Source organism: Amborella trichopoda, chromosome 7 (genome assembly GCF_054954075.1).
Source record: "Amborella trichopoda isolate Santa Cruz 75 chromosome 7, AtrichopodaSantaCruz75HAP2 v2.0, whole genome shotgun sequence".
Classification (NCBI taxonomy): domain Eukaryota; kingdom Viridiplantae; phylum Streptophyta; class Magnoliopsida; order Amborellales; family Amborellaceae; genus Amborella; species Amborella trichopoda.
The window spans coordinates 39,577,100-39,649,188 of record NC_142342.1 but is presented as its reverse complement, the minus strand read 5'-3'; the positions used below and the strand labels follow the sequence as shown (position 1 = coordinate 39,649,188).

The following is a 72,089-nucleotide window of genomic DNA, read 5'->3' as shown; positions in this document are numbered from 1 at the left end:
CCTTAATATTAAGGGAAAGCATTCAATGTTCCCCCTACAATATAGAAGTTCTATCCTCCCCCTTATCCAACCATCTATTTTTAATGGAGGGTTAAGATTGTCCCAATCACAATGTCACGTCTCTACACTATTTTATTTTTAATTTTTTTTATAAACTGTTTTGACACCAAATTTTGGACGTCCATTCCTCTATTAAACTCGCACTAACAAAAAAATATAAAAACTATTTTCAATAAAATAAAATGATCAAAATACCCTTGAAAGTTTTAAGAGGTATTTTGGTTATTATTTTTAATCAAAATATTATTGTTAATAGTTTTTATAGGTGCGCCCCAATAAGAAAATGACACGTACTAAATTTCATATTCAGAAAAATTGTATTAAAAAAACTAAAAATAAAATACTTTGAGACATCGGATTTAAAATCAAATGGTAAGTGGCTCTCTTGATAAAAAATGGACGGGCATATACCAAATTTTATATTCGAAAAAATTGTATTAAAAAAATAAAATAGAATACTTTGAGACGTTCGATCTAAGATCAAATGGTGAATGACTCTCTTGATAAAAAATGGACGGTTGGATGTTAGGGGAGGATAGAATACTTTGTACGTAATATAAATATCCAATAGGTTTTAAAAAAATATAAAATAATATATAATCACTTAGTAATAATAAATAAATAAATAATGTGCATTGTAGTGCCTAAAAACACATTCTAAATTATCAATAAAATTTCATTGCATTAATTAAATTTCATTGGATTGTTTGAACCACAACACAGAGTTTGGATTATCAATGAAATTTCATTGGATTGTTTGGACCATTATCAATGAAATTTCATTGCATTAATATAAATTTCAAAAATATTATTTTTTAATAACATGATTTATATCTAGACAATATATTTAGAAATAAAAAACAAGTTTTTATGAATTGAAAATTACAAATATTGGGACATGAAAAAATAATAGATAGAAAGATTAAGACATAATAATAATATTTGAAATACAAATAAAATAGTTTAAATAATTCTTTAATTATTGTTAGGTTATTCGCTGCTGAGCCATACGAACTAGAACAGAAATGCCCAGTAAATATGTAATGTATATATCTTTCAGGTAGAAATGCCCAGTAAATATGTAATGTATATATCGTAGAGGTAGAGGGCCGTTTGGTACAAAGGCCCAGTAAATATGTAATTTAAAATGATAAATTACACAAAACAATCGTAATAAAAAATTCCACACAACATAATCCTCAATTGAAATAACATACGTCTTTAGTCGCCTCCAATACCTCATAATTTTATACTGCAATTGTCCAATCTTTTAGTTTACTAATCAAACTAAATACCTCATAATTTTATACTGCAATTGTCCAATCTTTTAGTTTACTACTCAAACTTCTTCCTATTTTTTAACTCGTACCTTACTGATTTTGAATTTAGTATCATAAATTTATTGTTTATTTGAAATTATATAGATTAGTATCATAAATTTATTGTTTATTTGAAATTATATAGAGAGATATTTGAAAGGCTTCTATATAAATAAATAAAAATAAGGCTTATCATAATAAAATCATGTTATTCCAATCATATTGTTCCAATGACTTATCATGTTGAAACCAATGTCATGTTAGAAAACATGTGATTGCATATGAATGCCTAAGGCACTTAAAATAAGTAGGAAATAGTGTCATGACTGTAACTTGATACAAGTTATTATTAGAAAATATTTTTGGAATGGTGATAATGTTATTATTAGAAGTCCTTTTGGAATGGAGTAATAATGATTTTAATTCAGTATTTTAGTGGAATTTTGTGAAAAAAAAGAAAAAAATAATAATTCTATATTTTAATGAAATTTTGTGACAAAAAAGGAAAGAAATGATAGTTTTTAAGCACAGGCTGGTAAAATATTGGTAATGCATTTCCTATATTTCAGTTAGACATAGCCTAACAACAACAATGTATTTTTCATGTTGCATCTAAATACTACCCAAACAGTAACAATCCATTTATAGGTAATGTATTACGTAATAATGTAATGTATATATCTTAGGAGTTATAGATAAAAAGATTAAGATATAAATAATAATATTTGAAATACAATTAAAATAGTTTAAATATTTCTTAGATTAGGTTGCTTAGCTGCTGAGCTATACGAACCAGAACAAAAAAATGCCCAATAAATATGTAATGTATATAACTTAGGAGTTAACAAATACACGGATTATGTATAAAAGTATGTGTAGTTTGTACAGAGCCGAGGCTCTAAACAATCAAAATAAAGCCCACCTTAAAATAGTGTCAAGAAATATGGTTTCAATACTGAAAATCTTTGTGATAGCTTTAAAATATATTTTTATTTTTAATTTTAAAATTTAAAACTTTAAAAATAGTGTAGATTATTTATTTAAAAATGATGCTTTATCAACAGTATGCGTATCATTTACTTTTCCCTCTCTCAAATCTCCTTATTATAATTTGACTTTCTTTAGAACAAACCAAATCCTCTCTCTAAACATTACCTTTCTTATAATTTTAGATTTCAAATTTGTATAGAGAAAGAAATGAATAAACTTTATTTACATGTTGATTTTTTTTCGTAACTAACAAAATCACCTAAAAGATTATATTTCCTATATTGATTTTTTTTTGAAACTAACAAAATCGCATTTAAAGATTATATTTCTTATATTGATATTTTTTGGTGACTAACAAAATCGCCTCTAAATATTAAATTTCTTATAATTTTGGTTTCCTAATTTTTATTAAAAAAATAAAGGGAATCTCTATTCCTAACATTCTCTTCTAAAAATCTCCTAGTTGTTAGTTTTTTTTCCATATATTTTTCTACCTCATATCTCTCTAATCCACCCGTTTCTCTCTCTCCTCTAAAGATGGGATTCTCATAAATTCTAGGAGTTTCAAACTCTCTCATCCACTAATCTCTCTCTCCGCCCCTAAAGATGGGTACGAATCACTATATCTCTTTCTCTCTCTAAAGATCTCATACTATTTCTCTCCCCCCAATTTAGGAGTTTCAATTTTTTTTTCTCTCTCATCCACGTATCTCTCCCTCTTATCTCTCTCTATCTATCTCTCTCTAGGATCTCATACTGTTTCTCTCCCCAAACTCTCTCTCATCCACTTATCTCTCCTCTCCCTCTCTCTCCCCTTACCCTTAAAAGATAGGTACTTATCTCTCTCTCTCTAAAATTCTCATACTATTTATCTCTCCTCCGAATCTCGTTCTCTAATTCTCGTACTATTTATCTCTCCTCCGAATCTCTCTCTCTCAAATTCTCGAACTATTTATCTCTCCTCCGAATCTCTCTCTCTCTCTCTATAAAAGTGGGTATCTTATTTACCCCCAAGAAAAAGGGATCAGGAGAAAGAAAGAGATGGACTAGAATTCAAATTTAAAAATATATAAATCATTTAAGAGATAGGATCTATTTATATCCAACAAAGGATTAGAACAAAAAAAAATCTTTTATTAAGACATAAAAAGCAGTAAATATATATAGATATACACGCACTTTGTTGTAGGCCCATCATTTTGTTTCATTTTAATTTCATCAAGAGTTGTTTGCACCATGCAAGAAGGTGCTTAGGTGTTTTTCTTCTGAGATTTCATCAAGTTTATAGAGTTTCAGAGATTTCAGGAAGTTTATAGAGTTTGTATGCGCTTCTTGAAACCCTGATTCTTTCTTTTCTTTTTTATTTCATTAATTCTTCTTTTTATCTTTGTTATTTCTTTTCTTGATCTTAAAGATCCAAATTCTTTTGCCTTCATGTAACGAATTGTTTTTTGTTTTTTTTTAAACGGTTCTTGTAATGAATTGTTTATAAGTAAGATTATTAGTTCATTGTATTCATTAATTCTTCTTTTTATCTTTGTAATTTCTTTTCTTGATCTCAAAAATCCGAATTCTTTTGCCCTTCATGTACTGAATTTTTATTTTATTTTATTTATTTTATTTTTATTTTTTTATTTTTTTTTGAACGGTGCATGTAATGTATTGTTAATAAGTAAGATTATTAGTTCATTGCATTTCTAAGGAACTTGTGATTAGGGATAACATTAACGGCCAAGATTTCATATCTTCCAAGGACCCACGAAAGGTGGAAAGCTGAGGAACTTGTGATTATTGTTAAGTATAGATATACCAGTACAGATATAGACTACTAGTTTTAAAAAAATCCAAAAATTTTAAGCATAATTTTCTATTTATCCCATTTCTATTTCTTCTCTCTGATGTATATTTAATTAAAAAACTAAATTTTAATTTGACATAAATAAGGCAAAATTTTAAGGTGCTTTTTATTTTTTTATTTAAAGATTTCTATAATGAAATGCAGGTTCATATTTACCTAGTTCTTATCAATAGCAATCACTTTTACCTGCTTCTTTTAACATCGTTTCTTATTCAAATCATCAGGTTTCATCGGCGATGAAGATACTGGAAGTTATATTGACATTGAAGTCCTCTAAAGAACACCATGCAACACGATGGCCAAAACAAATTTATGCAGTTCTCTCAGTCCAGCAGGCAAAGCTGAAAACAAAGATGATCGAGACAAATCAAGATCATTTCGCATGGAAAGGGAAGTTCGTCTTCCAGGTCGAAGATTTTTTTCTCATAAAACCGGATGCATTCCTGAATCTCAAAATCTTCCGCCCGTGCCGACTGCTCAGCAATGAGCTTTTGGGTTATGCAAGAATCCCAGCGAGCGGCGTGATGGGATTCGAGGGTTGGGGTTTCTCTTCCTTGCCTGTGAGCGGCCGGTCCGACATGCCTCTAGGCCTCGTCAACGTCGGTCTGGTTCTGTGGCCTGCACGACACGCTACGATGGAGTTTTTGAAGGAAAAGGGAGGGATGGAGATCTATGGATTATAGGTAGTCCACAAGAGGGATGGATGGATGGATATTGAAGGGAAGGAGAGAGATGGACCTGTATGGATTATAGGTAGTCCACAAGAGGGATGGATCACATGAAGGAGCTATTGGTTATTATCTTCTCTAATAGTTTGTGACAAAGTTTCTGTAAATCTTTCTTTTTCGTTCTTTTGTAGTTATTCTTATGCATAAGGAAAGTGGTAAATTTTATTTGTTTTTCTTTAACTATTAACTTCTTCTTTATTTCCTCATTTATGTGGTGGATTAGTAGATTGAAATACTCATGATGGTTGGGTGACTTTTCCTTCTAAAGGAACATTAGTTTTTAGTTTATTAGTGTTTAAGGGTGGGTTGAATAGAAACCTAAATGATAAATACCTTTTAGGAAAAGAGCAATATGTGTATCCGCTTAATCATATGGTTCATTTATTACCTCGAGTAAAATCATTTCTAAGATTATTTCTAAATATATTTGTCTAAAGGGAAATGATTCTATAGGACCCTCTCTCACCCATGTATGTAGGACCCCAAAGGATCACTGTCAAATTTGGTACTAAAAAATTGAAGTTCCACACCCATGTGTGATAACTTTTTTAGGGATTTGATGATCCTTTAAGGTCCTACACACATGATGAGGGGAGGGTCTTCTAAGATCATTACTCTTATTTAAAAAGACACACACTTGGGGAGGGGATCATTACTCTTATATGAAAAGATAAAATCCTAAGATGGGAGTAGCATGTTGGCAGAGGATCCTATAGGATCATTACTCTTATCTAAAAAGACACACTGGGAGGAGGGTTCTATAGGATCATTACTCTTATCTAAAAATATAAAATCCTAAGATGGGAGTAGGGAAAGAGTTGACATATTTGCCCCACAAAATTATATCCTATATCGGAGTTGGCATATTTGCCCCACAAGTTATATCCTATATCGTCTCAATTACTTATACAGAAAAGGTTTTATATCCTATATCGTCTCAATTACTTATACGGAAAAGGTTTATATCCTATATCGTCTTTATACTTGTACGGAAAAGGTTTATATCCTATATCGTCTCAATTTCTTGTACAAAAAAGGTTTATATCCTATATCTTTATATCCTATATCCTCAATTACTTGTATGGAAAAAGTTTATATAAGGTTGTAATCTACGGAAAAAGTTTATATAAGGTTGTAATCTACGGAAAAAGTTTATATAAGCTCTTAATCCGTAGAATTAAGGTGCACATAAAAAATTTATTCGGAAAAAGTTAGTTTTGATGAACAAGTTTATATCCTATTCGTAAAAGGTTAGTGTTGATGAATAAGTTTATATCCTATATGGTCTCAATTACTTGTACGGAAAAAGTTTATATCCTATATCGTCAATTACTTGTACGGAAAAAGTTAATCGACAGAAAAAGTTTATAAAGTTTATATAAGGTTGTAATCTACGGATCAAGTTTATATCCTATTCGAAAAAGGTTAGTTTTGATGAACAAGTTTATATCCTATATTGTCTCAATTACTTGTACGGAAAAAGTTTATATCCTATATCGTCAATTACTTGTACGGAAAAAGTTTATATAAGGTTGTAATCTACGGAAAAAGTTTATAAAGTTTATATAAGGTTGTAATCTACGGAAAAAGTTTATAGAAGTTCTTAATCAGTAGAATTAAGGTGCATATAAAAAATTTATTCGAAAATGGTTAGTTTTAATGTTAGAAAACCCTCTATTCGAAGGTGCACATCAAAAATCTATTGGAAAAGGTTGGTTGTTTTGATTATTGGAAAAGGTTGGTTGTTTTGATGTTGAAACCCTCTACTTGATCATCTCGACATTGAGATGTATTTCTGATTCTAAAAAATAGTGCATCTTGCAATACAGTATCTAAAACGTCCATTTTCAAGATTTTAATGTGTTTATAGATCTACTTGATTTGAACCATTTTTGGAGTTTAAAAATTCATAATTAGATATGAAAATGAATTATAAGGTCACCTTAAGGAGTTTTTATACTAAATTTACATCGTATGATAGATTATGGAGGTGCACCTTATTTGGATTGTTCAAGGTCACAACCTTATATAAACGACACCCATTACTTATCTTATGTATGGATTACTCGTATTGTACATCCGCTGTCCAATTAATACTCACAATGTATCCCAAATTTTCAATTTTACAACTTACCCTATCAAGACTACCAAATCTTTTTTAAACGATTACGAGGTACCAATTTCCTTTGGTGACATGTTAGTTTTGGGACTAGCAATGCTCGGGCCGGCCAAACCGAGGCAAAAGAGGCCTAGGCCTTGCCCTACCCTGTTAGAGCTGGGTTGGGCAAAATAGAATTTAAATAAAAAAATTTAAAAAAAGAATGGCATGAACGGGCCAAATCAGGCCAGCCCTGCTGTGGCCTTGACCTGGCTCGGCCTAGCCTTACTCTCGTGCTGTGGTGGGTTAGCCCTTGGGCCATATCATGTGTCCTAGGCCCTAGTTTTTAGGGCAAGGTTGGACAACTAATTCGCAGGCTTAGTTGAGATTCTACCTTAAGGCCAATTTGGATGTTCAATAAAAAGAAATTGTTATCCAATAAAAATACAGTTTTTTAAATACTAATTACAAAAAATACCAAGCCTTTTTTCTTTTTTTATAAAGCCGTCGGTGTTAAAGTCTATTTTTCTCTCAACGATTCTCTCCCTCAATAAGAAGGGGATAACTACCTAATTAACAGTCTCTCGCTCACCTTGCTGCGTGTTTCTCCCTCTAACCTTGATGCAACCACAAGTCCAAAAGCAGAAGAATGGAGGTGAATTAAATATCTCATTGCTTTCCTCTTCTCCTCTTCCCTGTAACAAGAGACCCAAGCTAGTAAACCCGAATGGTAAATTAACGATATCCTAGCTTCTCTCTTCTATTCTCCCCTTTAACAAGAGATCCAAGCTCTTGTTACTGTTGTTCTTCTTTTCTAATCTTTTCTGCCTTATTTGAGCTTCCTCTTTTACCTCTATTTTAGATGTATGATGAGAGGTTACCCTTAGTTTTAGAAGAGAGAGAGAGAGAGAGAGAGAGAGAGAGAAGGGGGAGGAGTTTGGTCATTATCTAGAGAGACAAACATGCTTTAGTCTAGCCTTCTGTAGAACTTCTATGAGCAAACAAACTTGAGTGGCTGTCTCTTTCATAATTTTCTTGTGATAGTTGATTTTCTTTCGAAGATTTTGGGTTGAAATAGTTTAGAGAGAGAGTAGATTTGGGGTTTATGAGGTAGAAAAAGAGTATATTTGGGGTTTCAAAGGTAGAGAGAGAGATAAAGAGAAAGAGAGTACATTTGGGATTTATGAGGTTTCACTATATGGGTTGTTGGGTAATTAGGTGAGGTTTGCACGGGGGTGAGAGAGCCATAATTTCATTAAAAAAAATTTCAATTCTGACTAGGTGTTTTTTTTACGGTAACTTTTGTCTTGATATTGCATAACTTTTTATTTCAATCTAAAAATCTAGTAAAATTTTGTGGTTATCCAAATTGTTCAAATCTATTTCACAATATTTTTGGATTGCAATAAAAAAATATTCCAATTTGGAGTACTTCCTAACCATTTCAAAATATCTTTTTTTGCTTTTCTTTTGGCAAGGAAACCAGTAAAAATTCTAAGGATGGCTCACATCCTATTCATACCAAGCATAAGAGCTAATGTCAACTTCATTTACCTAAGCTTATGTCAATTTTATTTACCTTCGTCATGTTGGGTTCATGTGGCCTTCAAAGGCCTTATGAGTGCTTGTAAAATAAATGATATAGTGGAACATGAACTCAGTCGGAGTGTGGCCCCCGTGGGCATACTAAACAAACGATATTTGCAGATACCAGAATGTGCTTGACAATGTAGGCCAGTCGGTTGGGAAAAACCTCTGTTACCTGGGCATAAAGAACAAACCAAGAAGGGTTATAATTGTAGCTCTTGATGAGGTCGGAGAATATGTCTGGATGAGTGAGCCAAGGGACTGTGTGACCCTTGTGTGTGATGGTTGCCTATAGAGATAAGGGTCAAAACCTCATCTATATATCATCACACGGCATGCGTATCGATAGATCGTTCAGAAAACTAGAAATCCACCTTTTAGGGTGAAGCGCATGCATGTGCGAGAGATACCCCTATGCGCCATAGAGTTGTGGTTGCATAAGGTCTTGGTGACATTGACTTGTCTCTAGGGGAGGACCTGAAATCGACAGACTGGGATTGCGATCCCTTGGCTCATCGACCGGACTTTGGTGACCCACTAATAAGCCCTTGCTTGGACTGTAGGTTATGGGAAACACTGGGTTGGTCTGATAAAGCAAGTGTGGTCAGTAGTCCACAGTTGAAGGTGGAGTGCCTCATGATTGTTGATTCCTAAATCATATGGATCATTTTCCCATCAAATTAATTTAATTGTATTTGGTTTATGATGGAAATTATTTTAAGATTATTATTTGAATTTTTATGAACCCCTGGATATTTTATTTATAATTTTTGGATTTATAAAATTAAATAGATTGATTTTATAATTATTTAAATATTCAAATAATATTCTAAATTTTTTTATTAATTTTAAATATATAAAAATATCATGGGGCCCATTGTGCATATGGGCCCGCCATATTTTTAGAAGGTAGGGCCCATGAGTGCCTCCCTTGGGTGGCATGCCCCACCCTTATTATCTTTCCTATTTTTTTGTGATATGACATGTGGCCATATGATTGTAAGATATTGACTAAATATGACTTAATATATCTTTGACAGATTTTGTAGAAAGATTGAGTAGACTTATTCTATTTTATGGTATACACAATATTTTGATTAGATTTAATTTATTTAATTTCTATTGATGGGAAAATGGTTCAGGAAAGGGAGATATTAGTTCATGCATCTTCCATAATGTTGATGTCTCATCTACGAAATAGATGGCTCAGATCTCTCACCCTACAAGTCACCCTTGATCGACGGTCTATGTTCAATCTCACAAGAAGATGCATGCCAAAGAAAACCCTAAGAAACCCTAATCTTATATTCAAAGCCTATAAAAAAGGATTGCCTTTACTAAAAAGTCTCTACACCTTATCTTTCTATTTCTCTCTCTTAAAAAAATTTATCTATCTCATGTTTGATCTATCTCTCTCACATTGTAATAGAACCTAAGGGTTTAGGTTATGGAGTTATCCTGTCTTATCTCTCAAATATGGATTTATGGCTAGGGGTTTTAGGGTTTAGCAAACAGAGAATCCATCTCTCTCAAACTATGTCGCTAAGAGAATTCACCTAGGGTTTGAGTCTATGTTCAAAGGGGTTCATGTTCCATTGGTGTGGCTTGGCCAAAATTTGCTTTCTCGATTTGAGATTGAAGCTAGACCGTTGATCTCATGCCATCGGATGGTGATGACTCGGTGTGGGTTGTAATAAGCCTGGTTGATGTAATTTTCGGTACTCTTCCTTTTGTTTCTTACAATAAAGACCGCATGTAAGTGATCTTTCGCCAAAAGAAAGGGTGAAGAAAAAAAATAAAAAATAAAATGTATTCCCCGATAAAAGTTCACATAGGTCTTTCTTTTATTGCAAAGAGGGAGGATGGCGATGGGGTATGCCCGTTTGGGGAAATAGAGGAAGAAGAAAGGTATTGAAATGATTTTAAGGTTGGGGCTTTGGCCTTTGGGTTAAACTAAAAATTCAGGTTCAGGTACCCATCGAGTCGCGTATAGTAAGACCCGTACCGAGACTCACGACCATCCGGGTATCCTTTATTGGACTCGGACTCTACCCGCAGGTCCAAAACTTTGACCCATACCCAGACTTGTGTCAGGTATGGGTCGGGTCCAGGTCCGGGTCCATTACCTCCCCTAATAGAAACTGTCCCCAATTTATATATATTTTATATATGGGTGTGGTTTCTATAAGGTTGCCACCTTAAACAATCCAATTAAGGCGTACCTCCAAATTTTAACATAACATGTAATTTTGGTGCAAAAAATTCTTAGGATTATCTCAAGATTTATTTTTATATCTAATTATAAAATTTTAAACTCCAAAAATGGTTAAAATTAAGTAGATCTATAAACATATGAAAATCTTGAAAATTAACGGTCTAGATAATGTGTTGCAAGATGCATTATTTCTGGAACTTAAATTATTTTTTTTCCTTCATATTCATACATCTCGATATTGAGATGATCAATTAAAGGGTTTTCAACATTAAAATAACTTTTCCCTTTGGATTTTTAAGGTGCGTTTGTAATTCTACATTTTAAGGTTGCAACCTTATATAAACTTTTCCTTTTATGTATTGCCTTTTATAAACAAACACGATGTGGCGGCATGTTTATTAAAAAGTGTACATGAATGGCCATGGGGTTCAAAGGCAGGAATCGATACCACAACCTATTACCTTTGGTATAAGGTAGCCACATTAATCTTGATCATTAGATGTAAAATCGAGTGGCTGCAATTATTCCATTGACCAAGCTCAAACTTCAAAATAAATTTTTCGAACATTTTGACACATCCAAACTATCAAATTTCACATCGGATGGTTGTAAATACTTGTTATCGCCTTGTATCAAAGATAAAAGGTCTCATTGTATACAATCCCATATTATATTACCTTTCATTAAAAAAAATCGACCTTTTTATTAAAAAGTGTACATGGTTGAGGAATCGATACCCCAACAAAATAAAAAGCGTACGTGTTTGACCACGGGGTTCGAGGGCAGGTTTCTATACCCCAACTAACCATAACCTTTATCGAAAAGGCTACTCAAGTATTTGTTATAAGAATAAGTATCTTATTATATATATACTTTATTTTCTTTAGTTATTCTCTTTTTTTTTTTTTTTTTTTTTTTTTAAGATGACATGAATTCGGCCGAGTTACTCGGGACTCAACCTCGGCCAAATAACTCTCTACCAAAGTCCAACTACCATGGCCGAGTTGATTTTTTGAACCTTGGTACAAACAAATGGTAATGGATATTTAAGTAGTTGAAAAAATGAAAAGGGGTCAGACAATTAAAAAAATAGCAGGAAAAAAAACAAGTAGATTAAAAACAATAAAGAAAAGAACCCAGAAAAATAATTGCCAGAAAAGGAACAAATTGCCAGAAAAATAGTGGATTGAAGAAACTTGCCGGCAAATATAAAGAGCTGGAAAAACGGTAGATTAAAAAAAGAAGAAGAAAAAACTGCTGCAAAATGGATAACTTGTCATGAAAACAGAGAAATCAATAAACTGGACAAATAGGGCCACAAAACCGTAGAATGAAAAACATTTATTAGAAAATTGAGAAATAACAAAAAAACAGTATATTGAAAGAAGAAAGTATAAAAAATGTGCAAATACACTGGATTAAAGCTCGATACATGAAAATGGAGAAATAGAAAGAGTATGTGTTTTAAGACACGGCCGAGTATACTTGGACTTGACCGAGTAATGCACGAGGTGAGTTTGCCTCGTACATTGTACACACATTCTTAATGTTCATATATAACAATGTGCCAACTTTAACAAAGAACATAGGGAAAGAGCTCCGGCTTAATTGGTCAGCGCCTAACGATACACTCAACTAGCGCGCTGGGTAGTGTGCATACTTGTTATCTATTTGGTGAGGATTTGAATCCCTCCCCAACTATATTATGGTGAGGGTTTGAATCCCTCAACAACTATTGCTAAGTAGTGTGCATGCATGTTGTCTATTATGGTGAGGGTTTGAATCCCTCAACAACTATTGCTTAGTGTGCATGCATGTTGTCTATTATGGTGAGGGTTTGAATACCTCCGTAACCATTGTCATGCATTCTTAATACTTATATATAGGAAAAATTATAGATATCCCCATTAATATTTATATATAGGGAAAATTATAGATATCCCCTTGTAGACCTAGTAGCGTGTTTGGTAGAAAAAAAAAAAAAAAGGAAGAAAAGAAAAGAAAAGAAAAAAAAAATAGATAGGTAGAAAATAAGAGTAAAAAAAAAAAAAAAAAGTTTGAAAAGAGGGTTTGAACCCAAAATCGCTTACAAAGAGCATTCGAAATAGTGCAAGCCCTATCCAACATACCCCTGAATGTTTTATCAATAGAAGTAGAAGGCTAATTATATATCTATTATTATACTACATTTTTTTTAAAGAAAAAGAACACATGAGATGAAAACGAGGATAAGTCTTAGAGAAAACAACAGTATTATATATCTATTATTATACTACTTTTTTTTAAAAGAAAAATGAAAGCGAGAATAAGTCTTAGAGAAAACGGCAGTAAAGAAAAAAAAGGTTTAAGAGTAAGATTTGAACCCAAGACCTCTTACAAAAATTATTTCAAACATCACAAGCCTACCCAACGGATCACCAAATATTTTATTAACAAAAGCATAAGGCTAATTCTATATCTATTATTATACTAAATTTTTTTAAAAGAAAAAGAAATCATGAGATGACAGGATAGGTCTTAGAGAAAAGAGCGGTATTTATAAAAGGAGGATTTGAAACCAAGACCTCTTACAAAGCGTATTCCAAAATACTCAAGCCCAACCAACACACCACCAAATATTTTATCAACAAAAGTAGAAGGCTAATTTTATATCTATTATTACATTAAAGTTTTTAAAAAGAAAAAAAACACGAGATGAAAAAGAGGATAAGTCTTAGAATAGGAAAAAAAAAATTTAAGAAGTGGATTTGAACCCAAAAGCTCTTACAAAGATTATTCCAAACAACACAAGTCCTGCCCAACACACCATCAAATATTTTATTAACATAAATAGAAGGCTAATTATATAACTATTATTATATTAGTTCTCTTTTAAATAAAAAAAAAAGAACACATGAGATGAAAACAAGAATGCAAAAACAAGACGTATCTCTCTCTCACACACACATATAAAAACACCTAGGCAAATCTGATCAACACACCTTTCAACACTTAGTATCATAATTGTGAAGGATATATTATATATACATTAATTTACATTGATTTTTTATTTTTAAAAACTTGGACTTACTCGAGCGAATTACTTATGTACAAGGACAATGGTGCTCTCCGAGATCCTTTGCATAAATTGTTCCTACAAAGCCTCCTTTATGTTCTGGTGTAGTTTTGATGCAAATAAAATTGAGATTTAATTTTTATTTTTACCTTTAGGAATAAGAAGAGCGTTGGGATAAATTAAGAGGGAAGATTTTAGTGCGCAAGTTGTTAAGAGAGTGCATTTTGTCTACAGTTGTTTTAGACATTAGGGTGGTGCATGATTTGTTTTGAACAATTGGGTTGGTTAGTTTTTAAAGAGATAAGATAAGATCTTTTGGGGTAGAAAATAATCTATAGATCAGATACGATCTTTTAGTTTAAGAAATAACCTAAGTTTATGTTGTATGTGTGAAGCCAAATCTCACTTGTGAGTTTTGGGCTTCATTTGTTTTTATATTTTCTGTTGATATTTTTTCTTTTTTTCTAGGCCATTGGATTGGTTTTTTAATCCAAGAGTTGTGTTGTCTTCTAAAGCACCTCAATGAAAAAAAGTGAGAAAAAGAAAAAGAGAACTAACGTATGGTTCTACTATGCCTTACTTTGTAGAGAGAGCAAGGGGAATTTTGGGTCATCCACTTAGATTTTTTGGGACTTTATTGCAAGCCCAGGTCAAGAGAGAGAAAATGCACATTTGTAGTGTGTTTGGAGCATTGTTTTTAGAGAAATAAATTCCTGTTATTTGGAGCGTTGGTCCTCATTTTCTCTTGTAATCTCTATTGAATCAGTAAGTAAAGTCACGTACTATTATCCTATGGATGTAGGTTATGATTTGTGACTGAACCACGTTTAATCTTTGTCTTACGTTCTGTTATTGTTATTATATTTGCATTATAAGTTTTTCTTTTAATTCAATATAATCTCCATTTATGGTTTATGATATTTTGGATGCATAATAAATGTGAATGCAACACACCATTGCTATATCTTCCCCACCATCGACCACAACAGTTTAGCTAAGTAGTTAGTAGGTAACCTTTGTTCTTCTAAAGGATAACGTGAAATGAAGAGAGAGAAAATAGGGGAGACAAAAAACATAGAAGAGAAAGAGAGAGTTAATCTTTGTGGTTTTTTAATTATTTTATTTTTCTTTTAAGTGTATTTAAAAGGGAATAAATCCCTCATTGTAAACGTCTAAGATTTGAATTGAGTAAAATTGATATTATAAAAACAGTTTTTTGGAATGGACTTCCTTGTAGACATTGAGAGATGATATATTCTTGCAACCCTTTTTATTTTATGTTTTTCTAATTTATTATTTCTCTCTGCATCAGTTGGTATCAGAGCAAGTAAGGTCCAACTTTTTTTGCAATACCACCGAAAGTTAATCTTGTTATGGATGATCGATTGGGACAAGCTTTATAAAGTTTGACCAAAGTCATGGAGGATGTTCGTGAAAGTATGACCAAAGTCATGGAAGATGTTCGAACCAAATTATATGAAATAAATAAGTGGTTACAATGGTTAGAGAACATTCTTCATCGCAAAGAGGGTGCTTGTAACCATGAAGATCCAATATATATATATATATATGAAAATACTACGCAATGCCTATAGGCGAAAATGAACAGTGATTTTGCCTACCTCCATCATCGTCCAAAGTTCATCATGCGGTCACATGTTTTATTTTTCATTTTTTTTACAAATTGGAATGACCTGAAATTTAGAGCGTGTATTCATCAAAAAAATGAGAATCTTAGAAAAATATAAAAAAAAATATTTTACATGAAAAAAATGACCAAAATACCCCCAAAAAGTTTTGGAGGTATTTTGGTCAATTTGTTTTTTACGGATAATTTTTTTTATATTTTTATTAGATGCGCCTCAGTAAGATGAACATATTCTTCAAATTTCAGGTCATTCTGATTTGTAAAAAAAAATGAAAAATAAAATACAACCTGATAATCGTGACCGCACGATGAAATTTGGACGGTGATGAGGATAGGTGAAATCACTATTCACTTTCGCCTATAGACGTTGGGAAGACTTCTCCATATATATATATATATATATATATATATATATATATATATATATATCTTAGCTTTAGGACCTAATTTAATCTGTTTTATTTTTCATTATTAAGAAAATACCTAAAACTTTTCGTTATTACACACATGTCTGTTTTTTTAACTTCATAATAATTTTTTTAAAATGATGAAACTACCTATTTTTGGTTTTTCAAAAACCGAAAAAATTTTCGGTTTTTGAAAAATCAAAATTTTAATAATTTTTGTTTTTCAAAAACCAAATTTATATGTTTTTAAGTTTTTGAAAAACCAAAAATTCTCTCGTGAAAACCATCATTAGATCAAGCGTCCGCCACCTCGAGATTGAAATCTTGACCTAATGACTTAGTTTCAAGGTTTGACAAAGCTTTGTATGGTAGTGGTTTTGGTAAAGGTGCACCAGCAATAAGAAATGGAAAATTGCCTTTTTCTAAACTCATTTCATAGTATTTTTCAGGTAAAGGTGCCAAGAGCAAGGGCTTAGCATTGCCATCTAGTAATGGAGATCGAGGGTTCATCACCCCAAGATTCAAAGATCTCGATTTGGTGCATTTGTTTACGAATTTAGGGTTGCCCAAGTCAAGGTTTTCTGATATAACTAGTAAAAGTGATCAACATGAAAAGTTGAAAAATGTGATGCTAAAGGTCTCAAAATCCATGACCGAAAGTCTTGCTAGTAAGTACGTTTTTAAAGAACCTCTTGCAGGTCATAATGATAAGAGGGGCTTTTCCAATACTGGTTCTAAAGCTGGTGCAAAGGGGGATGAAGATGTACAATTTGGAGCCAAAAGGAAGTTACCATTCTCGGTTGCAGCAGGGGGAGGGAGAAAAGGTTATGGTGATGGTGAGAAGAGGAGTAAGGGCAACAGGGTTTACCCCACAACCCCCTTTTGTAGGTCTAAAGCTGGTAAATTGACTAGATGCCAAGGTTAAAAGGATGGGCCTATTTTTTGTTTTTAAAAAGCTGAAATCAGTTTATTTCGGTTTTTGATAATCAAAAAATGGGTAGCTTTACTTTTTTAAAAAACAAATTGTTATGGAGTTCACAAAACGGATATATATGTAATAAAATAAAGTTTTAGGTATTTTTGTAATAATAAAAATTTAAAAAAATATTTACAGAATTTTCTCTATAATTTAAGTTGAAGAAACATGCCCAAATTTAACGTCCATATAATGCTCCTAGGTAGGGATTTCCCTTAAAACAAGTATAAAAAATAATAAACTTGCATTTAGCAGTACATTGTAATTCCCCTATTTTCCAACTGTTTAAGGGTCCTCACTTCACTATATGCGGTATAGCATGCTTATTCTCATTCTTTCTCTCAGTAAGAAGCTCCAACTCACTGCACCTCATGTGGAAGAGGCCGTGCCAAGGCATATTTAATTTCTATGCATAAAATCTGAACAAAAACAAGAAAAATTTGCAAAGAAATGACAAGGAGAAATGATACTCCTGCTGATTTTTCACATTTAAATGCTAAAGATGATGGTAAACTTCTTGTACCAAAATCGATTATTCACAAAAAGACTATTAATTTTTTGTATGTATGGAGGTCACAATCATTCTTGTCCGTCAAATTTCAAAATAAGTGGTTATGAGAGTATCATTGAATAGACACAAAATTCGCACAAAAAAAAAAATTCTCGGACTTCCTGACTCACCTCAAGCCATCTAATTTGACATCTAATTAATGGGAATGATTATGACCTCTATGTACAAAGACAAACAGTCTCTTTGTAAACAATCCCTACAAAAAAATATATAAGAAAAAATATACATATAGACCATTTACTTTTGTACAACAATCATTCTTATATCTTGAATTTAAAATTGGATGGTTGTAAAAGTATCATTAAAAGACGTAAGTCCAAAAAAATTAATTTTTGCCTAAGCCATCCTATTTAACAGAGTATGAGTGATAGTGACATCCTTGCAATAAAGATAAGTAGTCTCATTGTATACAATCCGATATATAACCACTGTACATTCATTTTTGGCACATTTGGTTCTCGTGAAAATGTATTCTAGAAAATATTTTCACATAAAAAAATTTCCTCTTAAATTTGATAATATTTTTACATCAATTAGTTGTCAATTGGTGTAAAAATATGCACTGAAACCAATTAGTATGAAAATATACCTATATTTGTGTGAAAAGATGTACTAAAACCAATTAGTATGAAAATATTCTTACATTTGACCACATGAAGGAAATTTTTTTTATAAAAATATTTTCTAAAAAACATTTTCATGCAATCCAAATGTGCCCCCTAGATAAATTTAAAAGTCAATCCAAAATATGAAACGCTCCATCGGCGTTACCTCCACGCACGTCTTTCTCTTAATCCAAAGTCCAACTCCAAGCCCTTCACTAAGTCTAAAAGTATATCAACAACTATTTCCTGATCCCCATTAGAGAATAACATAAAAAGTTGATATGAGAGGAATAAACTTTTTCAATGAGAGCAAAGAAGCCACTTTCTAGAGAGAAAGAGATCCCTTGGTACAATAAGATAGGTATTGCTTGCCACTCCCATGGCAAAAGAGGTTTCCCACATTATTAGATGAGCATGAGGAGCATGGTATACATCTTACTCCCTCTGCCAGATGATCTATTTGGGAGAATTTTCAATCTAAAATTTGAGATCCACCTAAAAGTCATTTTCAGCACAGAAATTTTGAGTCTAAAATTTTTTAACGCTTAGATCTCACAGTCAAAAAGTTAGACAATAGAAGTTCAATCTTGAGAAATTATGTTTTTCAAGCACATGCTATTTTGGAAATTCCTTTTATTGATTCTAATTGAAAGTATCAAGGAAAATTATAGAGGAAGAATATCTCCATACTTCTTATTTTTAAGTTTCATTTCATAATAGAAATATGGATTTAAAAGATATCTTGAGGGCCAAATAATATATCTTTTCTAAAAGTCATCTTCCCAAACTTTTCCCTCTTTCCCATCTCTCTCTCCCTCTTTCCCATCCTCTCAAACTTCTCTTTCTCCCTTGTGACTCTTCCACAAACCCCTTTTTTCTTTCCATATTACCCCCACTCTCTGTGTCCCTCTCCCTCTCCCTATGTTTCCCCAAACCCCTCCCTCTCTGTCTCTCTCTTCACGTGGTTACCCAACCCCTCTTCCTCCATGTTTCCAACCTCTCTCTCCCCCTATGTTCACCGACCTACCCTCTTTGTCGAAGGTTGCCAAGGACTCTTTTCTCAAATGAGTCATTTCCACCATGATCAAGGGAGTGAACCTCCATTGAAGAAGGTTTGGAGTTCAAAGTTCAGACCCAATTACCGTTGTTGGACGAGTTTGGGTGGTTGAAGTTGAAACCCTTCACAACCAAATTAAGGGTTTTCTGTGACAACTCATTTAATTTTTATTTTTCCGTCTTGGAATTAGTGTTCAAACTTCAAAGGCCAATGATTTTAGTGCTTCTTGAGCCCCTTCACAAAATTTGGGGCTTTTTTAAAAAAAAACTAGCTGATCTTCACTTTCCAATGCTGGTTTTGGTGTACAAAGCCTTGAATCACTTCTTAATCAAATTTGGGGTTTTCTAGAAAACCCATTTGATTTTTATATTCCTCTCTTGGTTTGAGTGTTAAGCTAGACGATTTGTGGATTCTTCGACCCCTTCACAACCAACCTACCAACAGTCTAGTCATGCAAACATTCTAGTCATGTTCATTCCAACGAGAAGCTCCTCATAAGATAAGGCTTCTTCACACACTTTTCTCAAGGGTGATCTCTTGACAGTTGTTGTGCTATCACTCTCAGCAACATCAATTACAGATGTTGTGATGTTTCTCTCAACAATATCAATTAATGTTTGGTAGTGAGAGATTATCGGGAAAAAGCAGATAGGTGTTTGAATAAACACGAAAAGAAATAAAGAGGCATTTGAATAAACATGGGAGGAAAGAGAGTGAAAGATGCGCCAATAGAGAGTAAAAGAGAAGTTTGAAATATATAAATGAAAAGCATATCTTTTTCACAGTTGTTTAGGTTAAAAAATAAATTTAAAGTAGTCAAAAGGTTAGAAGATACCTTTTAAAACTTTAAGTTTATTAGGAAATGAAATCTAAATGTAAAGAATATAGAGATATTTTCCCAAATATCCCAAAATCAACTTAGTAGACATCCTTCCCCATTACTTTTAATAGTATTACACCTTAAACCCCAACACTCATTTTTCATGTATTCACCCCAAAAGTCTAAAAATTTAAGAAAAATTATGTAAACATCCATTTTATTTTCTGTTATTAAAAATATACATAAAACTTTCTATTATTACTTATGAGTAATTATCCTATAGGACCCAGATGATCACCATTAAAAATTGACATGAATCTCTATAAAAGTTATCACATGATGTGAAACTTGACTTTTTTTAAAAATCCGTGTCAAATTTAATGGGGATACTTTTGGATCTTACACACATGCGTGGAAGATGGTCTTATAAGATCACTTCTCATTACTTATATGTCCATTTTTTTAACTTCTAAACAATTTAAAAAAAAATAAAAATAAAAAAATAAAATGAAACTACCCATTTTTTATTTTTCAAAAACCAAAATTTAAAATATTTTGGTTTTTGAAAAACCATGGTTCGTCCAAGTTATTCAATAACAATTTTCAAATTCCCTCTATCCATGGCAAAAAAAAACAAAAAACAAAAAACAAAAAATTGAGTACAATGCATAACAACTAATAAATGAATTTATACATATAGAAAAAATACAAACTGATAATTCATCCACACAAATAAATAAAACCCTAGAATGATGGGTTCCTCTCTTGAGAGAGAAACGGAGAAAAAAAAAAAAAAAAGTACGAGTAGAAAGAATGAGAGAGGGAAAAAGAGAGCAAATAAAAAGAGAGGAGAAAGAGGGACGGGTTAAAGAGAGAGAAAGTAGAGTGAATCCAAGAAAAAATAATGTTGGATGGATACTAAAAGTATTGGGAAAAAGGATACCTTGATTTTAGAGATATTTATAATTTTTTTAAAATGTTACTCATCGAAAGTTGAAGTTGATTAGGTCTTAGTTGAGGGACTAAATAAACAATATGCTCCCAGAGGAGCGTAAAACCTTATGGATTCTCCCATTATAGAACTTAATAACGCCTTAAGAAATATAATTTTTTTTTTATTATTATTACGTTGAACATGGATCAACCAGTCAATTTCACATTCATCTAATGGTGAAGTAAATGGTGTTCTTGTATATTTTCCCATACCAAAAATAAATTAAACCCAAAAACTCCCCCAGGAGAAACAGCAGGATACACTAAAAATGCCCAACATCAACATCAACACCAACACCAACACCAACACCAACACCAACACCAAGAGATTGAATAGTCTATTAAAAGCCAAATAAGAGTCCGATGAAAAACCTTTGAGAGAGAGAGAGAGAGGGGGTTAACACACTAACTACAAATCCTTAGAGAGAGAAGGAACATACCAGTAAATCGCTAGCACTCATGAAATCACACAGAGAGAGAGAGAGAGAGAGAAACAGTAAGAGAGATTCTTAGTAGTCATCCCCATACTCATCAGCTGCTAAATCGTCCTCCACCCTCTCTGTAACATCATCTGCTATCTTATCCTCCACATAATCCACTCCCTCCGCCAGAGCCAACCCACCTAATACACCACCCACTGCTCCGATCGCCAGCCCCGTCCCCATTCCCATTTTGCTCCCCTTCTTCTCAGGCGGCGGTGGCGCCGCCTGATAATTACCATAGTACCCCGCAGCCGGTGGTGCCGCCTCTCCATAATTACCATAATGCCCCCCACCAGAGGGGGCCGCCCCGCCGTAATATCCCACCCCTGTGGGAGGGGCGTAAACTGATGGGGCTGGAGGCGCACCATAACCATACCCGCTGTATGATTCAGGCGCCGGGTGCCGGCCATAGTCGTATGTCTCTGCGGCTGGTTTCCGGGCATATCGGTCGCGGATTAGGATTTCGACCTCGATCTTGCCATGAGGGCGGCCGGACGACCTCTTGAGCTTCAGGGTTTTGGAGAGGCCGTGGTCGAAACCCGCGTCTTCTATGACTTCTCTTAGTGCCAGAGTCGCTGATCCGATGAGCGGCTTGGTCTTCTCCTCACTGCCTGCATGGACCACATCGATCTGCAATGTGGAATCCTCAGGGTGGTCTCTTAAGGGGATGGTGAGCTTGTTGTTCCAGACAGGGGACGTGTCGCCCTCCTCGTCGACACCAGTCGAGAATTTTCTGTCGGGATCCACCCAGGCCACCACATACGGTTTGATGTCACCTTGGCGCCAGTTCACATTCTTGAGGTCTTTAGCCGAGACGACAGTGAGCTCGAGCTCCATGGCCTTGGTCTCAGAAAAGAGAGGATGAAATTGTTCGAAACTGTTGATCAAAGATCAAACAAATGGTAATGGATGGTTAAGTTGCTGCGAAAATGAAAAAGGGGCTGCTAGTTAAAGAAATTCCATGAAAAAACCAGTAGATTTAAAAAGAATAAAGAGTAGAACCCAGAAATATAATTGCCAGATATGAACAAATAGCCGGAAAAATCGTTTATCGCAGAAACTCCCCGGAATATATAAATAAAAGCAGGAAAAACAGCGGATTACAAAAAAAAAATGATGGAAAAAGGAGAACCAGTTATGAACACAGACAACTCATGAAACAGGAAAAAACAGTAGATCGAGAAACGAAATTATAAAAAAGGCTTAAATACACTAGATTGAAATTTTAATACAAGAAAATTGCGAAATAGAGAGAGTAGCTCGAAAGATAAATTTCCGAAAAAATGGAGAAACAGCAGGAACATATTAGGCAGCAATTTTCCATGAAATGAACAAATAGCCGGTTAAAATTAGATATAAAAGGAATAATAGAGAGAATAGCCGATTGTTTGCAAATACAGCGTAAATTTATTTCACCGGAAAGTGGAAAACATAGACGGAAACTTAAGGGATAGCAAGAGACGATTATATATTACCTTAATGATCTGCCGGAAGAAACGTTCCTCGATATAAAATGCAGGTAATCTGGCCTGAAAGGTCGCTGGAAAATTGATCAAAATGGTCGGTTACAGAAAGTGAATGGAGTGAAAAGTAGCAGAACAATGGCGTCCTGGTTTCGAAAGAGTGTTATTGAAGGGTATTTATAGCTTTTCTATGTAAACATAACAAAAATACCCTCATTTTAAGTTTATGACCGTTCAGTACAACCATATCCGTTTATCAATTGTATGAAGATGACATTTATATCCTCCTGGGTTTCAAATTTTATCCATTTTGCTCTTCCGTTATGGCGCGTTTATCCTCCCGTTATCAAACTGGCCCTTATTATTAGCAACTAAATGATTATTTTACCCTTGCTGATCCCTTGCTCAAAGATAACTCCCTAGTTAAAAACGATATAATAAAGAAATAGTTTGACAACGCTCCCCTCACCATATAACTCATCGAAAATTACAATTTAAATATCTACATTTTGACTAGAAAAGTACTTAGTGAAAAAAAAAATAGAATTTCAAGATATAAAAATAGTGTATAGTGTAACAAATAATTTAGGCCGTACATTTCACCTTAAAAATAAATCTTTATAATTCCACAAGATCTATAACATTTTTTTAGTTTCAAATTTTATTGTCTGTACATGTTGAAATTTTATTTTAGAGCCATCATAGAGATTTTTGTTAACGAAAGTATTTTCCTAATGTGGATTTAAGGTCACGTCTTATTTTGTTTTCATAAAAATTAGGCCTTATAAAAGGGAAAAGTGTATATAGAGTCGAGGCTGTAAACAATCAAATTGGAGCCCACTTCAAAAATTTCATTACAATAGGTTGTTTTGATGCTCAAATATCTTCAAGTTGATCATCTCAACGTCAAGATGCATGGATATTAGAAAAAAATGGATTTCAAGTTTTGAAAAGAGTGCATCTTGTAACGTCTTTTTAGACAATCAATTTTCAAATTTTTCAGGTTTTTATAGATCTATTCGATCTACACTATATTTTGAAGTTTTAAATTTTATAATTAAAAATAAAAATATATTTTAAGGCTATCACAAAGATTTTCAATATTAAAAACACATTTTTCGATACTATTTGAAGGTGAGCTCTAATTTGATTGTTTAGTGCCTCGGCTCTATACAAACTGCACCCTTTATAAAAACTACATCCAATTATGATGTTCATAAACTTTAAAACATAATTAATTTACCATAAATGCATATTTAATGAAAAATTCTTGAGAAAGCAAGAACGGATAAGGGTGCAGTGGTCATTAGTGAAAAGAAAAAGGAACTAATTTTTGCTATTCCGACTTAAGGCGCACGCAAACTAGGAACCAGTGGTCAGTGACCCAAAAACAAAAAGATCTCATTGTCATTTATGACAAACGTTTGGGCTTTTTTGTCATAAGGGGCTGTGGAAAATTCCTACTTTTGTTATGTGGTTAACAACGATTCATAGGGCAAGTCACGCTTGGTCCTACCCGGTCTATGCGACTTGGGAGTAAACTGTCCATTTACCCCCTCGGATAAAACCCCAATTAGGATTAATTTTAGAGCTCCAAAACATATGTAACCTACTTAATACGTGGTTAACCCCAATTGAAAGGACTTTCTGATTGCACTCTTTAAATGTTTGAAAAACTTATAGCATAAAATTGAATAGAAAACGTCCAATTTTTAGAAGGTAAGATCTAAGTATTAGAAAAATCAAAATGAAAATTTTTTATTTGAGAATAATCATCTAGTAATTTTTAGGAGGTTTTCAAAATTTTAAATTGAAAAAAAACCTCAATTTTAACTTGAAAAAAATCACCTCAATAGGTGCGGTCGAGGGAGCATAATATAGGCGTGTAAAAAAAGGCATGAAAAAAGGGCTCCTAGGAATAAGAAAAAATAAATACGGCCAAAGAAAGGCATATTCCCTTTGAACCTGTTGGTATTTGACACGTGTCACACGGCATCGACGCGCTCTCTAGGGCTTTCTTCGGGAGTCGCGTTAGACTGTTAGATAATAAAAAGGACCATAATACCCATAATCGTTATTGGAATTATCAGACGAGTGGGTCCTCATGAACATGACTGCCTTTTTGTCTCAAGGCGGATTTCGGCGAAATTTCGTCACGAAAATATTTCGGCATGTTTTAAGGACGAAATGTTCATCCCCGAGAGGCGGCTATGGTGAGAAAAATTTGTGTTGTCTCCAGATTCAGATAAGTACACGGTTTCTATGCGGCCAAGCCCGCCTGTGTAGAAACACGGGCTTCTTAATATATCTTTTTTTTAGGATGGATATTAGGTCTTAATTTCAATCTTAATTTTTAAAGACATCCAATTTCTAACATGGAGATCATAAATATGTAGAAATGATTAAATCTAAAAAACTAAAAATAATAATTTTAGTAAAAAAACATTTGAACCCATTAGTTTCCATTCACCCACTAGCATCTATCTTTAAGATGGATGCTTCACATTTTCTAGACCGCATATATAGGAATGATGTCCAACCCGCAACAATTTTCCTTTAGCTAAATACACCCACAAAACTATAGAGCGCGAAGTGCATGTAGATGAGTGAAAAAATGGACACGGTTTGTCTCCTCATACCAGGGTTTTAAAAAAGGAATCGTTGGCTACTTCAAAAACGGTATTGAATTGGTGGATTGGAGAATTGGCCGGATCAGCTGGTTTCGGCTCAAAAAAATTAAAAAAATTATTACAATCGTTCAAAAATATAATTTTTTTTAGTTTCTAAAAAAAATAGTGGCAATTGCATTATGAATTTTCATTATTGTGTCAAAATACGAACATACTGAGAACATGTCTCATGTTGAATATTTGTTGTCTACTAAATCCATTTTATATTCAAAACAAAAAAAAAATTATAATAAAAAAAGGTGTGGTTTGTATAGAGCCTGGGCTCTAAACAATCAAATTAGAGCCTACCTTCAAATAATATTAAGAAATGTGTTTTCAATATTGGAAATCTTTGTGATAGACTTAAAATATATTTTTTATATTTATTTATAAAGTTTAAAGCTTCAAAAATAGTGCAGATCGGCAGATCTATGAAAACTTAAAAATCTTAAAAATTGACCGTCCAAAAATATGCTACAAAATACACTTTTTTCAAAACTTGAAATCCAATTTTTTCTCATGTTCATGCATCTTGATATCAAGATGAACAATTTGAAGATATTTGGGCATCAAACAACCTCTTCTAGTGAAATTTTTGAGGTAGGCTCATATTTGATTGTTTAGAACCTCGGCTCTATATAAACTTTTTCCATAAAAAAATTTATTTTATAATAAAAATATATATTTTTCTTTTGACAATGTTATAACTTTTATTGAAGAGGTGCTAAAACAGCATCAAAATTACAAAGTAGACATTAAGGCATCATAAACAAGCAAAGAGGGAGATAGGATGTCCTGTTTAGCGAGACCATCAACTAACCCGTTTGCCTCTCCATAGACATGGGAGAAGGAGAAGTGGAGGCCCATGGTGGTACAAAGGTCAAGGATTTTCAGGCCAAATGAATGAAGAGATCAAGGAATTCTTTGCTCCTTTTTACACCACTTGATAACAATGAGGGAATTACCTTCAATAAGAATTGATCCAGAAAAGCCTTTGCTGACGATAATTTGTAGCCCATGAAAAGGATAAAATTTCTACCTGGTTGGCCGTGGTGTTGACACAAGGACCAGCATAAGAAAAAATTGTCAAGCCTTCATGGTTTCTAAGCAAACCATCAATTCCGGCAAGTCCATAATTGCCCATGGAACTACCATCAAAATTAAGTTTAAGAAAACCTTCCGGAGGCGCTTTCCAAGTTGGGTGAGGGCGGGAAATTGGAGAATAGGAAAAAGTAACATTCTTTAAATTAATAAAGATGTCAGTACGGGATACACCATTACCTTTTGTGATCGCAAAAAATCAGTCCCAGAGAAACTGTAAAATACAATCTTTAATATCATCATCAAAAAGAGAAATCCCATCAAAAGTTCTCCTATTGCGCTCTAACCATATCTGCCAAATGATAGAACTCCTAAAAAAATTTCCAAATCCAAAGACCTTCGGAGGGCAAGCAGATTGGAGAGCTTGATGAATGATATCAATTAAATTTGTAGGAACCTAGTTTTGGATTCCTTGGATGCTATAACTTCGGCTAATTCACGCCAAGGCTACCCTTGATGCTCCTGAGCTTCCTTTGAAATATGTTTGTTCTTGTTCACCAAGCACCCACTGTTGTTGCTACCCTTGATGCTCCTGAGCATCCTTTTGTTGGTACGTATGTGTGGTCGTGGGGCCTTTAAACTTGTAATATCTCTCTCTTATAATTTAATGCTTATCACTAAAAAATGGAGGTTTCTTAGAGAGAAAAGGTGACGTTATTTAACGGTAACCACCCACTTCCCAAGACTACAGGGCTACGTTTTATCAGATATTTCAGGAAGAAGCGGAACGTTAGAGAACAGCCTCCTCCATCCCTCTTTAAGAAGGGTTTCATGGTAATGAAGAGGTACACATAAATTTACAAAGTTCTCACAGGTAAAAGCTTGATCTTTACGATAGATAATCTAAAGTCACGGCCCTTAATCCTAGGAGTGGGTCCATCTCTTCCCTCAAGTTTTTTTCAACATTGGTATCAGAGCAGGTTGTGGAAACGTGGTGGGCTCATAACCTACAGGTCCCATTTTTTTTTGGTATTTTATATCTTATTTTTTTCCTGAGTTTAAGTTACAGTAACTTTGATATTGTGCTTTGTCATTCACTTATATCTTGTTGTAAAAAAAAATTTCTAATCTAAAATTTAATAGTCTGAATTTATTTATTTATTATAAATTTCTCTCTTTTAATTTATTGCTCCTCATTTGTGACTCAGTGTTTGTTTTTACTGGTATTGTTGGTTCTGGAATATTATCTCTCCATAATTTCTTTTACCATATTTTCTCTCTCTAGATTGCATTTGGCTTACGTGATCATAACGTACTCGGATGAGTCCTCTGTTTAATCTTTTGTAGAGAAAAGTTAAAGAGATAGAGACGCTAGTCCTCTGTTTAATCTTTTGTAGAGAAAAGTTAAAGAGATAGACACGCTAGAAGAAGAATCAAAAGAATAGGAAGAGAGAGAAAATAAGTTTAAGGTTGTTGCAGAAGAGTTATCTTAACTTAGCATATGCCTCAATATTAGGTTCGCTCTCTATGCCTCAATAGTAGGCTCTCTCTCTAAAGTAGGAACAAGTTGTGTAGTTATTTTTCTTTCAGATCAAGTTGCTAATACAGTACAAACTTGAGCCCACGGTCAAGGACTATTGAAAATCAGGTGGCTGACATCTTCTTTCTTCCATCTTTTTGTTGCTGAAAATTAGTGCATATTATTATTATTATTGAATCTTATTATGCACACTCCAATTCTATTAGAGTAAAGGTTTACATATCAAATTGCATATGTTTATTTTATTTTTATTTTTATTTTTATTTTTTTTTTGTGAACTATAATTTAGGGACTTTCGAAATATTTTATTTGCATAATAATTGTCACTGCATTGCCTAATTATCCTATGCTTTGATCTCTTTAAGTTAGAAAATTTCATGATCTTGATTTTGTGAATTTTTCTCTTTTTTTTTGTGATTATGCAATGCCATAGTTTTTTGTTGAAAAATATCAAATATCATTGTAGACTCTCTATCTTGTGCTAAAACATATTCACATATTTATAAAAACTATTCTTATGAAAGATTTGATATAAAAGTAGTTGTTGCCTTACTTTATTAATTTTTTTTTGCATCACAACAATGTGAACATAAACTGTTCGAGAAAATTTTCCTTTGAAGTTGCAGCTCACTAAGAGTCGGCAAACTTATTGATTAAGCTAGCAGACAACTTTTTCTTAAATACAATTAAATTTGTTTTTAAACTTTTAGGTATTATCTAAAAAATTTAAAATGACATCTAGGCTACTTATGTTAGAATTATCCAAACTTGAAAAACTCAATGGGACCAATTTTTCTATGTGGAAAAGAAAAATTATATATATTCTTTTTCAAAATAGGGTAGATTATGTCCTAGAAACAGAACCACCAATTTTAGAGCCTAATGCTAATGGTCAAGCCAGAAGGAAACTTGAAAAATGGTTAGAAGATAACAAAGTAACTAGGACTACTATGTTGAGCTTTATGGAAGATGATTTAATTAGAGTCTTTGAGGATTACACTACAACTCAAAGTATGATAAGCGCCCTATCTAAAAAGTATGGGATCACTTCTGAGACCCATGTACAATTGTTGTTAGAAAAATACAATTATTGCAGAATGAAAGAAACGGACTCAGTGACCGAGCATGTCAATAAAATGACAGTGCTCGCAAAGGATCTTGTTGCAGCTGAGAATCCAGTCCCCGATCGCATGCAAGTGTCCATTGTCCTTAACAGTCTCCCTCCATCTTGGAAGTCCGTTGTAATTGCATTGAACCATTCTGCACAAGGGATAACCATGTTAATTCTTCTTATACATCTTAGTATTGAAGTTGAGAGAACAATGAAAAAGAAGTCAAAAGAGCTCCACTTTGCCCTAAGTTTATCTTCTCAGATCTTCAAAAAACCTTTCAATAATTAGATAAATACTATGTATAAGGGAATAAGGAGAAATTTTAAAAATCAAAAGAATAAGGTTGAGAAGACCTGTTTTTATTGTAAGGAAATTGAGCACACAAGTTTAATTGTCCGAAGCTGAAAAATAAAAATAGGAACCAAAATAACAACCATGTTCGAAATAATCAAAATAAGATAAAGGATATACGTAGTCCTAGAATCAATGTTGCCGATCATGACCTGAGAAATTGGTGGGTCGACTCAGGCTTCACTCGATATGTCTCGAGGACCAAGGATGGATTCACAGAATTGAAAGAGATTGTAGCCAATAACCAGTGGATTTATATGAGAAATGACACCTACTGCGATGCACTAAGTGTTGGTACTTTCAAGATGTGTTTACCAGGAGGAACAAATCTCTTATTGACTGATACATTGTATGCGCCCAATATGAGGCGAAATTTGATTTCTGTCCCAAGGCTAGACGACAAGGGATTTGAAATAAGATTCAGGTCTGGTCGGGTTATCATTGGGAAGCATTCTAGAGCTTTGGTGTACGGTACTAAAGTTGACAATTTGTATCGACTGAATATTAATGAAAGTTCATCATTTTCTAGTTATATTGATGCTTTTATGTGTATGGATGATCTATATATATGGCACTTAATATTTAAACATATAAATAAAGACAAAATGAATAAAATGGTTAAAAGAGGCTTGCTCCCCAATTTAAGAGAAATTATGTTCAAAACATGCGAGCCATGTAGTTCTGATAAATTAACTAAGAAGTCTTTCCCTAAAGGGAACATGTCTAATGAACTACTTAGTATTGCTCACTCGATATATGTGGCCCATTAAATGTGAAAACACATAGAGGTATGAAATATTTCATAACATTTATAGACGATTATTCACGTTATGGATATGTATACCTAATTAGTAAGAAATCAGATGTATTAGAAACATTTAACGAATATAAAGCTCAGGTAGAAAATCAGTTAGGTAGACATATTAAAATTCTTCAAATAGATAGGGTAGGTGAATATTATTCCGCCTTATTTTCTGAATTTTGTAAGGAGCGTGATATAATTCACCAAACAACTATGCCATATACACCATAACAAAATGGTGTAGATGAAAGGAGAAATAAAACTCTAATGGACATGGTTAGGTCGATGATGAACCATTCAAATTTATCACTTCATTTTTTGGGTGAGGCTCTCAACATTGTAATATATATCATTAATCGTGTTCCAACTAAATCTATAGACTTGATCCCATATGAATTATTGATAGGTAGAAAACCTGACCTTATTATCTTGAAAGTTTGGGGTTCTTGGGCACATGTGCTTATACCGCCACAAAATAGGGATAAATTACAAAGTAAAACTATATAATGCTCTTTTATAGGCTATTCAGAAAATTCTAAAGGGTATAGATTCTATAACCATGATACTAGATCATTAGTAGAGAATCGTGGTGCTCATTTCTTAGAAAATATAGATGATGAAAATATTTTAAATAAGCCTATTGACTTACATAAAATTGATAAAGATAAGGGTCTGGAAGACCTTGTTTCTCAGACTCCCTCTACATTTGGTGAGAATGATTCGATTGAATCAAGTAAACCAATTATGCCTAAAAGAACTAGAGCCCCACCTACGACTTTATAAGAATTTTATGTATTTATGAATGAATAATTAATCTTTAATAAGTGAGGATACAATAGATGAACCTTGTAGCTACAGTGAAGTTATTAGCTCACATGACTCAGCTGACTGGACTCAAGCCATGGATGATGAACTTGATTCTATTAAAAGAAATCAAGTCTAGGAGTTGGTTGACCTCCCTAAAGATAGAAAAGTCATCGGTTGCAAATGGGTCATAAAAAAAAAGCTTAATGCAAATGGATCCATTGATAAATATAAAGCTAGGTTGGTAGCTAAAGGATTTACCCAAATGGAAGGCATAGATTATGTAGAAACTTATTCTTCACTAGCAAAATTTTCATCTATTAGGATCATCCTTACATTAGTTACATATTATGAGCTAGAATTATTTCAAATAGATGTCAAAACAGCTTTCTTAAATGGAGAATTAAAAGAAGATATATACATGAAACAACCAGAAATATATGTTATTAAAGGCCAAGAAGACAAAATATATAAACTTAAGAAATCTTTATGTGGTCTAAAACAGTCTTCTAGGTAATGGTACTTTACATTTCATAATGCAATCACTGAAATTAGTTATATAGCCAATAGGTTAGACCATTATGTATATGTCTAGAATAGTGGGAGCAATTTTATCACTATATATGGATGAGATGTTGATAGCCGGTAATGATATTGGCATGATTAACCATACCAAATCATGGCTAAGTTCCCATTTTGAGATGAAAGATATGGGAGAAGCCTCATATGTATTAGGCATTAAGATAACAAGATATAGAAGTTCAAGACTTCTATATTTATCTCAAGAAAATTATTTGGAAAGTGTTTTAGAGAGATTTAAAATGGAAAATTGCAAGCACATAGATACACCTGTTTGTAAAGGCTTAAAATTATCAAAGAAAACGTGTCCATTACCTGATAGTGACAAAACTGAAATGGAAAGAATTCAACATGCTCAAGCTATAGAATACATAAATTATGTCATGTTGTGTACAAGACCTGATTTGAGTCATGCATATGGTCATGTAAGTAGATTTCAAAGTAATCATGGGATGGCTCATTGGCAAGCTGTAAAATGATACTCAATATATATTCATAAAACTAAAAATTACAAGTTGTGCTTCCAAGCTAACAACTTAGAGGTTACTGAATACTCTGATGCAGATTTTACAGGAGACCCAGATGATAGAAAATCAATCTCAGGAATTGTATTCCTCTTTGGTGGTGGATGTGTTTCTTGGTCTAGTAAGAAACAAGGTTGTGTGGCTCGGTATACTATAGAAGCTGAGTATATTGCTTGTAGCATTGCTACAACTTATGTCATTTGGATTAAATGCTTCATAAGTGATTTGAAGCTGGATATAACCGACGGACCTGTTAAAATTTTTTGTGATAATCAGGCTGCTATTTCATCAATTAGAAATGGAGCTTATAGTTTCAAGGGTAAGCACATTGCAATTGATTATCATTATCTTTATAATATTATTGGAAAGAATGAAATAACTGTAAGTTATTTACCATCTTCAGATATGATTGCTGACCCCTTAACAAAGGGATTGAGTGCAGAAATATTATCAAAGCATGTAGTTTTGATGGGACTTAAAAATATTTAAATCAAGAACTCCCAAATGGGATATTCTTTTTGATGTCTTGGTCATGAGAGGAAAAACTGCATTAGCGTGAAAAGCCATGACATGACTTTGAATATTTTTTGTCATGAGATGTATAAACGCACTTGCGTGAAAGCCTCATGACAAAAATATGCACATAAGTGTTAAATTCATTAAGTGATAAAGACTTTATGATATTTCAATATATCTGGCGCTCATGGCCAAGTGGGAGATGTTGGTACGTGTGTGTGGCCATGGGGCCTTTAAACGCGCAATATCTCTCTCTTATAATTTAATGCTTATCACTAAAAAGGGAGGCTTCTTAGAGAGAGAAAGTGTCGTTATTTAACGGCTAAAAAGTAACCACCCACTTCCCAGGATTACAGGGCCACGGTTTCTCAGAGATTTCAGGAGGAAGCCGAACATTAGAAAACAGCCTCCTCCATACCTCTTTAAGAAGGATTTCATGGCCATGGAGAGGTACATAGAAATTTACAGAGTACTCACAGTTCTGGTAAGAGCCTGATCTTTGCAATCGATAGTCTAAAGATACTGCCCTTAATCCTAAGAGTGGGTCTATCTCTTCCCTCAAGTTTTTTTCAACACCTTTGAGAGACGTTGTGCCACCAATTGCAGAATTCGTGAAAACCAAGGGAAGGTATAGACCCTCAGCTTTGCCTTCACGCTCTTCTACGAGACTTGCAGCTCGTAGTTCCTCTCTTTGTCCCTCTGGTGGTGGTGGTGTGGTCTTAGATTTGACTCTTCCTATTCTGAGCCCACCTCCAGCAACTCCAGTGGATCCTCCTCTATGTCATCAAGACCTCTTGAAGATGGTGGCTTCGATGGTCCAGGTGACACCTCTTCCTACCCATAAAGATTATAAGCTGGAATGTTTTGGGACTTGGCGATGAACGCCAAAGAAAAGAGGTTCTTTTTTTGGTAAATAAATTTAGACCATATGCTTTGATTTTACAAGAAACTAAAAGGAGTAGTCCTTCCTTTACGGTTGATAAACAAATATGGGGTAATGGATCCTTATGTTTTGAAGGTGTTGATGCAGTTGATAGTTCTAGTGGTATGTGGGTTCTTTGGGACGCAACGGCACTTCTTTACTGTCAAATTTTGAAATCTGATAAATTTATGGCTATCATTTTTTAGGGTCCGATTAGAGACTTTCGTTGGGTGCTCATAAATGTTTATGGGCCTTGTTCCCATGTGTTAAAAGCAGCTTTTCTGGATGATGTTCAGAATTTTATAGGTTTCTACTAGTCTACCTATTTGTATTGGTGGGGACTTTAATTTGATTCGTCACCCTGATGAAATTTCTTCTAACATTCGCATGAACTCGCATATGCACTTATTTAATGACTTCACCATGGGTAATGACCTTCTTGACCTCCCGGTATTTGGGGCTCATTTTATTTGGTCCAATAATAATACCAACCACCTCATTCTCTCTAAATTGGACCGCTTTTTAGTTTATGAGGATTGGGAAAGAGTCTTCCCATTTATCAAAGTAAACAATCTTAGTTTCTTAAAAAGTATCAAAATATGTATCCCTTAAACAATCATGTGTTTTGTGATGGACGTTTTGCAATTAAAACAAACATTACGGTAGAAAGTTCATTAGTTCATCTAATAAATGTTGAAATAAATTTATTCTTCTTTCTTTTTCACAAGCTACATTGATTGCCCTACAATAATTAGATATATTTTAATTCTATTTTTCAAAATAGCAAAGTATATAACTTCATGATTTCTGTAAACATTGACGTTAATTGAATATTTGGTATGTAAGATATCTATATATAAATATACAATAGAAATGAATAAAGAAAAAAATAAGGATATCATCATATGAGGATACAATGGAAAGGAGGAATAAGGAAAAAATAAGGATTTCATCAAAGTTAAAAAATAATAGTAAAGTTTGGAATGATTGTGCAGAGTTAAGTAATATAAAATTAAATTTAGAGTAATAATACAAAAATTGCGACTGAATTTCCATGTATTCACTTATTCCAGGCAATCCAAACAATGGACAAACATATCCATGTTTGTAATCAAGTGTTATTCAAACAGCAGATAACGCTATCCCAAGGACAGACCACTTCCAAGAGAAGCTAATTGCAATATAAGCCTATCCCTAGGACAGCCTAATCCAAGTACCCAAACGAACCCTTAGGCTACTCTTCAGAACGCATTGGGAATATTAGTGAAGAGAAAAGAGCGACAGGAATTCGAATTGGAAAAGTCCATTAAACAGACAGTGGCACAAGGCCCAATTCCTGGGTCTTTCAACTGAATAGGTGGTCCAGCACCAAAAACGATAAGCACTATCGGAAAATCTTCATATCGTTATGAATTTACTTTGTGCGGAATTCCCCAAAAACCTCAATAATAAAAAAAGAGGCCAAGGTTCGAGTGCTCTTAGGTTTGAGCCCTCCTAGGTTCGAATCCTATTCCCTGTCTTTGTAACCCCATACCCACGTACTTCGTCAAGGAAGTTTGGAGTTGGTTTTGATTTGGTAGTTTGATGCAGAAAGTTTTAAGTTAGAGGCTTACCTTTTGGGTAAAGGATGCAGTTCTTAATTTAGGGGTGGCAATGGACCTGGACCTGGACCTGACCCGAGACCTGAGGGGTAGGCCCGTTCTACGTCCTGGGTATGGGTCCCAAAAAAAGAGCCGGTAGGTTGGGTACGTATCCAAATCTTGAACCTGAACACTATTTGGGTTTGGATCCGGTGATATTTTTCGAGTTTCAATTTATGACATATAGTTAAATACAAAGGTAGTTTAATTTTTGGGTCAAGTCCGATTGGGTCTGAATCCCACACTATATTTTTGGGTCCAGATTCGAGTCCCATATCATTTTGTGGGTCCAGGTATGGGTTGGGCCGGACCCAGATCTAACCCGACCCATTGCTACCCCTAGTTTCTATAAGGCTAGGGACTTATAAAAAATAAAAAAATAAAAAAATAGCTTCACTTCGAAACTTCATTCGAAGAACACTTTGGGCACAGTCTAAATGATGTGTTACAATATTATATACTTTTAAGACTTAAAATTCCTTTTTTTTTTTCACAAGTACAATGATTAAGGTTAAGATGATCAATTTGAAGGTTTTCCAATATTGAAAAAAACGTAATTTTTGGTGATTTTTTTCGTAAATAGTTCAATGGAGATTGGTTCTCCTCCCATGGTAGAAATAGAACTCAAAGGTCATGTAGTGACAACTCACCTGACCCATTCAATTGGGGTATTGTCTTTTATAATCGATTAAAAGACGGAGTTTATAAGTTGTTTGAGCTTCAAATAAACCCTAAAGATGGTTTTGCCTGTTCTACTTTCATGATGCTGCTAAGAGAAGTACATTGGTATTGTAAAAAGTTTTTACTTGAAAGAATTTTTCTACTCCTTCGAACTCACCTATTTTTTATAAGAATGAGTCAGAAGATGAAGTATCTTCATTGGTTGAAATGTTAGAAGATGAAGAGGTCAGAAAATGAAAAAGAAAACGCTAATGGAAATTTTGAACCAGCTATAAGAAGATAAAAGGTCTTGAACAGAAAGAAAAAGAAGTTTGTAATGAAACTTCGTGCTTTAATCAGATTATTGAAGGTAAAGTTCTTTCGATTCTATCTCCCGTTCAGATGATGAGCACTTGTGCTTTCAAACGAAGAATTAAAATTTTAAAAAACTAAATATAATTTTAAAAGTGACTACAAAAGAGAATTTCAAAATTATTTGAAAAATCTACAGAACTGTGTGCTTCAAAAAGATCATATTTACCAAATCAGAAAATGGTGCACACTCAGAGTTTGTTAGTTCCTGCTAAAATTGCTGTCGATGGTTGTGAAAATTGGATGAAAATTGAGGTATTTTTAGACATAGAAGTCAATATAAAATTTTGTACAAAAGAACTATAAAAGATTGGATAAAATACTTACAAGGAGAAGAAGTTGAAACCATGAATGGAAAGAAAGAAATTGGCAGAATTTGCTTTAAATGTTCCCTTAAACTTGGAAAAAAATTACGACAACAAATTTTATCAGAATTGATGATGGTGGGTATCATTGGTTTAGGCTCTATAACAATGGTTGAAATCGGCCCCTATATAATTTCAAAATATCTGTTAATCTTTATGGTCGGCCAGCCAACGCACTTCTGCCCCCTCACGTGCGCGTGTGTGCACACATGGATGACCCTGGTGCACGTGCGATGTGTGTGCATTGCTAAAGCGTGTGGTGCAGTGCAATGGCTAACCAATAAATTTAAGTTTTGAGGTAGTACTTACCTTGAAAGTTTGGATTCGGAGGTGTTGGGGCATTTCGCCCTCTTAGAACCCAATATATGGTTGCCGCGGAAAGTCCTTTGTTGTCGCACAACAGACTCGGATTGGCTTGACTCTCTCACGCTCCTTCCTGCCTCAACGTCCTCGATGTCACACACTCGAATCGTCCTATGTTCTCCTAGGGTATGGCTCAGTTTGGGTTGGGTTGGTTCAGGTTTGGTTCAAGTTGGTTTGGCTTTGGTTTGGTGATGGGGCTTGTGGGTCTTGGATGGGCTAGAACGCCTAAGGTCGGGTAATGGGTTGGGTTGGTTCAAGTGTAGGCTAGGCTAGTAGCTAGAGAGAGGGTCGACTGGAATCCGACATAATTCCAACAGCACCTCCCCCAGGGGAAGTAGATGATGAGAAAAGGTGCTTAGCGAGTAATCAAAGCACCTCGGAGAAATCCGTAGTTGGGGTCCATCAGTTCAAGCTTGCCCAGAAGCCGCTTTGGAAAATCCTCCTTAAGAGGGCTAACCCAAACTAAATGCGTTAGGTGAGTGTAGGGAGTAAAGTAAGGTGTAGGATAAGGGGTAGGAGATATGGTCTAAGGAGTGTGGTATAGTGGGGGATTAGGGAGTATACAATGGTGGTGTGGAGTAGGATGGGGTATATGATCAAGTATGGGGTGTGGTGTAGGTTAAGGTGCAGGATAGAGTGCAGGATAAGATGTAGGTTGGTTGGGTTAAGGAGGTGTGGTTAGCCTAGGGTTTAGCAAACCCTTGGTTTAGTGTAGAGACTTAACCAAGGTGGGTTAAGGATCTAACTAGGGTAGATAATCAAAACGGAAAGCAAATAAGTAAAAATAAAAATTACAAAAATACAATGAAAAATTGTATAAAGAAAAAATAACCAAAAAGGCCATGCACAAAACTCAAAATTATCAAATAGGTCCCTCAAAAGGGCCTCTTCCCATCCACATGATATGTGGACTTGGTTTGGCTTCTCCAAGAATGGATGATCTAACACCAAGGAACATGTAGAATGTCTCAACATGATCGTTTTTGTATGTGGTTTTCAAAGAACCATGGAGATTTTATGTAGTTTCCGATGTTTTTGGGTTTCATGATTTTTGTGGAAACTTTGTTTGTCTTCTTCGATTGATTACTTCGAAAACATCATTTTTATTGTGTTTCTTTTGTTGGTAGAATGAAGGGGATGTCAATGTGATCATTTTGCATAAAAAATGTGTGAAATGACCTCCAATCGACTGAGTTGTGATTCTAGCAAATCACTGGAAAATCAATTTTATGTTATCTCAAAAATCATGCCCACTTTTCGAGCCTTAGATTAGCATCTTCCCAAACCTTGATCACGAATTTTCTTATGTGAAATTAAAGATAATCAAGTGACGATCAAAATGCACTAATTTTGAGCTTCATCTGCTAGTCGAATATCGAGTTATGGTCGTTGGAGCACGAAGAGGTCACGCAAACTAATTTTTACATGAAGTTGAAAACTTGACCTCTCTCTAGGATATCTTCCGATCTGGTTGATGATCATGACTTATACCAAAAGATCAGGCACGATATACGCAAATTTCAACTTGATCCAACTTGTAGATCAGATATTTAAGAGCTAAAAAATGTGAAAATGAGGCAGCATTGCGCATTGTATTTGCATCAGTGGAGTGGATGAGTTCCTCTTTTGGGATGAAAGTAGAGGAGTCCAACATGTGGGCCACAGTGGGGATGGGTTCTGGATTGAGTGTAGGGAGCTTGTTTGTCTCATTGAACTTTTGGTTCATGTGCTTAAGAACCGACCGCCGTGGGATACTCAGATGAGGCTATGGCCAGACCAACCCTAACAAACGCATCTGAGATTCACCTATTTTTGAGGAAGTCTCGTAGGATTTTGCTATTTTTTAAAACTAATTCAAGTGTGAAATTTTGAAGTACAGAAACTGCCTATTTTTTTAAAATGGGACCTAGAAGGGTCCGATTCTGACTGAAATTCGGGAGTTGGGGGTTTTTCAACCTTTTGAAGTCATCTACAATGGTCCAAAGACCATCCAAGGTTGATTGTCATGAGTTTTACTATAGTATTTATCCGTACACCTATGGAGCACAATACTTCTTTATGTCACTTTCCTCATATCTCTTTGTAGCCTTGCCCAATTGGGATGAAACTTGGGGGTTATCTCCAGGGTATTAGGGGCCACTCTTGTGCTCTTTTTGGGGCCAAGGTGATGTCTCACATGAGCTCTTCAAAATTTATGCTTTATCTTGCGCTTGCCTCCATGGCCTTTAATGAGTACTAGGTTCTTGAAATTCACAGTGGCAATCGCCTTCTCTATTATTCACATATGGGGTAGGCGAGTCAAAAATATGCAGAAACAGCTTGCCTCCCTAAATGTCACACTTCAAAGGAGTGAGAAGGGTAGCATTTGGAACAAAATCCCCTATGCTATCTTTCAAATCATCATAACGGCTTAGGATTTTCCTCTAATTTTGTTTCCAATTACCAGCATCAACGTGACCTTTGGAAGAGGGGAGATCACACCAAGCCTACTAAGGGGCAACTGGGGACTTTTTGGTTCGAACAATCGGGGGCCTTCTTGGAGTATGTAACCCATCAAGTTCGTTGGGCAATTGGGGGCCTTCTTGGGGCATGTGATCCGATCCATCAGAATTCAAGTTTAGTTGGCATTCGGGGGCCTTTTGGGACGTGTGACCTACTCTGCCAGGGTTCAAGGTTCAAATCAGGTTGACAGACGGTGGCCTCCTTGGGGCATGTGACCAGCTCTGTCGGAGCCCATACTTGACAGTCGGGGGTCATCATGGGGTATAATCCTGCTCTGTCGAGGCATGATTGGCAATCAGGGGCCTTTTCGGGGGGCGTATTTCCCTCTCTACTAGGACTATTAGCTGGTTTGATAGTTAGGAGCCTTTTCGAGGTGTGTAATCCACTCTACCATAATTTTGGGTTTGATTGATGTTCAGGTGCCCTTTGGGGGCTTGTGACCCAATTTGCTATGATCTAGATTTGATTGATATTCAGGGGGCCTTCGTGGGCTTGTAACTTAATCTATTGGAATTTTTCTTGAAATTTGTTTTGGTTCAACAGTAGGATGCTTTTTAGGACTTTTAACTCTTGCTCTGCTAATATTATGGTCGACAGGTGGGTGCCTTTTGGGACTTCACCTCGCTTTGCCGAGGTTGGATTTGGGTCCAACAGTCGGGTGCCTTTTGGGACTTTACCTCTCACTCTATAGGGATGTTGAATTTTGGGTTGACAGTCGGGTGCGTTTTAGGACTTTCCCTCCCTCTATACAAAGGTTAGATTTGGGTCCAACAATCGGGAAACTTTTGGGACTTTACCTCCCGCTCTGTTGGGATGTTGAATTTTGGATCAACAATCGATTGCCTTTTGGGACTTTCCCTCCCTCTCTACCAAGGTTGGATCTGAGTCTAATAGTTGGGTAACTTTGGGACTTTACCTACCACTCTGTTGGGTTGTTGAATTTTGGGTAGACATTTGGGTGCCTTTTGGGGCTTTACCTCCGCTTGGCTGAGGTTGGATTTGGGTCAAATAGTCGGGTGCCTTTTGGGACTTTACTTCCTGTTCTGTTGGAAAAGTTTTTTAAATTAGGGTTTCGGTCGAAGTCGTCGAATATGGTCTTTCTTTCTAGACGAGTTTTTCATCAACCTGTATTTATTCAAGCACTCTTTCGAGTTTTTACTTGAACTTGGTGGGGATGGTGCTGTAGGGCGGTTTTGACCAACTCCCTTTTATTTAAGCTTTTTTACCTCTGACTTCATGATCACGTCTATTTTTTGCCCATTTTTATTCATGATGTCCTTTTCGAGTTTACATCATGCTCGGTTTCTTTAGCATTCTTACCCATGGCTTCATGGCCACATCTGCCTTTCTATTCATTTTTCTGATTTTTTATGGGGAGAATGATGATGGGAGAGATCCCTTATTTGTGAGAGGGATGAAAGAGAGAGTTTGAGTTGGTTTGAATTAAGGGCCCAAAAATGAGATGAGAGAGGATAGAGAGAAAAAATCGGGTGGCGGCTTAGCTACCGGTCATAAAGGTAAGATAAGGGAGAGAAGAGAGAGAAAAATGAGGGAACTGGTGGCTTAGAGAGGTGGAGAAGAGAGAGAAAAGAGGACCAATGGCTAAGAGAGAGAGGGGTGGACCAACAGCTTGGCTACCGATCATGAGAGAAAGGAGAAAGAGTACGACGGGCCGACGACTTCATGGGCAGTAGAGAGAGAGAGGAGTGGACCGGCTGAGTGAGAAAGAGGTGGATTGTGGCTGTGCCACTGGTCTTTTGCTTTGTGAGGGAAGGAATAGACGGGCTATGAGAGGGTCCAAAGTATGTATCATCACTAGAACTGTCTGTGGGTGGTTCTTCAGGAGGAGGATGATCAGCAAGCCATATGTGTAACTGATGTAAGAATGCCGCTCCTCTAGGTGTTTCATCATTTCATACTGTGTTTCCTGTATACACATCCACGAGAATCCAATCTGGCTGGATTCTATTAATATAGCACATGAGAATTTTCAATTCTTTCCGTAATTCTGTTTGAAATAGCCAGTGATTCAGGAGATTAGAATCATACCATCCAACGGTTTGGATTAAAGGATGTTGGTTGAAATAAGTACAATCTGGGTATATTTGAGGTCTAAGGTGTTGATGGAAAGCAATAATGATGTAGGGTTTGTGAGGATAACCAAAGGATTCAATCCATTGATTATAATGATAATGTTTTATAAGAAACTTATAGAAATTGAATGCGCTAGGATTGGGGTGGATGTAGTTGTTCCATTGTAGGCAATGACAATGTCTGAGGTAGGGCAATAATTTTCTTACATGGAAATTAAAACATATATGATGGTTTTTGGTAAGGTACCCGAGGAAACAAATAGCTTCATTTGGCATATTATAGTAATGTCAGGTTTGAAAGAGCGATAAAAATGGATAGGTAGGATGGCATCGAATTCCTTGAAAACAATCTACATGATTTCTGATCAATATTTCATGCATCTTTTGTTGCATATTCCTCATTTCTGGATTCCATAGTTTTTCTGATAATAATGTCGTAAATTTCATCAGGAACTTCAATTGTTTCTTCTTCAATTCTGATTGTTGCTCCTATGAAGGGAACAATAGCAAGACTGGTTTCTTCAGAAAATTTTCTTCTTGAAAACATATCAGCCAAAATTATGTTTTTTCCAGAAATATGCTTGTACTCAAAATTCCATTGAGAAAACCAATTTGATCATCTGAGTAATTGAGGATTCGAAATAATCTTATTTTTGAATTTTAGCATATTTGGAAAAGCAGATAAATCCATTCCAACGAGGAAAGTATGTCCTATCAAGTGAAATTGGAATTTTTCAATTCCTCTTTTTACTTCAAGGATTTCTTTAAATGTTGAATGGTAATGGAGTTCAGAGTCTTTGAACTTTCCGCTCTTGTATCCACATATCATTCTGGTTTTGTCCTTTTCTTCAAGTAGGATACATGCCCAAAATTCATCAGAAGCATCAATTTGTAAAATTATTTTTCCTGAATAGGGAGTTTTTAGAGAAGGTAAATCTTGAGATAATCGTTTAAGCTCTTGAATACGCTCAATCTGTTTTCTTGTCTATGGTGGTGCTTTTTTCTTTAGCAATAGATAAAGAGGACTAGTGAACAAAGAAAGTTTAGGAATAAAAGGGGACATAAAATTTACAATTCCTAAAAATTGCTGGATTTATTTTACAGAGGATAAAGTATCAGGAAATTCTAAAAGATGCTTGGCTATATGAGGCTGGAGTTTGTACATTCCATTTTGGAGATGCATACCAAGGAAGTCTACTTCTGTAGTAGCAAAGACACATTTCTTTTCAGAAAGCATAATACCATATTTACAACATATTGAATAGAATTTATCTAACAAAAGGATGTGGCTGTCCAGATCAGGGGAAAAGAGGAGTATATCATCTATATAAATCAGTGCTTGTGTTGAGATTCGTTATGGTGAAGATTAAAGGAAAGATGAATATGCCCATTTGGGGTATGGGTGTCGTCAGCCCCGGTTCAAGCAGTTCATCCCTGACCATATCTTAAAATGGTCAAGTCTCTAAAGTGGGGTAGAAGTGATGGAGGGTATTTTTCTTAGGTTTCCACCTCACATGACTCTGCATGACTTGTCGGGTTTTCACCTTAATCATTAGGAAATGTGCCAAAATTGGTTTTCACGCACCACGAGTCTTTCTTTTAAGTATCTTTGCCCATGGCTTTACGGTCATGTCCGCCTTTCTTTTTCCACTTTTACTAGTGGCGCTTTTTCGAGTCTAGCACCATGGGTCAGTTTAGTTGGATGCCTCTGATCCCGCTGAACCCTCAACTTCCCAACCATGAAAAATCCATCACTGGTGGAGTAGGGAGTGTTGTGTTGGAATGCCCTCCTGGATGGGCATAATGCCTTGAGGGTGTTTAGCGTAAGCAATGTAACCTCTCTGGATTTTTTCCGCACCCACAACTTCAAACCCATAACATTCGTTCAGCTCATGGCCCCATATCTAATGGTATGGGCACCAGACGCGCAGCGCTAAGCATCCCAGCTTGTGTCATGAGGGACCCAGACACGACCCGACCCGTCACTCAGATGAAGGCCGGTTCAATGTCCTTGTCAAAGAACAAAAAAACGAATGTCATGCGTGGCGATGAGCATCGTCGTGCACAACATGGGAAAGGGAATCCAACGGATGCTAGAGAACTCGTTCCCAAACAAGTTACAAGCTTCCCCCGGGCTGTGAAAGATTGCCTTCTGCCCGGCAATCCTTATCAAAAAGGGGCATATCTTCTCCCCCGTGCGCCTCGGGCTTGGGCCCGATCCGGTCCGGCCCGTCTGAAGGTTGATACTTGGTGTTTCACAAGCGGCGGTAAGCCTCTATTCGAACCTCGGATCTGAGCCCGACCCGGTTCGGCCCGTCTGAAGGTTGATACTCGGTGTTGCACATACGGCGGAAAGCTTCTATCCGGGGCCTCGGATTTAAGTCCGACCCGGTCCGGTCCGATGCAGTTTGGTCTTAGGGACTTATCTAGTATTCTTGCTTTGTGAGGGGCCCCTCGGGGAAACTTCATGTATATAAGGGGGTAAACCCAGTTTTCACTGTTTTTACCGAAGGTAAAACAGTAAAAGTGGGAGTGAGAGTGAGAGTGAGAGAGAGAGGAAAGCACTTCCGGCGCGGGGATTTTGGCAAAGCGCACAGAGACGCAGGTATTCCGGCAAGGTTAAACGGCTTCGACAGGGTGTCCGCACGAGTTTTTCTGGGAAGTGCCGAGGTTTTCTGCTGAGGAAGAGAGGGTTCAGGTGAAGAAGGAGGAATGCTGGTGGGCTGCAAAGGTATTCCGGCAGAGGATTTAGGACACCGGACAGGTGGGAAAGAGGCAAGCGAGGGTAACAGGGCATTTTCGTGAATTTCCGGTCGTTTTCCTGTGGTTTTCCGTCACCGAGGAGTAGTGGGAGAGTAACAGTGAGGTTTTTCCGGCGAGTGGAACCGAAGCGAAGGTCACAGGGAGGCCAACAGTCGCATGAAGGCAACGAAGAGTCTCGGGAATTTGTTCCGTCGCAGAAGATGAGGAGTCTCGAGAAGGTGCACAGTCACCGGGGAAACGAAGGGTCTCGGAAATTCAAAGGGAAGGGTCACCCAACCCTCTCAACTCGTTTCTCCGAAGGCCATCGAGGCAGGGAGCTTTGAGAGGAAGGCGGAGCATGAAAGGGTGACGGTTGTGCCGTGCCGTGCCATTTTTGTGCATAAGGTGAATAAAAGTAGAGGAAGGAGGTTGGTTGTAGCGTGCATGGCGGAGAGGGACGGTGAAGCCGCCGGCCGGCCGGCCGGGCGGCCGGCCTTGCGTTAGGCAAGGGAGGGAGAATGTGCAAAGGGGAACATGGGAGTAAGACAGAGAAGATTGAATGAGATGACGTAAGGGTTGAAAGATGATGACATGACGATGGTGATGGATAAGGTGGATGGATGAGACGAAATAAACAAGGGGAGGATGGATGAGGTGGGGTATAAAGGTCGAAAAGAAAAAATTAATAACAAAAGAAACACGGTATAAATAGGTGTGGAAAAAACAAAAGAGAGGAATGGAGAATGAGTAAGCGTGATAGCGAGAAATGAGTTAATTGCCGGTCATTTAATAAATATATTTTTGAGATGGATTTTATTAGACTTAGTTTTTAAGGACGTTTAATCTCTAATGTGAATATGAAAATAAATAAATAAGCTTTAAAAATTAAAAATAATAATTTTAATATGAAAACATTTAAACAGTAAGTTTCCATTTGTTTTTAAGATGTATGCTTTATACTTTTTGGGCCAGGCCACATATGCGGTCCGGTCCAGCCGGCACGAAACGCTTTTCCTTAGTAAAAGCAAAAATAAGGGGAAGGCGACAGTTGAGCCAGGGTCACGCCGAGAGGGATGGGAGATAGAGGGTAATGGGCTAGCAGTGATGCCACTTCGCTGGCCTTGTGCTTTACGAGGGAGCTTGATGTGAAGAGACCGGCCCATTTGGGGTACGAGCGGAGCGCAAACATTTGTTAGTGCCGCTTTATTGCGGAGATGCGGCTCGTATTGCTCGCCTGAGCGAGTGGAGTCGGGGCAATGATGATGCATGTTGCCCATGTATGCGATCCACTGGGATGGAATACATGGAGCGGTGCCGCTTTCGACATAGTCCATTGGGATAAGACCCGACTTTTGGAACCGAGGAGAATAAAGGCTACCCGGCGGTGAGCAATGGCCTAACTGCAGGCATGGGGCATTTCACAGCCTATCACGTGATTGGAGACAAGTCTGTAGTGAGCTTTTGATTATGGGCTGCCCGACTTGGCTTGTTTGCCCTCGGGATGATGATGGATACTGCCTTGGGGAACTTTCTTCTTTAAATTGGGGCACCAGAGCACTCTTGGATTAATGGCAAGGGTACAGGGGCTTGCAACAAGGGATTATTGAGGGGGTGCCCGGACTAGCCATCAAAGACTCCATAGTTTCACTTCACCGGAGGTAGGGGGTGAAGGTTTGACTTTATTATGCTTTTCTTCTTGTCGCAAAATGCAGCATTGAGGGTCTTTTTTTTCTTTTTTTTTCTTAAAGTGGTCTTCACCTATATCGGACCGATTAAAAGAAAAATTCAAGGTCAACACCCTTTTTAAACCAAATAGAAATGCTTTTAACATCATCACCTTTATTGGATGATATTAAGCAGCTTTTTGTGTCATCAACGAATTTGGACAGGTGTGAAGGAGGTGGGTGGGAGTAGTGATTCGCTTGGTGGCATCGCATCGGTCGCCTGACATGGTGGTTGGGATGTGGTAAAGGGGATTTGGTGTGTCGTGGGAGCATGCTCGACCTCACAGGCCACCAACTCTTGGCACAAGGTTCCCATCATCTCATATTTCGACCTCATTTCATCCTACAATTTTCTTCTCATGTTTCGACCTCATTTCATCCTACAATTTTCTTCTCATGGCTTTAAATTGCGCCATCTCATTTCCGGTGCTTAATCGACCACCATAGCATTGACAATGGTCATTATTGGAGGTTGTTCTTCTCTTGAAAGGTTGAGTTGCTCACCATTGGGGGGGACGTTGAGGCCTTAGGGCTGATGGCATCGTAGGCCTTGTCTGCCTTTGCGGCGGTACACTCTAATTGAGTTTGATCACCAAATGCCTCTTGTTCAATGCACTTTTTTACTATGGGCTCGACTGCTACTCCGGCAACCTCATTGAGGATGGTCATGGGGCCTCCCCTAAGGCCCACTTCCTTTGTCGAGGATTGAGTCTCCTCACCACCAAATGAGAGTGTGAAAATTTCAAAGGGCAGCGAGGTCATACATCTTCATTAAGAGAAAATATGGATCTTTCGAGGCAGGGAGAGAGCATACATCGACCTTATAGGGAATCATGGCACCTTTGAGGCATGGAGAAACCACTTTAATGAGGTTGCTAATAAAGGGAGTGAACAGCTCATCCCTTCCACTCATGGGGTGCGTCGAACGAGAGTGACAAGCGCTCAGTGGAGGAAGGGGTGATTGGTTGAATGACAAGATTCGAGGCGGCATCATCAAAATTAGCACGATATGTGCAACTTTCAAAGCATGGGAGCATCGCACGGGCTATCTCAATGGGACCAATCTCTTAACATTTTGGAGTACGAGGAGCATGTCGCACAGTGGGTGGGTCGGTGGGTGGGAGGAAACTTGGCCAAGGTAACATACATCATTCTGGCCATGCCATCCTTGCTGTACTAATGAAGCTGAAATCAAGTCTGTGTTGCAAGGTCTTTAATGCCCACTCATGTACCACCAAACAAATACTGGAACTGTATATTATGATATTATTTATGTTTGATATAAAAAAGCCACAATTATTAATGATCACTGAATGTGAAATCCAGTAATTGAGGATGTATCACTGGTTTGGTACAAAGTTCAAAATAAAAAAATTTAATATTATGAAACTAAACCTATTAGATTTTACATTCAAAGGCTAATATGATCCTGGCATCTTTGTACCAAATAAAATTAATGGTCTTACTGTATAGAATACCAAAAGTAATTATATGGTGGGGCCATGCCAATCTTATAGATGAAGTCCCTGCAGTGCGAATGAAGCTGGAATCATGGTTATATAGCAAGCTATCTAATGCCTACTCAACTACCATGAAAAAGTGATTATCAATGAAGACCAGGCCAATGATATAGAGAAGTGCAAAGGAAGCCAAAAGACCCGCCATGAGCACCAGCAAAAAAAAACATATAGGAACCAGCGACACCATGTAATGATAACCATTTTTTTACTGTACAAAACGCAAAGAAAGAAACATAGAACCCTGCTCTAGCACAAAGTCCCGGAAAAGTAGGGGTGGCAATCAGGTCGGGTCGGGTCAACCCTTGCAGCCCATGTTTCGACCCAGCAAGTTGGGCATGGGCTTGAATGGCTTGGACCCGACTTGGGTCGGGTAAGGGTCAAAATGGACCCTATTGGGTCGGGTACGGGTCAACATGGACCCTATTGGGTCGGGTCCAAGTCTAACATTTTATATAAAATATATATACAAAATAATATGTAAAATAAACTTTCTTTTTTCTTTTGTAATTTCTAAACCTGGGCCAGGTCTGGATCCTGGGTCTGGGTGAAACCTAGTCGGGTTGCCATGGCCACTTCTACGCAAAAGTCTATGCTCTCGCTCTCTCAGGCTCTCTCCAGCAGCAAGGTGATCCCGCATTCACATTATTTCCCGACTCCTTAGTAGTAATGGTACCGTGTGGATGGGGGCATATGGGTAAAATCCCAGAAGCACAAGCTAATCCCTATTTTTCAATACATATAATGATCTATGTGCCCATTGAGAGAGCAGTCATGGATCAGTAACTGAATGGGACCATCAGAGCATCATATAACCACCCCATTCTCTCTATCACCGTCCATCCATTGATTGGCCGGTGAAAACCTGATCATCAGACATAACGATCAACAAGCACCCCCGGATCACTCCATCTGGGGTACATGCATTAGCAGATTAAACATTCACAATAAATATAAACAATAATGGTAAGACTTATCCAAATAAATTCCACTCAAAATCTAATCTTATAGATAGATTTTAAGATATGAAATCCATCCTAAGTGACAATGAATTTTTGCTCTGGATCCATGATTTAGCATTTCAGAAAATGGTTGAAATCTGATCGATCTACAAAGAATTGAATGAATGGTGATGATCGACTTTAAAAAAGGTATTATATAGTCTACATCTAAGATTCAAGAATCAATTTGTTTCGGATTCATGATCGTCTGGTTGAGATCATTAACCTGTACGATTTTAAGTCCAAATCCATCCCCAAAATAGCTTTTTGAAAAGGAACACATTTGAATAGGAGTGTCCAAAATTAATACATGGTTAAAGGAAAATTGTTCCATGCGTCCAGGGACACACTTCTACATTTGCATCCCCCAAGGTATAAAGCATCCATTTTAAAGTTGGATGCAATTGGGTGGTCAATCTAAGAAAAACTTACGGTCCAAATATTTTCTTCATAAAATTGTAATTTTAAATTTTTAACGTTTAATTACTTTTTCATATGCATGATCTCCATGTTACAGACTATATACCTTTCAAATTTAGGTTCAAAAATCTCTCAAAAATAGACTTTAGGGGACTCATTTCTACAGGGACTCATAATCTGTGTCCATAGTTTAATTACCATAGCATGTCCTTTTATTAGCAAAATATGATCAGTAGTCCCTCTAAACATAACCACCCTAAAAGCATTTGGAACTACACAAAATGCCTTTCTCAAATAAGAGAGAAAAATACCCATAGGACAAAGTGGGAAGATTATAACGGGATTAAACAGAGAATCCTGAGAACTATCTGACACTTTTCCCTACTCTCTCTCTCTCTCTCTCTCTCTCTCTCTCTCTAAGCAGCCAAGCTCTTGGAGGCAATTTCATACACATTTTCTGACAACCCATTGGCAGCTACGATCTTCTCCAACTGTACCTGTTTATCATCCAACAATATATACTTGGTGAGATTCATTTTCCATGATAAGGCATAAACCAAATCTCTCTCTCTCACACACACACACACCCCAAATACATTTCGTGAGTTTTATTTCCCATGACAAGGCAGAAACCCAAATCTCTCTCGCTCTCTCAATAATTGGGAAGAGTTTATCAGACAATGAAGTTTACAACATTGAAAAGAAAAAGAAAAAAAGAACAAACTTTCAAAAAAACAAAAAGCTGAACACGATCAACACGAGTATGGTCATACTATGTTACCTTGGCAAGAGCTTGCCGTGTTTCATCATAGCGCCTCCATCGTGAGAAAGCAGACACCATCCGTGCAGCTACCTGTGACCCAATGTACAAAAACATTGTATTTCCTTTCCCAATTACTTATATAAGAAATTATTATCTTTTTACATTTTGTATCTTTCCAATGCCATGGAGAGGGCAAAAACAAACAGTAATAAAGATTCTAGATTAGACCATTTGAATGTACTTGTAAACAGATCCGCTTAGACTCAGAAAACCAAAAAACGCAAATAATAAGCCAAAAGAGGCAAACCTGAGGATTCAATTTATCCAGCTGCAAAACTATGTCACCCAAGAACTCGTAGCCAGATCCATCCTTCGCATGGAGATTTACTGGAGATCCGCAAAAACCTCCAATGAGAGAATAGACCTGACAATACAAGGAAACCAAATGATTGAGCAACAATCACCTCTCCCTCTCTTTCTCTCTTGCCACTAGACGCACATGCGTGTGCAAGAGCACATGCCACGTGCACATTGCCCATTCTCTCTCTCTCTCCACACAAAAAACACATGCATATGTTTAAAGCGTGCAAGTGAGCACGCAAGCACATCTTCCCAACCGCCCCCGCCCCGGCACCAAAAAAATAATAACATCAAATAGAAATAAAAATAGACACAAATTTGTACTTTATTTTGTAAGGTTCGGAACATTAACATGCACTGACCTTGTTTGGATTGCGAATGTCAAAGGATGGATGGTTCAGCAATCTTTGGACATTCTTGACATTTCCTGGTATGTCAGATATGGCTTGAAGAGTGAGCCACTTGTTCACAACCTGGCAAAAAAAACGACACGAGCAATTAAGCACACGAGCACAAACCTTAATACACCTAAATGCAAGTATTATCATAGAACGTCCAAAAGACTGGCATCTCTTTAACACCCTCTCACTTTTTTCTTTTTAATGAATTTTATTCGTGGAAGCAAACTATTATTATAATGAATTCATTGAGCTCTAAATAAAGAGATTTGTCCACAACAAAGATATAAATTGAAACCAACCTCAAGAATGGAGAAGACAAGAATAATACACGGGACACAATAAAAAATAGGTAAAAATTAAGAAGAAAAGAGTAAACTCATTTATTATTGAGAAAAGCTCACCAAATAGTCATGCTCCCATTTCCGGTAGAAATCTGCAAGAACACTATCTCGGGCTTCGCCAGGATTCTGAGCTATAGCTGTTAGAGCTGCAAATTGCTCAGTCAAGTTTGTCGCAGATTTGTATTCATTCAATGCGAGTTTTGTGAGTTCAAGGTCATCCAATGAAGCAAGGTAAGCTACAAAAAAAAGAACAGGGGTGTATTTCAGCTTACTGACATATAAAACGACCCACTTTAGGTCATGGAACACTCAAAAACAAATACATAAGAAATATCCAGTTATCAAAAACAGACTTACCAAGAGCAGTATTTTTTAAAGCACGTCTGGTCATGTTATGATGATTAAATTCATAAGGTTCTGCACTGCTGTTGTCCTTAACCTGAAATTAAAAAGGAAAAGAAGAAAACCACCATGTCGCATTGTTACCAAAAAAAAAAGAAATGAAAAATTAACATTTCATTTTGTCAGAGAAATATAAATACAATATACATGCTACCTTATCTGTCCCCATTTTTCGAAGGGTAACAGAAAAGGGTCCAGTTTTGGTGGTGCAGCGGCACAAAGCCCCAGGGCACACCCACAACCATCTACACAATCAATTTAATTGGGCATTGTAGATGGTCACACACCATCCAAGAAATTTGACAAGGGACAGTTTCCCTTCCCTTGAAATCCAATCCCTCCATACACTTCACGCTCTATTTCCGTCTCCCTAAACCTCAACCCTCACTCATCCCCTATCACTACTCTCTCAAACTCAAACCAGAATGAATCGTGATACGAATCCTCTCTCTCTCTCTCTCTCTCTCTCTCTCTCACGCACACACACACACACACAGAGACAAGACAAGCTGAAGTAACATACTGTCGTGAGAAACTCTCCACGGAGCTCAGAAGCAAGCTGTTTTTTAATGAAACAGCGAACAGCATGAACAGCATCTGGGTCCGCAACTTCCATCATGTCCATGATTTCTCCCTCACCAGGTAAAGTAATTGCCTTAGCAATGAATTCCTGAGACCGACACGAAAATAATTAAAACCAATATAACAACCAGAGACGCTTTTGTGATAATTTGAAGTATCAACAGAAACTATGCTTACTTTGTCCAAGCTAGAGTCACACAAAATGCTCTTCATTCCATTTACAAACTTAGGGTTCAAAACGAGAGGCTTGTTCTGTTGATAGTCAGCTACAAGGCTCAACATCAGCTTCCTTCCCAATATTTGTCCTGCCTCCCAACTGAAGAATCAACAAATTTAAAGAAGTTACTAACTGAAAGGCCACATCAAATTGAAAGAAGAAGATATAAGTTATTACCGATTGAATTCATCAGAATCATGGTCAAGAAGGAAAAATAGGTCATCATCAGTCAGATCAGAGTCGAGACGAATGGGGGCACTATAATTCCGCAAGATCGATGGAACGGGCTTATGAGATATGTCATGGAAAACAAATTCTTCTTCTTCCTGCACAGTTCAATATTTCATATTAGCCCAAAGAAGATATTAATACAAACCCTGATATATGAGAAATCAATATGCAGACCCATTATTTTCCAACGAACCACCAAAATACCCCTGACATAGGACAATTCAATCCATGCTAAGTTTGGTCAAACAATTAAAAAACGAAAGAGAGAAATTTGAGCAGATGAAGTGATTACTCTCAAAAACATTCTGCCTTGTATTGTGTCAATTCCATCATCTTTGTTTAGTATTAAAAGTTTGTTATCCAAAAGTAAACTAAAATAGGAACCGTCGATGGTAACAAACCAATCATGGATATACTTCTGGCGACATTTTCTTGTTAAAAAACCACATGCCGACTCATTAAGCAGGTAAAAAGAGTGGCAAGATATGCATTTCAAGTGTTTGTGGAAGGTGAGATAACTTGGCACAGTGCAAATATTTCATTGGTCAGTGGTATTTTGGTAATTCAAACATGGGAATTCTCACTCATGTAATTGACTTATTTCATATCATATGCACAAATTACAGTTCCCTATCACCCACAAAATTTTCCAAGATGGACCAGGTGTTACCTTTGTAACTCGTAAGACTGTTGTGGACACTGGATGACCATTGCTTGAGATAGAATGCAGCAGCCCTTCGTGAAAAACAGATGTCAGAGGAAGGTCATTCCCATTTGAATCCAAGAGGCCAATAGCCACAGGTATAAACATAGGATCCTTAACTGGCTGTCCTGGAGTAGGAGGCACTTGTTGACTGGAAAAACAGGTACCCAGATGCTAGATGAATTAGTAAATGAATAAGGGAAGCATGGACCCAGAACAAAACACATATAGGTACCTGCAAATTTACCTAAACTTGAGAGAGTAAGTATTTGTCTCAGAGTTGTAGGACGAGGTCACTTTGACAAGAGGAGTTCCAGCTTGAGAATACCTGTGAGAGATGACTTATTTAGAAAACAATTGAGAAAGCATAAGCATCACAAAGAAATCTTAAGGAACAAGAAGTCACGGGCATACCACAACAAAAAGTTAGAGAAGTCTGCATCATTCGCATCACGCATAGCAGCAAAAAAGTCCTCACAAGTAACTGCTTGCCCGTCGTGCCTTTTAAAATAGAGATCCATCCCCTGAAACATAGAGGAGCAATAAAGCTTAACAGAGATAACCAAGTGGGGTTATTTCTCGTTTGGTCATTTATATGGCATAACAGCTTCCATGCTTTTTGTTGCACCTAGATTTTGCAGTAATTGCCTACAAGCCATACAGGAATTGACAAAGTTGAATCCAATTTCATGGAAATGGAAAACATTTGTTTTGCATCACACATGGATGTAAAATATCAGAGAACTTTTTTTCTGTTTTGAGTAGACAACCAAAGCCATCTTAACAAAGGATAGGAATAAAAATAAGCAAACATAATGAATATGAAAGAGATAATTAATTTTGTAAACAAGGTACTAGAAAGGAGAATATATGGACCTAGGTAAATGATTTTAGATGCACCTTACAACACAGAAAAGGATGCTGTTGTTGACACTTTAACCATCACAGCAAATGCCATATCCTTATCACAAGGTTAATAATACGAAAATTGGTAACGATATGAAGGATGATTTTAAAAGCAAAGAACAGTAGATTAGAAGCTTTAGATATTTAATTAGGAAGATGTATTTAAAACATACAAGACGAACAAGCAAGATGGCCCAAGTTCAACCAGAACAGGTCCCCTGACTACTCCAGTGAACAAAAAAAACTCGAAATATAAAAAAAGGTGGTTCAAACCAGCTTTCGCAGGTCCGAGCAGTCAGACAAGCCAGGTGGCCCACGTCATTTTGAATCAGCTGGTTCTGATGGTCCACAAGGGCGAAACACTCCCAGGAAAAATACAAAGACGCATTTAAAACATAAAAAGTGAACAAGCCACACGGACCAAGTTCAACCAGAACAGGTCCTCTCTTCTCAGGTCCACAAAATTAAACCAAAGAAATAAAAAAGGCTGGTTCTAACCAGCCTTTGCAGGTCTGACCAGTCAGACCATACAGTTGGCCCCTTTCATTGTGAATCAGCTGGCCCTGATGGTCTACCAGGACAATATGCTTTCCTGAGCTTTCCATATTTTGGCCCAAAATTTTCCCACTCAACACCAAACTAGACAGATCTTCATCTAAATAACACAAAAACCCTTAATATCACCCATTTCTCTAATATTTGAGTTAAAACATCACTACCTCAGATTTGAGCAAATTTTGGCCCCAATTATATCCAGCCAAAACTATTGCAATTTCACAATTTTTCTATTCAAGTTAGCATTAAAATGTAAAACTCGATAACCAAGAAAAAATGTGAAGTTGTAAACTGTATACAGCTAGCAAACAATAGTAGACCAGACCGCCTGGAATTCCAAAGTTAAGCAAGCTTTTTGTACAAGCAATACATGGATGAATCTAGAGCCCCAATGCACAAGCACCCATCATTTACGTGTGTATAATAAGTAAATGATTCGAAAAATAAAAAGTATATTGCAAATTTGGGCCAAATGAGAAACAATGGTAAACTAACCCATCAAAAGGAATACTGACAACAAAGCATGACATGCTAAAAAGCATTTCGAGATTTTCACATCAATGGACATGGCATATCTGTAACATAGGATTTAACTACCATAAATCCAAGATGTTCACAAACTATATCATCTTAAAAGATACCAAGACAATCCTAATAAGATAAAAAGCAATTGAGTTTTCAGTATTTTAGGGTATCAAGCTTGTAGTTATTCCAAATAGAAAGCCTTCTAAGTAGCATACGAGTTATTCAAGCCCATTGCAACAAGAAACAGGCAAAGATAAGGTGGCTATCATTAAATATAATTACAAAATTAGGACTTGCTCACAATCAAAAGCATTTCAGAATTGAAACATTGTCGCAAGACTTCAAATGGAGCATAGCTGAACATATTATGAGTATACCACCATGGAATATCTATTGATAAAAAGTTTTCTTTTTTGAAAAGAATATCTAGTCAAAACCAGTGTTTTAAAAATCGATGACCCGATCCGGATTGGGTATCGCCCAGCCCGTCTCGGATCCAAGATAAAAACGGGATTCAGCCATATAACACTAAACCCGGTTGTGTGATGACATCAATCGAACATCATCGAATCTGACATCACTGTCAAGGAACCGGTTTAGACATCACATTTTTCCTGATCCGCGGATCCAGATTGCAAGGGCTCTTTCAAAAAACTTCAAAAATTACGGGCCACATAACACCATACTCGTACCCTCCTCAGCCATGTGGCAGCAGGTTGGAGTGGCCAACCAACCCATTTGTTCACCAACCTTCCGTACACCTACCACGGCTTCACATGTACCTATAAAGTCTATTATGAGTATTTTATACCCATTTAAGCTTATGTAACTCTTGGATGTGGGATAATTTTCCCTCTCCTCCATAATAAAAAATCACTCACCCCTCTATTACAATATTTTAATTATGTAAATATGACCACATTAAAATTACATTGTTAAATGAATATAATTATGTTAAAATTGTTAATGTTATATTGAGATTTTTATTGTTATAAATGCAATAAAAATCACATAATTTAATATATGAAATTGCTATGTTATTTAATTAATTATTATTATTATATAGATTATGTTATTTTCATATTTAATCTAGATTGTAATTTTAAATGAATATATTTAGAATTTTTTACAAATATTAACAAATAACTTAGTTTTAATTTCTTATTATTACAATAACTTATTTTATACAAGAATAAAATTTCATATTATTTTGAATTGTATTAAGTTGTTATATAGAAATTCTTAAATGATATTTATTACATTATTATAATTAATAATTATACATCGATAACCAAATCTTGTATTTTATTTATGAATTTATTTGCATTATAAATTATATAATGTATTATTTTTTCTTATAATTGTAAATAAGATTTTTAAATTAGATGATATTATAGGATATTTTAGATTTGTTCTAATTTTTATGGTAAAATAATTATAAAATATAAACCGCCAATTTCATTTCAATAGATAATATTATAATTAGTTAGGTTGTAATAATTTGGAACGAGTAAAGAGAATTAATAAATGTTTGATGTGATACTAATTTCACTTTATATGTGATGCAAAAGGAACCCAGACATTAAATCTGGCCTTCTTTTGATCTTGGAACACCCACAATTAACAACAATGGAGAATTTAAAGTGGCTGTAAATTCAGCCCCAAAAGAGAAGAAACCCTTCTTTGAATAAAATTCTCTCTACAAAAATAACCAATCCCATTCCAAAGAGGCACGTTCCCCCTTTTATTTTCCTTCCAACTAAAAACCCACAAAAAACTCTCCTACCTTCTATCTCTCTAACAAACTCTCTCTCTATGACATGTGGGCCCCACAAATCTCTCTCTCTATTAACTTTATCAACTATTCAACTTTCCTACTTTCAGATACCCATACTCACACAAATAAAGGAATACGTACCTCCCCATATGGTAACTTACTCACTACAACAACTTCTAAGCTGAATATCCCTTCTACCCCTCATGCTTTGAGTCATAATAGAACCAATCAATACATAAAATTCCAACCATGCCCCAAAATAAAATAAAGTTCAAAATAAATCAATTTTATGAATTCAATTTGCATCATCCTCCTCGGGTTGGAGAAGACTCGACTCCATCGGGTCGGCATCACCATGGAAACGAACAAATCTCGAACATTGAAGACTGGAGAGATATTCCGTCCGCACGACAACTCCACTTCATAAGCATTGTCATTAATCTTCTTTTTTATTTGGCAAGGTCCAATCTTCCTGGCTTTGAGCATTCCATAGGTGCCAACAGGAAACCGAAATGTACCATCACAAAATCTCCCACATCAAACAGTTGCTCATGATAATGACGGTTCACAGCATCCTGGTACTTGTCATAGCTCTCCTCTAGCTTTCTACGAACATTCTCATGTAACTCTTTCATATACTCAGGCATACTCCCATCATCTGCATTTACAATCTCACGTGCAGGTAAAGGAATTAAATCATGAAAATGTAAAGGAAACATACCATAAACAACCATAAAAGGAGTCTTCCCAGTAGACCAATTTGGAGAATGATTATAAGCAAACTCAGCTTGTGGTGGTAACACCAAATCCAACACTTTCATGTTTTCTCCAACCAAACTCCTTAGCATGTTACCTACACTTCTATTGACCACCTCGGTCTGGCCATCTGTCTGTGGATGATAAGTGCTACTGAATTGCAACTTAGTACCCACTTTCCCCCATAAAGTCCTCCAAAAATGACTGAGAAAACAAGTATCACAGTCTAAAGTAATGGTCTTGGGAAGCTCATGCAATTGCACTATCTCTTTAAAGAAGAGAATAGCAACCATTGTAGCATATGCGATCCTCTTACAAGGTATAAAATGTGTCATCTTAGAAAATCGGTCCACCACCACCATAATAGAATCATATCCCCTTGCAGTCCTAGGCAACCCCACAATGAAATCCATGGATAAATCAACCCAAGGCCTAATCAGGACAGGTAAGGGTGTGTAAAGGCCTGTATTCTGAGATTGTCCCTTGGCCACTTGACACACTCAGCACCTGTCAACAAAGCGATACACATCCCTCCTCATGTGTGGTCAAAAATATCGCTCCTCTACCAAGGCATACGTCTTATCTCTTCCAAAATGGCCACCAAGGCCTCCTCCATGGAGATCCGATATAAGATGTTCTCATAGAGAAGTATCAGGAATACATAACTGTGCACCATAAAATAAATATCCATCCGATAAAGTAAACTGGCAGTAAGAGGACCAATCACCTGAACTGCACTATAAAACAATATGGTTGAAATATGGATCTATGCTTCCTGAATAGCTTCAAGACCCACCACATTCACAGCCAAGGTGGGCAAGAGGTATGAACGTTGGCTCAGTGCATCGGCCACTCGATTTTGATTCCCTGATTGGTGCCCGTAGTGAATGTGAATTCCTGCAAGTAAGCCACCAACTTTGCATGTCGTGCACTAAGCTTCTTCTGGCTATTGATGTGCATCCTGATCAGTATATAACATAAACTCTCGCTGCATCAAATAATGTCGCCAACGTCTTAAAGCTTGAGCAACTGCATAGAACTCAACATCATATGTCGAATACTCTCATCTTCCCTCATTTAGTTTTTCACTAAAGAAAGCAATAGGCTTCTTTTCTTGACTAAGCACTGCAGCAATCCCCATGTGAGAAGCATCACATTCTACCTCAAAACTCTTGCTGAAATCTGGTAATGCAAGTACTGGAGCATTCGTAACCTTCTCTTTAATGGTGTCAAAAGCTTTATTTGCAGCTGAAGTCCAATGGAAAGCTTCACCCTTCAAACACTCAGTAACTGGGGGCCATAATACAGCTGAAATTTTTAATAAACCACTTATAGAAAGTAGCAAGTCCATGGAAGCTTCGCACTTCTGTTACTGATTTTGGGACCAGCGCACCTTCTCAAGACCTACCTTCACCCCTTCTGAAGACACAAGATAGCCCAAAAATACCAAGCTATTGGTCAAGAAGCTACATTTCTTGAGATTGATGTATCGCTTCTCAGCCCTTAGCACTGTTAGTATCTGGTGAAGCTGACCAACATGGGCATTGGCATCTATACTATAAACAAGTATATTATCAAAATAAACTACCACAAATTTGCCAATAAAAGGTCGTAACACCTGTGTCATTATATGCATAAATGTGCTAGGCGCATTTGCTAGACCAAAAGGTTTCACCAACCATTCATACAACCCATTCTTTGCCTTAAAAGCAGTTTTCCACTCATCTCCTTCGCATATGCGAATTTGATGGTAGCCACTTCTCAAGTCAATTTTTGAAAATACAAAAGCCCCAGCTAACATATCAAGCATATCATTTAACCGTGGAATAGGGAATCAGTATTCAACTATTATTTTGTTAATTGCCCTGTTGTCTACATACATCCTCCATGAACCATGTTTCTTAGGGGTAAGCAAAGCTGGTACTACACATGGACTCATGCTAACCCATATAAGCCCCTTTGCCAACAACTCATCCACCTGGCTCTGGAGCTCATCATGCTCCTTAGGACTCATTCTATAAGCTGGTAGGTTAGGAAAGCTTGACCCAGGTATAAGGTCTATACAACGTTGTATATTCCTCATGGGTGGCAAGCCAGCAAGTAACTCATCTGGCACTAGGTCCTCAAACTCCAATAAAAGTGGTTTAAGAGCTTCAGGCCCTGAAACAAGCTGCGCCAAGTCCCTTCCCACAAGTGCATAAATTAGCCCAGTCTCCTCACTCGCGTCCATAAACTGCCAGAGTGAAAGAACAGCCACACCCTCCTCCTCAGAAGACTTGGGTGGGGTCTCCTCACACAAGGGCAGCAATGCCACCTTGCGACAATCCTTCCAAACAGTATAAGTGTTACATTTACTATTATGGATGGTCTTCTATCATACTGCCAGGGATGTCCTAGGAGTATGCCGCAGGCATCCATTGGTGCAACATCACACCAAACCTCATCCTTGTAAAAATTACCAATGGAAAATTTAATTAAGCATCAAGAAGTTATGGGTACCTCAGACCCGCACTTGAACCACGCAACCTTGTAAAGATGTGGATACTTTTCGGCCTTGAGATGTAAGTTATCTACCATCTCTTGAGAGAGCATGCTTTAGCTACTCCCGTTGTCGATGATGACGTTGCAAACTTTGCCATTACACGTACACCGCTTGCAAAATATGCTAGTCCTTAGCCAACAGTCTTCTTGGGATGCAGGTGGCATTGAGAGAACACGTTGAACCAGCAAGGTGTCTCCTTGATCGGACTACTTCATCAACTTGATCATCAAAATCAGCCTCATCTTTGGCCTCAATGGCAGGGTACTCTTCATGGCCTTCCCCTTCTTCAACGTCATATTCAGGTTCTACCAAATTGGCATGGCACTGGGTGGCATTCAATGGGCGCTCTGCAGCTCGATGCGATCGGTGCCCCACCTCATTGCACCTAAAACACCTCGGACCAACAACCTCTTGGGCTCGGCTTCGTGCTCAAGTACTGGCAGCTGGGCCTGCTGCAGGAACTCCCTGGGTTTGGAGGCGTTGGCCTCCCAATTTGTGATGAACCCAATCCGGTTGTGGGTCAGCGTATGGCTGCCCCCTTTCTTTGTCGTTCCTCCACCTTTAAAGCGGCCTGATATGCCGCCTCTAACCGAGGCATATGATGCAATGTGAGCTCATCATGGATCAAACTCCGCAGCCCCGAAACATAACGCGCCACCTTTTAATCCTTGGTCTCCGCTAACCCATTGCTCAAGGCTCAGTGGTAATACTCATATGTATACTCCCGGATAGATTTTGTACCTTGATGCAACCTATGGAACTGTTGGTACAATGTTTGTGAATAGCTCGACAGGAGAAATTGTTAACGCATCCTTGCTTTCATCTTGGTCCATGAACTGATCTTTTCTTTGCCTTTTCGAACTCGTGCTTCTTGAACTTGATCTCACTATACTGATGCAAGTCCCCTAAGTTTAAGAGCCACAAGGTTGACCTTCTTTGAATTGGACAATTCTTTCCAATCAAAGAAGCGCTCAACCGTGCTCAATCAATCCAAAAACTCTTCAGGGGAAAGATTTCCATAAAATTTAGGGAGATCAATTTTAATTCCTGAATCTGACTCACTACGATCGTACCTCAGTGCATCTCGAGGTCGATCACGTGATTCCTCCCTATCCCTACCCCTACACTAATCATGTTGGACTCGGGGTGGTCGGCTGCCCGACTCTTCATCAGATTCATGCTCTTGTCAACGTTGTCGCGCATCGAGCAAATTTGGATGATTGGACACATAATCAGGATGCGCCATCCCAGATTCAAGCCCCACTTCAAGACGATCTCTATCAAGACCCTCACGATTTGGATCCATCAACATGGAAACCTCTTTGTTTGGGACACCTTGGTACCGATATCTCTCCTGCAGCAACTGTGCAACCATCTCCGTCAAGTTGTCGATCCTTCGGTATAAGGCGGTATACCTAGGGCCACCACGACCTACACGACCAGTCATCGTAGTCACGAACCGTTGCTTTGATACCACTTGATGCAAAAGGAGCCTAGAAATTAAATCTGTCCTTCTTTGATCTTGAACACCCACAATCAACAACAATGGAGAATTTAAAGTGGCTGTAAATTCAGCCCCAAAAGAGAAGAAACCCTTCTTCTTTGAATAAAATTCTCTCTACAAAAATAACCAAACCCCCTCCAAAGAGGCACGTTCCCCCCCCTTTATTTTCCTCCCAACTAAAACCCCACAAAAAACTCTCGTACCTTCTATCTCTCTAACAAAATTTCTCTCTCTCTATGGCATGTGGGCCCCACAAATCTCTCCCTCTACTTTCAACTTTATCAACTATTCAACTTTCCTACTTTAAGATACCCATACTCGCACAAATAAAGGAATACGTACCTCCCCATATAGTAACTTACTCACCACTCCAACTTCTAAACAAAATATCCCTTCTACCCCTCATGCTTTAAGTCATAATACAACCAATCAATAAATAAAATTCCAACCATGCCCCAAAATAGAATAAAGTTCAAAATAAATCAATTTTCTAAATTCAATTTGCATCAATATGGGATTTTTTTTAATCTTATAATATAAAAGTGTTTCTAATATTTTTAAATTAGTTTGATGAAATATTATAATACTCATTATAATTAATAATTATACAAACATCCAGACAGGAAAGCAACGTCTCAGTATCACCTATTTTTACAAAGTAATGAAAGTACATAATGTAAAACTCCTAATTTCTTTTAAACACTATTTTAAGAGATTTATAGTGATTTTTTGAAAAAGAATTGGGAAAAAAATTGCCAATTCTCCCGATTCTCCGAACCGAGTCACCAATCCGACAGGGGTATGGGTGTGACCGGTTTGAGTCACCAATCCGTTTCTTTAAACATTGGTCAAATCCTCATGTAAAGAAATAAAAAGCTTTTCTTTATGAGTGGAAGGAATGGAAAAGCACAGTCGGGTAAAGAGCAAAGACGAACTAGGGGACATAATTATAAATCTCAATTAGGTGGGCAAGGGAAGCTTGATCTTACTTTCCGGAATCCTGAACTTCCAAGCAAGGTTTTGTACATCCTAACGACTTCAGCCCCCTGAAGATGAAAAAGCATTATCAAAGACAACAACCAAACTCATTGTTAAATTTTCTGCAACTAAATGAATGAAAAGAAAACGAAGATAAAGAAATATAGCATCTGAAATAAGAATTTTCTCACCTTCTCATACACCTGAGACCACACAACACAGAACAAGCAACATAAGAAAATGCAGTTAATGTCAGTTTTTGTCAAGATAATAAACAAATCAACACGTACGTACGCACGTGCAAAAACGCACACACACACACAGGAGACCAAGTGAGGAGATCAAAATTATGTAAATGACAAAAATCAAAATCACTTTGATGCGTACCGTCACTGGAAGTTGAAGTTTATGCAGAATGTGGGAAAATTAATTGCCAAGACGTTAATAGTCAATTCCAACCATGTAACATGGGTCAAAAACCAAAAACCAAAACAAAATTAGTTGATTTGCAGAGTGAAGCTTACACAGAAAGCAAATGATATTGTCAAAAAACTAGAATAGACAATGAATTTGCTTTCTTTAAGTACAGCACAAAACCATCATGAAATAACTATACACAGCACAAACACACCTGTATAGAAATTGTCCATCTGTAGGGGGAAAAAGTAACAAAATCACCAGTCAACCAATTCTAAGTAATTTATAAAATGTTGCAAAACTTGATTGAAAGAGGGAGAAAATATCATTCAAGTTTCATTATGTACCTTGATGTATGAGTGGGGTCTTACAGGATGAGCCATGGGCCCAGCATCCTACATATGTAACCATCAAATCTTTAGTCTAGTTTAAAAAGAACCATGTGCAAATTTTTGGACACAGAAAGAGAGAGAGAGAGAGAGAGAGAGAGAGAGGAAACTTATGGTATGAACTACAAATATGTAAACAACAAGATGCATATATAGTGTTCAACTCTGAAAACTACCCTTGAATCAAACCAATCAATGGCCAAAAATTTTTCAGAGGCAATGAGCATGAGAAAATATAATATTTACCTGAGGAAACTGGTAAGTTCTAAGCCTTGAAACATCTGCAATTCGCTTAACCGTGCGACTTCCCATATCAGATGAGAACTCCTGCAGATCGTAGATTAAGATTAACAATCCAAACATGATATTATTTATGAATAATAATATTTATGGATAACCAAACCTGAAGAAGCCACCAATCAAGAAAGAAACAAAAGAATTTGGAAAGTTATGAGAAGAGGGAAAGCTAACAAGTAATCACCTGATCCCTAAAAACTGTAAGACCTTCCTTCAAACTAAGCTGGAACCAGTCACGACATGTCACCCTGCACATGTAAGAACAATATTTCAGAGCCAGCAGATTGTACCAGAGATTTATGTCAGTTCTTTTGAAGAAATTGCATGCCTACTACAAGCCAATAGGGTACGGATGCTATGGCACATGGTACAACAACATGGGATCTCCATTTCTCATGATGGAAAGTGAGGAATCAACATAGTGGGCACAACTCACGCCAGTAGAGTTAAATCTCTACCATCCATCATAAGGGCTGTGCACCATACTGCGTTAGCTTACGGCATACCTTCCCAGTTATCTCAGTTATATAAATTTTTCATGAGAAACACTGATGAAATAAAATGCATGCCAACCTGTTGCCTGTCCAGTTATGGAAATACTGCACATTTGAGAAACAGACAAGAAATTTCGTCAGGACATGTCATAACAATAAAATAGCCTCCAAAACCTAGAACATATGATAGAATATGAACCAAAAAATATAATTTAATATGGTGAAAGAAGTATAAAACACATTGAAAGCATCACTTGGGGCAGAATTTACCTCGTGACCAATAACCCCTAATATTGAAGCATAATCTGCATCTGTTGCTGTTTCAGGAGATGCCAAGACAAGCTTGGAGTTGAATATCTATTCCATCAAATATACATCCGAAATTTACAAAATTAATCCAAAGTCCCAAAAATTCTAAAATGAAAAGGAGCACTACAAACGCACAAGGAAAGGAAAATTTGAGGAAAGGATTAAAAAGGAAAGTATGCCTTACATTGAGGCTCTTGTTTTCCATAGCTCCCCTGGCAAATTATCAACAAGGAGCGTCATGTATATAATACACCAAGGTTAATGCTTTCACCTTTATTTTGAGATAATCTACATCAAACTAAATTCCAATAATCCATAAGCCTTACATGTTAAAATCTGGGACTGCCACAATGTTGAAGAGATCAAGGTCATATTCAAGACCAAAAACCTGTTCCAAAACTCAAAACAAATTGTAACATCCGAGTTTAAGTCCAAAAATCTCTTACTCCATTTTACTATGGGTTTTTGGTTATATTTCCCTTTTCTTATTTAGAATATGAAATGAAAAAAGATTGATGTTTTCTTTCTTTTTGAAATAAAATACGCTATGACTGGGGGACTTCAAAAAGAGATACTGACTTCTTCATCCCACTTCATGGCTGCCATAAGGGAATGCATGGCATGGGCTGTCTTTGGTACATCCTCTGCTTTGGTCCAGATCCTAAGTGAAACCTTACGCCCAGAACGGGTCACAAATGTGTCATCTCTGCTTATAAGCTGCCCAGCAACTAATGCAAACAAGTAACTGGGTTTCTTGAAAGGATCTTCCCAGAGAGCATAATGCCTGCCATCCTGCAAGAGAGGAGAGAGAGAGAGAGAGACCATTTTATGTATGTCGTCCGCAACCCGCAACCCAGAATGCACCTATAAACATCTTCATAACAAACAAATACCCATAAAAAAGAATCACAAAAAAAAGAAACTGCACCTCAAGGTCCCCTTGCTCAATAAGATTTCCGTTGGATAACAATACGGGATATAGTGTTTTATCAGCCTCAACGTGGCATGTATATTTTGCCATGATGTCAGGGCGATCCTATATAATGAGGAAAGCAGACATCAGCAGTAAAATGGCAAGGCGAAGCTGACTGGTAATATATCAACAAGCCAGAAGATCAAAGCTACTTACTACCATTTTTTAAGGAAAAATATTAGAAATGTAACTGGAACACCTGAATGAATCATGCAGCAATTCCAGAAACTTGAAATATCAGGACAGACCTGGTCCTATTAAAAATTTTTTAATGACTATTTTAACCTCCCCTCCCCATTTAGTTTACCTTCTGGTCCTCAATTTTCCAATATTTTAAGCCCAGAATAAGGAGTAAAATAGTCATTCAAAAATATTGACTGGACTAGTACTGTCCAGGGACTGTCTAGATATTTAAAGTTTAGGGACCACCTTCATGATATATGCAGGCGTCACAGGCACTGCCCTAGTATCTTCCCTAACTTTTAAAAGCTTATGCAGACATAACAACAAAGGTACAAACCTGATAAAATGTAATCTTGCGGAAACCTTCTGCTTCACATTGAGTACAAAAGTTCCCAGATGATTTATAAAGACCCTGCAAAGCCATAAATATATGTCATAGGAGCACAAATGAGGGTTACACCAAAACCAGTTAAATATTCTAATAAGTTGTGTCACCTCTAACGATGTATTGTTCTGAGGATATATCTCCGTGACAATCTCCAATATGAATGGCTTTGTTGGAGGCGAAGCCAATATGAGATGGCGCGAGTCCAAAACAAAATCTTCCTTCTGCAAGACCACTATATTAGAACTGCATAAAAGAGTGTTTTAAAATAAATTTTCCCAAAATATTTGTTTAATTGACAATAGTTTCAAGTTGAAACTTGAGGTCCGGATTTTGGGCCCCACCCCAGCAGAAACTTGCTTCCGTAAAAAAATGGATTTTCTTTTTTGATTGGTTTTTTCCCAAAACAAGATGGCTATTCTATGGAAACAAGAAACATGTTCGTATGCTCCCACGCTGAAGTTCAGCCTTTAGAATCAAAAAGCAAGAAGATAAGCACCTCTGAATCACAGGTAATTTCTCCTTCAGTTTGTACAATGCTCATAGAGGCCAATAGTGAAACAGACAACTAGGCGAGGATTGTTGTCTTTAGGCCGAGCTTAACTGTGTAGGATGAATTCCCACTCTCAAAATTACAAATTTGTAATCTCAATTACTTATGTTCATACTTATGACATTTTATTCACAGCAATAAAAGCATTTATCATAAACAAAAACAAGGATATCTTATTCTGCCCCAAATTGTGGGGCACCAGCATCAAAAAATAAATGTTGGCCATCTAACAATTAAATATTCACTGAAAAGAAAACAAATCAATATCGAGAAGATATCTTGCAAAGGCCCAAAGACAAATTTCTGGGTTTCTTCAAATACTAATCCATGATAATGGCAATTAAAGCTCCTGAGTACTAAACCTGAATAATATTTATCTCTTGGATCACTAATGCAAATACTACGTTCTTGCCATTTAAAACCACCTAAGTCTCCAAATCACCCATACAGGAATCATTTGTGTACAACCTCCTCGGTACCATCACAGGCATTTTGGGTGACATCCATTAAGTACTCATTTAGAATTTCGTACCACGTTGTATCATCCAATCATTCAAAAAGCCAAGAATCATTCATAAGGTGTACATAAAATGCCTCCAAAGAATTTCCATTAAGCAAAATCATAGCAGAATTATAAGTTATATTCCATCAGTTGTACAAGTAAGTTATTTAAGCTACAGTAGTTCAACACTAACTTACACTTGTAGCACAAGTACTCCATGATAAAATGGTAAAGATTACTAAAACAACTAGTGTCCACATAGTATCAATGTCAAAATCAGCAAATATCCCAGTGAAACTTCTGTAAGTCAATTATTTTCTTGGGGCAAATCTTAAACCAATTCACAAAAAATTTCACTAAAACCAAATACACTGAAAAAATTTGGGAGCAACTACCTTCAGTTCCTCGCCATTAAGTTTGATTGAAACCAACTTGAGATCTTGTCCATCCAAGATCAATGGAAATGAAACACCTGTAATATGAACAGAGCATCCTCAAAGCCAAAACCAAAACCAAACTCATCGGGAAGGCATGTATGATAATATCTGAATAGAGGATTAGATAAAAAAAGACAACAGATCCATTTGTCACCACTTAAAACAGCTCTTGTAAAACAATATGAATTTTCATCAAACAACAAACAATGTTACCTTCAACCCTTGGTAAAACAGTTATTCTGGAGCAAACAATTGTTTTATCTTCACCAAGTGAAAATTTTAGATCAACCTGAAATTGATTCACATCAGAAGGTGCTTTAAGACCTCAGGTGCATGATAACCATGCAATCCTCAAAATACCAATTACAAAGACACTAAAAACTAGTAACAAATGCTGGCCAGAAGTATATAACCAACTAGATCCAAAACCAAAATCAGAGAAAAATAAATAAAATGAAATATCTAATGCATTAAGTAGGAAAACAACCAGCTATGCAGGATATACAAAGGGCACATCTATCACTCACCGTGTCGAAAAAATAGTCAGGCATCTTATAGTGCTTAAGAAAGATCTCTTTGGGGGTCTCCATCTTTGAATTTTCAGTTTGAGTTGGGAAACGTTGTGTTGCAACTGAACTATTCAGCGCCCGAGTAAGTCTCTTACTGGTCTGAAATGAAGTTGTAAAATCCAAGTTTGCGGTTAACATACACAAAAAAGAAGACCCCACGAAGAACCATAAAGGGATACATGAAGCAATTAAATTTTTCAAGGACAAAGATACTTATTCATAATAGCAAAGGCATTGTAAGTAAACTGGTCATGCCATCAAGAAATAGGCACAAGAAAATAGAGAAAAATGTTGGATGGAACAAACACCATTCAGATATGAACATATCAACAACCTCAAAAGTTTACCAACTATTTTATAAAAGGGATTGTCTACAAAGAGACCATTTATCTTTTGTACATGGAAGTCGCAATCATTCTTGTCCCTTAAATTTCAAAATGGGTGGTTGTAAGAGTGTCCTGGAATAGACACAAAGATCCAAAATAAAAATTTCTTGGACTTCGTGACTAACCCCAAGACATCCAATTTGACATCTAATGCATGAGAATGATTGTGACCTTCGTGTACAAAAGATAAACGGTCTAGACAATCCCTTTATAAAATAAAAAAGCAAAATGAGGATAAATAAGTTTGAAACTACATTTGATTGCATGTATCTAGGGTCACTTACGGACAAAGGGTGGGGAAACTGAATTCTCCTCCAATGTGAAACCTGCACAATATCCAAATTAAGATAATAAAAAAAAAGAAAAAGATAGTTCTGTGGCTAAATTTGAATTTGAGGTTAGACCCAATATTTGATCACAAAATGAAATAGAAAGGTTGCATGCATATGGCAACTTCAACTCACATAAAAGTAAAACAATTAACGAAAAATCAGTCTTCCAAATAAATGTGAAAAAATAAAATGATTAAAACCATAGATATTTACCTGCTGGGATAGGGCACTTAAATTACGTTGATAATTTCTTTGGGGATGTTGACAGTAACCTCCACATTTGGCGGTTTGTTCCTGCATGAAAGGAATGCTTAGCAAGTTCGTGTCCAATTACACAGACATGTTTTTTGCAAACTAATTTATGAAGATAGAAAATAATAAATAAATATCAAAACAACAATAAAGCTTTCAACAATGAGGACAGTAGTAATAATATAACAACAACAACAACAACAATAAATAATAACAATATTAACTTTAATCATTCTAATTTTAATTTAATAATACTATTATTATTAATAAAAAATCGGATTTTTGTTCATTAGAAAGTAATTACAAAAGTCGGGCTGCTTGATAACGAATACGACAAGAGGCTTTATCTTTTCCATGCCAGATAAAAACCCCCTACTGATAAATTAAGAAGGAAACCATCATTAAAACTCTAAATTAAACAAACAGCTGACAGTCTTCACAACTCTCTCTCTCTCTCTCTCTCTCTCTCTCAAGCACATACCAGCAAAACTTTTTAAGTTTTCGTACCCAAAATAAAATTTACCCCATAAAAACTACAGGACTACAACAAAAAATTATCTTTCTCTGTCACCAAAAAACCTGCCAAATAAGTACCTAAAATATACAACTTTTCTTAAAATTTAATGAAATGAAGGAAATGGGGGTGGATAATCACATGAAAAGATGGTATTAGGCTCGAAAAAACCCGCTTTGCCAATGAAACCCCGAAAAAAGCCGACCCATGACATGGCTTAATCAGTCGAGCCATTCTTACTCAATCCCCTCACCTAACATCCATCCAAAAAGATTATCACACGAAAAAAGGGGAAAAAAAAAAAAACACTGCCTTTGAAAAACTTCATCAATGAAACGAAACGTCATAATAAAAAGGCATCCTGGCAACTCAAATACCAGGAAAACGAATTATAGTGCGCACTGCAAACCCTAACACTAACACATAATCCTAACCAGAATGAGCATACATATACAGGCCACATGAATATAAGACCACAGAATTTAACTCAAATTGAAATCTAAAAATTTGACAGATAAATGAAACTAAGGAAATGGAAATATATAAATAATATAAAAATTTTAATCTATGATAAATGATTAATATGGTAAAAGATTAAATAAATATGTCGTTGGTTTTTAAGATTACAAAATGGAGATTATTAGCAAAAATGGAGATTTGCAAACCTGCTTATCAGAAAGAGCAATTGATCATGACCAAGCAAAATGGCGAAGGACTGAATATATATAAGTAAGTTATTTAGAGAATATCGAATGTTGACCTTGTCTTTAACGTCAATGACAAAGGAGTCCTCCTGAGTTTTTTTTTTTTTTTTTGGGACTGTATACAATGAAACATTTTTACCTTTGGAATTTTATTTTACTTTTTTTCGATTGTATACAACGAGACATTTTTACCTTTGGAATTTTATTTTATTTTTTTTCGATTGTATACGACGAGACAGTTTACCTTTGGAATAGAAATGTCGCAATTACTTAGAACCATCTGATGTGAATTCTGATATCTTAGATGTATCACAAAATTCTAGAAAAAAAAATTTGAACTTTGAACTTGGTTAATGAAATAAATACAACCACTCAATTTCAAACCCAACGGTCAAGATTTATTGTGACCACCTTGTACCAAAGGTTAATGGTCTCATTATATACTTTTTCCTTTTCTTTTTTTTTTTAAGAAAGATCATAGATACCCTTAAAACTTTATAGACATCCAACCCCGCAATACTTTTTGTATCATACTCTAAACCTTAATAATATTTTTTCTTGTAATTACCCCCTAGTCAATAAGTCAATAAATTTTTGACATAAATGCTTTTTTTCCTCTCTTTTCCTTTTATGTTTTATAGTCACGTCGCTTTCATTTATCTCTATACTCGCCCTCTCTCTCACTTTCTCTCTCTACCTCTCCCTCTTTGTCTCTTTTTCTACCCTATTATATTTAGAGAAGATGAAAAACTCTGGAAATGTCTAGAGAGAAAAACAATCTCGATCAATTCTTATTCAGATGAATGAAACCCTAAAAGAGTTATATACAAACATATTCAGTGTAGACCATATTATCCCTACACACATATATATATATATATATATAATGACAATGAAAGACAACTAAAAATTATACATCTTATATTATACGTACATTATTACCTCCCCTCAAGCTGATGCAGACATGAGTAAAATATGAGCTTGTCCACTAAAAAATCATGGTTTTTTCGAGTAATGGATTTGGTGAAAATATCAGCCTCTTGTACAGTAAAAGAAACATAGGAGAGAGATAATATACCATCAAGATAACGATCAAGAACATAATGACAATCTACATTAATATGTTTTGCTCTCTCATTAAAATCGGATTAGATGCAATCTTAATTGCACTCTTGTTATCTGCATATAAAAGTAGGGAATTTAAAATAGAGATACCAAATTCATTGAGAAGAGCATGAACCCAAACAATCTCACTAGCAATAAAAGACATAGTACGATACTCAGCTTCAGTGCTTGACTTAGAGACGGTGTCATGTTTCTTGCTTTTTTCATGTTAGTAATGCACAATATCTATCGAACATAAAGAGGATGTGGAGTCAATGAATAATTCACGATTAGAAGTACCTCAAACATAAAGTATAAATCGGTGAACTGCTAGTAGATCTGGTCGTCGAGGATTTGAACAAACTGGCTCACAATATGGACAATACATGCAATATTTCGGCAAGTCATAGTGAGATAGATGAAGGAGCCTACAAGTATGCCATACATTGTACACTCAAGAAGATGATCTTCAACATGTGCAGAAAGTTTAACAATGAGCTCCATAAGTGTATCAACAACCTGCACATCATTCAAACAGGGACTGGAAATCGCTCA

The 72,089-nt window shown here is 36.2% G+C and overlaps 2 protein-coding genes and 2 long non-coding RNA genes across 6 annotated transcripts; 1 reads left to right on the top strand and 3 right to left on the bottom strand.

Annotated features, from left to right (window-relative positions):
* Window positions 1–3,606: 3,606 nt before the first annotated feature.
* On the top strand, window positions 3,607–5,127 carry LOC148781415 (uncharacterized). The gene is made up of 2 exons (XR_016059111.1): window positions 3,607–3,690; window positions 4,452–5,127. It is a non-coding gene; the product is annotated as an uncharacterized LOC148781415 (long non-coding RNA).
* Window positions 5,128–21,304: 16,177 nt separating this feature from the next.
* LOC18422976 (protein SRC2) lies at window positions 21,305–23,080 on the bottom strand. 2 transcript variants are annotated; one of them, XM_020671937.2, is made up of 2 exons: window positions 22,945–23,080; window positions 21,305–22,390 (listed from the first exon to the last, which is right to left on the bottom strand). In XM_020671937.2, the coding sequence occupies exon 2, from the start codon at window positions 22,304–22,306 to the stop codon at window positions 21,497–21,499; it is 810 nt and encodes a 269-aa protein (XP_020527596.2). In that variant the 5' UTR covers window positions 22,307–22,390; window positions 22,945–23,080; the 3' UTR covers window positions 21,305–21,496. The 2 variants fall into 2 exon arrangements, with proteins under 2 accessions (XP_020527596.2, XP_006827556.2); XM_006827493.4 differs by having other exon boundaries at window positions 21,305–22,346.
* A 6,114-nt stretch (window positions 23,081–29,194) lies between these two features.
* On the bottom strand, window positions 29,195–39,731 carry LOC148781414 (uncharacterized). The gene is made up of 2 exons (XR_016059110.1): window positions 37,139–39,731; window positions 29,195–29,442 (listed from the first exon to the last, which is right to left on the bottom strand). It is a non-coding gene; the product is annotated as an uncharacterized LOC148781414 (long non-coding RNA).
* Window positions 39,732–49,377: 9,646 nt separating this feature from the next.
* On the bottom strand, window positions 49,378–70,166 carry LOC18422841 (Peptidase M1 family protein). Of its 2 annotated transcripts, XM_088871702.1 has the most exons (33): window positions 69,868–70,166; window positions 69,174–69,254; window positions 68,913–68,954; window positions 68,201–68,341; window positions 67,887–67,962; window positions 67,632–67,708; window positions 66,292–66,405; window positions 66,134–66,208; window positions 65,569–65,676; window positions 65,220–65,432; window positions 64,967–65,028; window positions 64,825–64,852; window positions 64,602–64,688; window positions 64,411–64,436; window positions 64,022–64,085; window positions 63,787–63,867; window positions 63,499–63,546; window positions 63,366–63,384; window positions 63,122–63,126; window positions 62,926–62,937; window positions 62,746–62,802; window positions 53,606–53,715; window positions 53,439–53,519; window positions 53,159–53,342; window positions 52,435–52,583; window positions 52,218–52,356; window positions 51,982–52,128; window positions 51,414–51,495; window positions 51,117–51,292; window positions 50,677–50,787; window positions 50,262–50,378; window positions 49,973–50,044; window positions 49,378–49,688 (listed from the first exon to the last, which is right to left on the bottom strand). In XM_088871702.1, the coding sequence occupies exons 1-33, from the start codon at window positions 69,958–69,960 to the stop codon at window positions 49,608–49,610; spliced, it is 2,958 nt and encodes a 985-aa protein (XP_088727828.1). In that variant the 5' UTR covers window positions 69,961–70,166; the 3' UTR covers window positions 49,378–49,607. The 2 variants fall into 2 exon arrangements, with proteins under 2 accessions (XP_088727828.1, XP_088727827.1); XM_088871701.1 differs by lacking the exons at window positions 62,926–62,937; window positions 63,122–63,126; window positions 65,569–65,676; ... (6 more) ...; window positions 69,174–69,254; window positions 69,868–70,166 and having other exon boundaries at window positions 62,746–62,856; window positions 63,364–63,384; window positions 65,220–65,405.
* Between the last annotated feature and the right edge of the window lie 1,923 nt (window positions 70,167–72,089).

What these genes read in the sequence shown, in the direction of transcription:
- LOC18422976 (XM_020671937.2), bottom strand. Translation starts at nt 22,306, where the DNA reads ATGGAGCTCGAGCTCACTGTCGTCTCGGCTAAAGACCTCAAGAATGTG.
- LOC18422841 (XM_088871702.1), bottom strand. Translation starts at nt 69,960, where the DNA reads ATGGCTCGACTGATTAAGCCATGTCATGGGTCGGCTTTTTTCGGGGTT. An exon ending in GAACTTACCAGTTTCCTCAG is followed by an intron (nt 63,547 to 63,786) that starts GTAAATATTATA and finishes TTACATATGTAG; the next exon opens with GATGCTGGGCCCATGGCTCA. An exon ending in TTTAAAAAATACTGCTCTTG is followed by an intron (nt 51,293 to 51,413) that starts GTAAGTCTGTTT and finishes TTTTTTTTGTAG; the next exon opens with CTTACCTTGCTTCATTGGAT.